This window comes from Phyllostomus hastatus, unplaced genomic scaffold (assembly GCF_019186645.2).
Source record: "Phyllostomus hastatus isolate PE091 unplaced genomic scaffold, TTU_PhHast_1.1 phas_contig_65, whole genome shotgun sequence".
Taxonomy (NCBI): Eukaryota; Metazoa; Chordata; class Mammalia; order Chiroptera; family Phyllostomidae; genus Phyllostomus; species Phyllostomus hastatus.
This window is the reverse complement of record NW_025333932.1, coordinates 3,577,115-3,649,203: the sequence shown is the minus strand read 5'-3', so window position 1 is coordinate 3,649,203 and position 72,089 is coordinate 3,577,115. Positions and strand designations below refer to the sequence as shown.

The 72,089-nt window shown below is 36.6% G+C and overlaps 2 protein-coding genes and 2 pseudogenes across 2 annotated transcripts; 2 read left to right on the top strand and 2 right to left on the bottom strand.

Moving 5' to 3' along the window:
* The first annotated feature begins 15,117 nt into the window (after positions 1-15,117).
* Positions 15,118-70,842, top strand: UBE2W (ubiquitin conjugating enzyme E2 W). Its single transcript, XM_045849427.1, has 6 exons — positions 15,118-15,351; positions 36,273-36,364; positions 42,673-42,775; positions 52,833-52,988; positions 56,755-56,830; positions 65,496-70,842. Exons 1-6 carry the CDS (start codon positions 15,118-15,120, stop codon positions 65,507-65,509), a joined length of 675 nt encoding a protein of 224 aa, XP_045705383.1. The 3' UTR covers positions 65,510-70,842.
* LOC123825866 lies at positions 20,649-20,801 on the bottom strand (annotated as a pseudogene).
* Positions 24,275-27,476, top strand: LOC123825771 (annotated as a pseudogene).
* Positions 42,008-42,364, bottom strand: LOC123825798 (NADH dehydrogenase [ubiquinone] 1 beta subcomplex subunit 3-like). The gene has a single exon (XM_045849436.1). It carries the CDS (start codon positions 42,323-42,325, stop codon positions 42,023-42,025), a length of 303 nt encoding a protein of 100 aa, XP_045705392.1. The 5' UTR covers positions 42,326-42,364; the 3' UTR covers positions 42,008-42,022.
* Positions 70,843-72,089: the final 1,247 nt, after the last annotated feature.

Here is a 72,089-nt window from a genome sequence, read left to right as displayed (position 1 = left end):
CATATCAAAGAAGGAATGCTCTAGTGAAGGCATGCCCAAAGCCTTGCTTATCTATTATGTGTTTTGGGGTGAAGAGGACTGAAAAGACCATATTCAAAATCCCAATGTTGTTCATTTTGGTCAAAGTGTATAGACAGAAGAACCTAGATTGGTCATATTGACAGAAAAAGAGCCTTTCTGGTGACAGCATAACTATACCATATCTGCCTCAAAATTTGGTTTGACAAGGTGATGTATACTTGGGTCCCACATAAGAAACACCTGGTGCCCTCAAGTGCGAGCCTGTGATTAGGCCCTTTAACCCAAACCCTGAGGGCAGTATTAAGTCCTATTTATGAGGCAGGGAGTCTGTCCTCCAATTGTTTGATCATAAATGTATAAATGTCAACACAGAAGACATTAAGTCATGTTATTTGTCATGAGTGATTAGAAGAGCACCTGAGATTTTTATATATTTGGGTCAGGATTGGAAGCTTAGTATGGGTTTGGTTCCAAGTTTTCAGGTTGGAATTCTTTTAAGACATTTTGTTTTCCACCAAATAACCAGGTTTTTTATCTAGTTTTCAAGAAGTATTTGAGAATGGGACCCTTTCTTTCCAGGATTGAATGGTGTTACTCCCTGAATTTGCCCACATTAAGGAGACATTGTAAGAAATACATGATAGTTGTTTAAGGCCCATCAAGGTGTGAACTCACCTGAATTATATAAAAGTATAGTTACACATTTTTATAATCAGTATGAAACAGGTGGTCAACGGGGAGACCAATGTAAGTGGTTGCTGAGTGTAATCATGTATGACTGGCCTGGTGTGGGGTCTTGGGTGAGATCTGAATCATGTGCCATCTGATTTGATCCAGGAATGAGAATTCTAGTGGTGGTCTTTGGTTGTTCAGAGATTTTCATTATAAGGTCTCCAATACGACCCTGACCAGGTAGCTCAGTTGGTTAGTGTGTCCTGGTAAGTCAAGATTGCAGGTTTAATCCCCAGTCAGGGCACATACAAGAAGCAACCAATGAATGCATAAATAAGGGGAACACCAAATCAATGTTTCTCCCTCCCTCTCTATAAAATCAGTTAGCTTAAAAAAAAAAAAGATCTCTAATGGGTGGCGATAATCACTCAGGTGTGGGTGTCCTTATAAAATGAGAAAGATGAATCCATGAGTCAGTACCCTAATGTTTAGCAGCACAAGGGTTAATAATAGCTCATATGGCCCTTTCTGCCCCACAGAAGGACGTTTTTATGGAGATGGCATTTCCAATAGACATTGTCCTGCATGGAGATCATGATGTACAGGCTTTTGTCTCCTGGGAGCTCCTGTGGCATGATTGCTCTATGACTGAGTTAGTCTTAAGGGTCCTTACAAGTTCTTAACAGTAATTCAGAAGGGCTCCATTCAGCAGTGCAGGTATAAATTTCTAGATCTAGTCTCATAGGTCTGCCAGTATTTTCAAAAGGAGATAATCCATGTTTGTGGCGGGGAGATCTTAGGTTGAGCAATAAATACCAAAGCAAGAGCCTTAGGCCAAAGCAGATTAAAACATTCAGAAATTTTGTCAATTGAGCTTGTCAATGCCCCATTAGTTCTACTAGACTGGAGGACTGGGCAGGATGAACAATGGAAATGTTGCAAAACTGGCCAGATCTTAGAAACATTGTATGATTTGTCCTGTAAAATGAGTTCCCCAGTCGTGGGGAAGGTCTCTAGGAGTATTTTACTTACTGGAGGCTAAGACTGTGGAGCGTGGGAATGCCTTCGCCAATGAGAAAACAGACCATCACTAACATGTATTTGTATTCTTGGGAAGGGGGTAACTGAATGAAGTCCATTTGCCAGACCTACAGGTCCTAAAGGCAAGGGACCTTTGAGGAATGACTGGGCTTCCTGCTTTGACTAGATCTTGCATATTTGGTGTACCTGGGAAGCTGTCTTTGGAGATGGCTTCCAGCAGTAGTGTTTTCCCAATAAAACCATTTTATCAGGGTTCCAGTGAGTTAAGCCAGGTTATGTACAATTGTATGCAATCAGGGAAGAGTGGATGGTCATTTGGACCTTACTCCTAAGTTTTTTTTTAGGTCAAATTTACAGCCTTGTTCCAGCCCTTTGTATTTTGTCAAACAGCTCAATGCTGTTCCTCCATAATGTTATCTTTTAAATCCCCAGTTGCTTCGGGCAGTAGTATAGATGCTATGTTGAGGGGCCTAGATTGTTTTAATGTATCTAAATTCACAGCAGCTTCAGCCATATCATTACCTCATGAGAGGCTGTCCTCTGGGTTTGCCATTGCATGTCCAAGAATTTTTATGTTTGCTAAATATCTAGGTAAGTGGATACCTAAGAGTTTGAAAACATAAGGACATTTTAATCTTTTCTCCAGAAGTCAAAAATCTTCTGTTTCCAGAGCATGCCAAAGTCATGGGCAACAACAAAGGCATACCTGCTGTCAGTATAAATGTTACTCTCTTGACTTTCGGCCAAATTGCAAGCTCAGGATAATGCATAGAGCTCTGCTTGTTGGGCAGAAGATTCCAGAAACATTGGGTTGGCCTCATTGGTTTCATTTATAGAGATAACTACATAGCCTGTTTGATATTGCCTATTTCATCTTTTAGAAAGAAAGATCAGTAAATCAAACTAAGTCAGCATTCTCAAGAGGTGTTTCCTATTGTTGCGCCTGGGTCACCGGCCAGCAGTGACCATGGAATGCTGCGGATGGCTCGATGATAAACACGCGAGAAAAAACAACATGCACAGAGACAGACTAGTTTCTGTGGGGAAGTAGGGACGAAATGGCCACCCCCCCTAGTGGGGAGCGCACCGATTTACCATTCATACCTGCTTTTATTGGGCTCATTTTGCATAATAATTCAGGTAAAGTACAGTACTCATTAGAGGGAAGTAAGGAACCATAGAAAACAAAGAACTCTGCCCGTCTATTGAGTCAGGGTCAAAGAGCTGTAAGACTGAGGAACAAACTAACTTCCTCCTAAGACCCTTCTCATTCAACTGAGAGCATTCTAAACAAAGAAGGTTTCACAGTAATTTACATGTTCTTTCTTAGGCCTGATCACCCCGGGGAATCCGCACTTCTCAGCACAGAGCTGCACCACCCTGTCATTGTTTCAGGCTTAGGTGGAGCAAGGGAACTAAGGCAACTGAGAGACAAGGAGGTTTTCTCTCAGACGCTGAGAGCTCAGGCTATGTCAAAGCCGAGGAGCGAGGGTCCATCACCCCCTTTTGCTGCAGCCCCCCAAGTCCTTTGGGGGGGCCTCCCAAAGTGATTGTGCCTGTCTTAGGTCATTCCCCTCTTGGGGAATCTTACCCGTCTTTGGCTAACCGACCAAGCTTTTTGGGGTTCAGTCATGAATAAAGCAGCAGAAGCAGCATTCCTGCCAGGGAGGTAAGCTTTTGTCTCCTTGCTGGCTTACAGTTCCAAGGGCGTTCCCTTAGCCTTAGCTTAGGCAGGGGTTAAGCTTCTGATACCAGTCAGGGCGATTCCCAACATCCTGTAAATCAATTCAAGGAATTACTTGTCTGTTAGTGTCAGGCAGTTTTAAGAGATTTTGTAGGAGAGAAGAAGAAGAGTATCAGGGTTCAGAAGATTATAGTGAGCACTAGACATTAGATGAAGATAATAAAAGAACCTCATAAGAGGTTTGTCTGCTAGCAGAGAGGTCCTGAATTTGATGAGACTTAAGTAAGGCTTCCACTGAATGAGGCACATCAAGAGTGGAGAGCCCATTATTTTCTCTTTCACATGTAATAGTAAATTGGCAGTGGCTGTAATAGCTCTCATACAGGGAGGAAGACCTTTAGCCACTGGATCTAATTGTTGACTATAGGAACCTATGGATCTATGTTGGCTTTCATGTCATTGGGACAACTAAGACATTTCCCTCTTTCATGGTGAAAAGGAAAAAGGGCAATTGATAATTAAGATACCCAGGTGAAAGTGGGACCCTAACATCCTGCTATGGAAGCTAAAAAAAGAGTCTTCTTCCCTGCCTCCTGATTACCAGAGAATGGAACATGACCAAGGAGCCCACCACATTCTTCCAGTAATTCTTGAAGAATTGCCTCTTCTTTTCTATGTAGGCAGTTCTAGTTGATTTCAGTTGCTTCCACTTAAGAACTATGACTCTTGAAGAATTGATATTCAAGGTATGTTGCAGCCAACAAACCCTTGGGAAAATGGGGGAATCTGACTTTGATCACCTTGTCTAGCTGTGGCAGTTCCACAGTATTCATAAATAGGAATGTGAAAGCCAAGAGTTCGGGAGGGGTAAATAGCTGTTCAAGTTATTTTTTACCTATTGAGGGCAGGGCTTTGGATGCTTACAATGCATGAAGAACTAACAGTGTGCATTTGTAGCCAGAGAAGTGGTTTGGTTGCTTTGGAAAGTACTGGACAGCTTAAAGAAAGAGAAAAACTTCAAATCCCGTTTTCTTTCAATGCACAGTTAATATTCTAAGAAATTTCTAGGACTGTACTCTTCAGACACAGCTTTCTAACAATTGTAAAATCAGACTTGAAGATTGATCCAGTAGGTTGCTGAATTAAACTGTCAGTTGACTTGGCATCTGGCAGTTACACATCTACCATGGAAAGTTTAGAGTAGTGATTGAGAAAAGAGTGGGAACCCAAAAAAGTAAATAGGGATTATATTCAACCCCTCATGACCCTCCTCAACAGCTAAATCAATTTCTCATCACCTAGATGTAAAGAAGCAGGGACTGTCATAGCTGGAGATATCCTCCTAGGAAAGCATGGCAAGAAGGGACACCAAGCTTTGATCTTGATCTTAGTGGGGATGCTTCCAGTTTCTCACAGTTAAGCATAATGTTGGCTGTAGGTTTTTTTAAGGATAATTTTTATCAAGTTTAGGAAGTTCCCCTATATTCCTAGTTTACTGACAACTTTGTTCACAGGTGGGTGTTGGATCTTGTCAAATGCTTTTTCTGTATCTATTGATATCATCATGCTATTTTCCATAAGGCTATCAGTATGATGGACTACATTAATTGATTTTGAATGCTGAAAACCCTAACATACCTAATGCCCTGGCTGGTGTGGTTCTGTTGGTTGGAGTGTCATCCTGTAACAGAAAGGTTGCAGGTTTGATTCCTGGTCATGGCACATACTTAGGCTGTGGTTTTGATCCCCAGTCTGGGCACATACAATCCCTAGTCCAGGTGCGTACAGCAGGCAACCAGTCAGTGCTTCTCCCTTGTATCAATGTTTCTCTCCCTCCCTTTCACTCTAAAAGCAGTGAAAAAAGAAAAAAAGAAAAGCCTTACATACCTGAGAAATTTCCCACTTGATTATGGTGTATCTTTTTATATATTGTGAGAGGAGATATGCTAATATTTTGTTGAGGATTTTTGCATTTACATTCATGAAATATATTGGTCTATAGTTTTCTTGTAATGTCTTTGTCTGGTTTTTATATTATGGTAATACTGGCTTCATAGAATGAGTTTGGAAGTATTCTCTCTGCTTCTCCCTTCTTGAAAAAGTATAGGGAATTGGTATAATTTCTTCCTTAAATGCTTGGTATAATTTACCAGTGAACCTATCAAGGCCTGGTATTTTCTGTTTTGGAAGGTTATTAATTATTGATTCAATTTCTTTAATAGATGTAGGCCTATTTACATGTCTATTCTTGTTTGAGTTCAGTAGTTGTGTTTTTCAAGAAATTGGTCCATTGCACCCTGGTTATTAAATTTGTGAGCATAGAGTTGTTGTCATAATATCCCTTTATCCTTTCAATGTCCATGGGATTTTTAGTGATGTCCCCTTTCATTTCTGATATTAGTAATTTTTGTCTTCCCTCTGTCTTTTTTTTTTAAGATTTTATTTATTTACTTTTACAGAGAGGGGAAGGGAAGGAGAAAGAGAGGGAGAGAAACATCGATGTGTGGTTGTCTCTTGCTTGCCCCATGCTGGTGACCTGGCCCACAACCCAGGCATGTGGTCTGACTGGGACTCTAACCCGTGACCCTTTGGTTCACAGTCCGGAGCTCAATCAACTCAGCCACACCAATCAGAGTTCTCTGTCTTTTTTTTTTTTTTAAGGTAGCCATTTATTGAAGAAATTCCATCATTTGTCCTGTACAATTTCCTATCTGACTTCAGCTATTACAGCCTCATGATGTGATTTAACAAGTTCTCTATTTTGTACCTCTCTCACCCTTATTACCTATAAAGTTAACATGAGATGCAGTTTTGATTAGACTTTTTTTGGCTATAGCACTTCATGTTCCTTCCTGTTGTACCATCTTCAGGAGGCACATGTCTGGTTGCTCTACTTTTACCGATATTACAATGGATCAATGTAATACCACTTACAATGGTGTGTAAGTGTGTAAGCATGATCTATCTATTATAAAGTTCTCCCTCAGCTTTTCATGTAATCATTTTAGCACCCATTAATGATTGATGTCAGGCTCCATTATTTCATTATTGAAAAATTATCGTTCTTATTTCTTTATAGCTTCCATGTGCAATAGCCGAAATTCTTTTAAAGAACTTTCCTTTATCAACCATTTGGTTATCTTGAAATACAGTGTATATAGGAAAGGGAGAAAAAGGTTAATGTTTCCCTTTTTCCCTCAATGAGTTGGTGACCTAGCAAACTCCAAAGGTGACTAGTGTGTTTTTTTCTTAGCATCATAATGAATTTATGATATAATGTGATTGTGCATGTGTGTACATAGATATACATATATTTCCATGTATATAATTATGTGCTTCAGTTTATTGCAGTCCTTACTCATTTTGTTGCTCAAACCATCTTATCTTTGGCCAGAAGAACCTCTTTAAAGTTGGCGTCTCTAATTAAAAATTTTTGTTGTTTTTCATTACATTTGACAAATCCAATTAAACAAAAGAAGGCAGCAACAGGATGAAATTTAATATTTACCTCAGTGATTCTCTAAGTTTCCATTTAAATGACCCTAAGTGTACACTTGAATATCAAGAAGTCTGAAGAACATTTTATTTTAAATAACTCCCTAAAGAGTAAAATTCATGCTCTAGGACAATGTACTGTGCTTATCCTGTGGTTTCATACACCCTGCTATATCCTAGGATTCTATTCCCCAAAGTTCAATGATATTATGATTTAAGAAGCTATTAGGAGACTTCCTCGACATCAAACTAATTATATATAATCCACACAGCCTTCCTTCCTCAAACTTCTGTCTCCCTCTCTGTTGACTCCCCTTTCGTGTATGAAAATATTCAAATTTCTTTCTGAAAGCGAACAAAATTTCCCCCTACCCTTGACCTTGCATTTATCTCTAGTGTAATTGAATCTCCCTCTTTTTCTTCTCAGCTAAGGCTCTTGATGTCTCTATATCTTCAGTTACCAGTTCACTCCACAATTCAAAAAGTAATCTGATGCAGATCACTAATGTATTCCACATCAATTTTTTGGATTTTTTAAAAGAAATCCCCTTAGATGAATTTACATTACTGATAATTTACACTCTCTACTCTCTTTTGGCTTCTAGGCTACTCTCCTTTTAAATGTTGGTGTTTCTCTAACCTCTGACCTCAGGATCATATTCTTCTTTCTCCTAAAACTCTCTGTTGGGGTGATCTCTTTATTTTCATGCTTTCATATATAATAATTTTACTGGATGAATTGGACTCCTTGTTGGGCTGTCTCCCACTGTCCTTTCAAATCTGTTTCATGAGCTTTCTTTGCTCTGAATGAATCTCACTATGGTACCAGAGCTTCTCCAGCCTCTCTGTCACAAGGACAGTTTTGTATTAGTCATTAAATATTTCAGGTCATCTAATGTTAAAATCCCAAGCTACACTTAAATGAAAGTTTTTCCCTACCCTCTCTAACTTAAGGTCTGTGATGCAGAATTGCATGTTGAATATAAACCCTTCAGATGTAGTAGTAGACTTCTGTACTTTTTGTTTCTCTGGGATCTCTCCACTTTCCTCATTCTAGTATAAATACCTTGTTAATGATAGGTGCTCTCATTACATGTGATTTGAGTGGGGCTAACCCCACACCCACCCTTACTGCAAGAGACAGCCCAGGCCCTATCAATCAGAGTACTTTACTGCTTTCATCACTGATTGGTTGATAGATGAAGCTGATTAAAGCTTAGACAATCAGAGCTCTTCCCAGATCTTTGCTGTTAGAACTATCAACTGAGGTTACTGAGCTGGATGTAAGTTGGATTTGGATGGATGACATCCAAAGTTGGAAGGAGAGGCCACATTGTTCACCAAAGAGACTGATAGAAAAAAAAAGTCCTCCACGTCAGTTGAGCCTCTATTTCCAGGATCTCCAAGTGAATGCATTTGAGATTTTATAACTTCCACTAGAAAAAGGTTTGACAGATGTCCTATAGAAAGTTTAAAATCCTCAAACATATCCAAAATGGAATTATATCCCCTCCTTTACTTTCATTCCTTTTATTTCTAAGAACTGTATTTTTGAATTAGAAACCTGGCATTCAACTTTTTCCTTGCCCCCTACATACTAATCTCAGTCCTGTGTGTTCATTCCCCTTCCTAAATATCCCTAGAGTCCTTCATTTCCTTCCTCTATATCCCCTAGTCTAAGCCCTCATTCTCAGTCAGACCCTCACAATAGCCTCCTCCTCTGTTATTATCTGATCTTACCTGATCAAATGTTTGGCCACCAGAGCAGTATTCCAAAATACAAATCTGGCCTCATCACTTCCAATTTGATAATACCTCAAATTTGCCAAATGCTTTCTAAGATAAAGTCCAACCTTCTCCTCAGCCAACAAACCTTTCATGACCAGATCTTGCCTGCCTCTTGTCCCCTACCTCCTTCTACTAGTTTCCATTGGGGAATAGCAAACTGTCATCCCCTGTATACACCAGTAGCATGGGTCATGTTCCCTCTCCCTTTAGGGAGTCATACACCTCTCTTCTACCCCTTGTCACCTCTGCTCAGGCCTTTTCTCATCTGGGAAGCTGTCTTCAGCTCCTAGACAAGATTATGTGAGCCTCACGATCCCATCATATGGAAAAAGTAGCTTTTTCCATACTCTATCAAAATCCTTTCCTCTGTTTTCCTGATTATAATCAATGTGAATATGGGAACTGTATCACTCATCTTTATATATCTGGTGTCTGGCATTCAATATATGCTTTTTGGTCAAAATTGCCACTTTTTTTTGTTTTGTCAAACTGTGAAAATTCACGAATTTTCACCAATATATTTGGGGGCACTAGATATTCTTGGTGAAATGTAAAACCCACCTTGCCTATTAAGTTCATAGTTTAAAATGAATCCATATGATTAGTTACTTTTATTTTAAAAACTGATTAATGCGGGTCATTAAGAGAATGGAGCTGGAAGGAAAATGCTGTATACTCGTGAACTAATTCAGTCTGCAGAGTCATGGAATTAGCACTTCTAAGGTAGAATCCTGACTGTGCTGTTCATAAACTGGGTGACTTGGCAAATTACCTAGCCTCTCTAAGCCTCTTTCCTTATCTGGAAAATGGGGATTGGTTTATGTACCTCATAGTGCTGTTTTACAGCTTAAATAATATAGGAAATACAAGTGCCTCTCACAGTGCCTATGTGGCCCATGTAAATAATCCAAGGTAGCTGTTGTCACAATTGTCATTAATAAGGGCTGGTCTGGGAGGATGCCACATGTGGGCAAGGACATTGGGTGGGGTGGGGTGGAGAGAAGCAACATCCCAACCTTGAAAAGTTTCTCTCTGGCAAGCTCAGTTCAGGGAGTGTCTGCCCAGACTTGTCCGTGTTCACAGTGATATGAAATTTGGGGTATTTCTCAGTCACTGCCATATACCTCACTTCTTATCTCTAGCCAACATCTCATCTGCCCAATGGAGAGAGAACAGAGTAATGTAGAAGAAAAACCAGGTATCGTCTATCATTCATGTGGTGCTGTGAGTTCATAGAACTCCTTCACATCATCATCTCATCAAAGCTCCACCACAAACCGCATGCGGGCATTTTTACCCCCATTTTACAGAGGACGAAACTACGGTCCAGAAATATTTAAGTGACCAACTCCAGGTCACAGAACTAAGAGAAGCTGAGTTAGGATTCAAATCTAGGCCTTTTAATTTCAAATCTAGTGCCTTTTCTAATACATGCTAAGCAAGATCAGGCAAAAATGCTCACAAAAATAGGATGGGAAAGCTAGGCAGCAGAAAAGATCATAAGGTAAGAAAGAACTGTCTGACAAGAACAAAAATTACTAGGGCTGCTGCCCTGCTGAGCAACAGATAACTCTGTGCTTGGGCAATGAAGGCCTGATGAGCAGATGAAAGAGAACAGGAATTGTGATGACACAATTATGGAATTTTTTGACCAGGAAAATAATCTGGAAAACTTTGAAGAAATGCAGATCCAGGGAGATAACTGACCATACCATTCATACCATTAATGGCAGAGCCAGTCTGAGGGCCACTGAGGCCTTACTGGTACAGCTGTGTTAAATATTGCAATAACTTTCTCTTTTTTTTTGAACATCTTTATTATGGTATAATTTATATACCATAAAATTCACCCTTAATAATGGCTCAATAATTCCGAGTAAATTTATACAGTTGGATAACCATCACCATAATCTGCCTTTGGAACATTTCTGTCACCCCCAGAAGAAAACACTAAAATAAATTCTATAGAGATTAGTAAATAGCCAATGACCTCAAACCATCCCCCTGGCTCCCAGAAAGAATCTCTCGTCAATGGCCTCTGAATTCCCACAGAGCTCCCCATGAGCTAATTACAGATACCTGGGCCCACCAGGCAGGGAGTACTGAGGCCCCTACTGCCAGCACTGAGCAGCTTCTGTTCTGCATGGTTAGGTCCTCTGCCACATCTGTGCCATATCTATTCTAAAATAGGTTTAGTATCACCCTGGGAAGGATCAGTGCAAGTGCTCAAATCTTCTGGTTCCCAATCTAGAGCTTCCATAGAGCACCCTGCTTTTCAGGAAGACTGGAAAATAGACAAAGGGGAAGAAAAAAAGTGCTATGAAACTATATCTGTATATAAGATAGGTTTTGAAGGGCAAGAGATTAAGCTGATCTCCATTGTCACCTCTTCAGTAAAGATGTTCTTTTTTTAAAAAAAGATTTTATTTATTATTTTTAGAGAGGGAAGGGAGGGAGAAAGAGAGAGAGAGAGAAACATCAATGTGCGGTTGCTGGGGGCTGTGGCCTGCAACCTAGGCATGTGCCCTGACTGGGAATTGAACCTGTGACACTTTGGTTTGCAGCCCGTGCTCAATCCACTGAGCTACGCCAGCCAGGCAGTAAAGGTGTTCTTATCTTGAGGTTTACACACCTCTGCCAACGGATGGACTTGTGAGGGTCAGGTAACTCGGTGAAATACAAAATTTCATAAGTATGTGTGTCCATGGCTTTTGTTTGAATTTTAAAGGGGTCTAAGGCCAAAAAGAAAAAAGGAAGGAAGGGAGGGAAGGGGTGGGGGAGAGAGGGAGAGAAAGAAAAAGAAACGGATAACTTGCTAAGAACATGTTTAGTAAGAAGTCTAAGGAAAAAGCAAGCAGGTAATATATTGAAAGATTACAGACCTGGATAAAAGAATTCTTGCTAGAGACAAAATTCTGATTCATAATTTTATTGACAAACCTGTTATGTGTATAAATCAACTATTTGTGACATGTAAAATAAGTCATACAGATAGTTCACACATATAAACCATTCATTATTGTGTTTTCTTTGTCCTTTGTGGATTCACATGAAATGACTAGTTCCAGTTCAAAATGAATAAAAATTATATACTTTTGTAGATATGCTTTTCTTAAAGTATTACTCTAACTTGTGAATTTGAAGTTTCTGCTACTTTATGAAATCCCATCTATAGCTCAGTTGGATTACATTAGCATTTTTAAATTGTTTTAACTAAAGCCCCAAGTATGTATACATAAATTACAATAAAGTTGAATTCATTCCTTACTATATTTATAAAAGTGATTTTTTACCTCATATAGTGTGTCATTCCCATTGCATTTTATCTTAAGATTTTTTAAAATGGCATTTTAGACACTTCATTTAAAATTTTGACCTAGTAAGTGCATGGAATTTGAAATCTTGAAGAAACCTTGACAGTTATGCAGTCTGCCTTGCTCATTCGATTGATAATAAACCCAGAGAGATTATGAGCCTTGTCACAGCTTGCTAATGACAGAGCTAGGACAAGAATACAGGCCTTAGATTCCTAGCTTGGTGCCTTTTCCAACACCCAATTAATGTTGTTGGCAGCTGAATTGCCTTAATTTCTCTGATGAGATCAGCCAGTAGGAGACTAATAACAGAGTGCTCTGTGGAGTCATGGTCTCAAGCAAGGACTCATCCATGCTGCCTCTCTATGCTCCCACCAACATACGCCCAAGGACTGCTTTAATTCTCCAGCCTAGTGAATTACTAAAACTCAAAGATTCCTAAATCAATATTGCAGCATTTGCCCAGTGGATCCCCTTTGTGGGTCCTTCAGGTTACTAGGCTATTTGGTTTCCAACAGTTCCTTTCCTTCTCTGCCAGAAAGTCTAGCTGCTTTTAGTCCTGTCACATGCTCTGCCTTTCCTTTGGAAGGGAAGACCTCAGCTCAGGCACATGGACAACTTGTGCCTGTCCTGTTTTGTTCCTGTTTTTTCTTTCAGAGAGGTGAGATAAGAATGTCTTCCTTGAGCCCTGGCTGGTGTAGCTCAGTGGATTGAGCATGGGCTGCGAACCAAAGTATCGCAGGTTCGATTCCCAGCCAGGGTATATGCCCGGGTCGCAGGCTATAACCCCCAGCAACCTCACATTGATGTTTCTCTCTCTCTATCTCCCTCCCTTCCCACTCTGAAAATAAATAAGTAAAATCTTTAAAAAAAAAGAATGTCTTCCTTGAACCCAATGGTCCTTTCTCATTGCTGTGGATATTAAAAAATGAATGTCATTATTAAATCTAACAAAAGTTATTTCTTTATATTATCTAATATGCATGTTATGTTTAAATTTCTCCAGTTGTCTCAAAAATATTTTTCTTACATTGGAGTATTGGAATCAGGATCCAAATAAGTTTTACATTTGTTTCATATATCTCATCATTTTGGTTTTTGTTTTGTTTTGGGTTTTTTTTTGCAACTTATGCTATTAAAAACATTCAGGGTATGGGAAACTTAAATTTACTCTTGCTGAATTGTTTACAAAGTGATTGAACCAATTCTGCTTCCATAGAGTTTCAGAGTAAAACTCTATGGGAGTTTTACTTCCTACTTCCTCTCCCACCTTTGGGATTGTCAGGCATTTTACCTCTTTACCTATCTGATAAGCTGTATTCTGTAGAAAAATGGGAACCTAGTCTTTGAACCTTGTATAATAAAGTGTTTTAGATATAAAAATTTCATTTTCCCTTCAGATAATTATATTCCTCCACCCAATCTGAAAGTCACTGTTTTAAGTCCCGAGAACATCAAGATCTGTCATAGATGAAGAAACTAGTGAGGTAATATTTCCTAGGAAAGATATGGTGGGTACTGACTTTTCCCTCCTATAAAGATCCTTTTTTAACACATATAAAACCCAAGGGACCAGATGTTGATTTTACTGTGAGGCATGTCAAGATTCCTATAACCCCTTTTCTTATGTTTGTTATGGCAGATTTTGGCTGTGATGATGTCATAATACTTTGTGGGGCCATCTGATGTCACTTACACTTTAGGGAGAATTGACTTTTAAACAATGTGAACCTTAGATGGTAAAACATGATCTTCTGGAGCAATTTTCTGAGATCATAGGAATAAAGATCTCCAGAAAAAAATGAATCTGGAAAAGCTATCCTCTTTCATTGGTATATATGGGTTTTATTCACAGTTGAAATGTTGACAACACACTGGGTTAACTAACACCTGATGCGCTTCTGGGTTATTCTTCGTTGTCTAGAACCTCCAACATTCATTGGAGACCTAGAACCTCATTGTTTTGCACAACAATGAGAAAACCAGCCCATTTGTGGCAGTTAGGGTGGAAGTCTGAAAGAGAAAAATAGAATGCCAATATAGTAACTTCCTCTCTAGTGATGAATATGTTTATTATTATACCATACAATAATAGATACATTTTAAAGATCTTTTTTCATCTTGAACATATTTTACATTAGGGAATTTCCCAAAGAACATAATTTATCTTAAGAGTGGAAAGGATGAAATCCTGCATTGATTTTTTATTTAAATCTTATAGAAATTTCTAAAATATCTCCAAGTTAAAGTGACAGATTTTAAGCTTTTATTCTGGTAACGTAAAAGCCTTCGACTTAATATATCAGCCACTTTAATTTTTAGAGATAAAATGTGAGGTACAAGCCTTTGGCTTTCATTTTCCTCATATAAACCAACGACATTTTCAGTTCTGGAATAGCTTTTTAAACGTGGCTTCTGGTAAATTTTGACAGAACTGGTGCATCCCCGGAAAAAATTCCGTATGCTCAGCTTTCGCTATTGAAATACATCCGCAGGTAGAATGACCACGTAACTGTCCACCGTGAAACAGGTTGAAAAGATGTCTTGATGTGATAAAAGATATGTGTATATTATAACGTGACACTGATACACTTCTTGAAAGAAATTCATGTCTAGGGTCAACTTTCTAATCAAATGTCAACGGTGTTACAACCGTAACTATTACTAACACACGTGAAGTTTTTAAACTCACGGGCTGAGGTGAAGGGGCATAAATAGCATACAGCCCAAAACCAACCAAACAAAAACACTTTCTCTTCCCTTCTGGGCAAGTTTCAGCTCTACAAAATCTACCCTTGACCTAAGAGCAAAGTGCTGTTCTGCTTCCAATTCTCATCCCGCTGCCTTCCATGGTCGAAAAGACCAAAAACCAGCCCCTCGGAAAGTTTTATCCGGCCCCAAAGTGGGCACAGTAGTGGAGAACGACATCCGAAAGGGAAAATCTGTAAACCATATACCTGTGGTTGGAAAAACAAAACGGAAAAAAAAACACTGGTCCAGCATCTTTGGGCTCTAGAGGTATAGTCAAGAAAAAAGCAACAGACAAGGTCAGAACCAGAGCCGTATTCCTGAAAACGATCGAGACAGCTGGTGGGCTCGCGGATGCAGGACGGCAGGATGGGGCTGAAGATACTGACAGCACCGTGCACCACACCCCGCCCCGCCCCGCCCCGCGGGCACCGCGGACCAGCCAATCCCTTTGCGCCATTCCCTTCCATCGGAGGCCCCGCCCCCGCGCCCGGGATGCTGCGCTTGACGCGAGCACGGCGGCTCCGCCCCCTGCGTCTCAGGCCTCGCCGGCCTTTGGGGGATGGTTCCATCATGGCGTCAATGCAGGTGAGAGGAGTTTGCAGCATCTGGGCGGGCTAGGGAGCCTCCGAGAGGTGGAGAGCGTTCCGTCGGGGGCGGTGTCTGGGACTCCGGGGCACCGGGCGGGCTCTGGAGCGGCCTTGGCGGTCAGTGCTTCCCTAGTCTTCCAGCGCTGGGGAAGAGTGAGGCGACGAAAAGAAGGGCGTGGGGGGAGGCGGGCTCGGTCGGTCGAAGCGGACACCAGCCGGCCGGGAAGTTGGGGGGTAAAGAATGAGAAAGGGAGGAAAGAGCGAAGTTTGGCGTTGGCCCGGCGGCAGTCATCTCGGACTCATTTTCCGGTCGCAGTCAGCGGCTGCTGGCTTGCCTGCTTCCCCAAGGATGCCCCCCCGCCCCGCAGTCCCCGGTCCGGCGGAAACAGCTGCTATAGTCGTCCTCCCCAACACAGGGACGGCTCCGACCGGGACTGTGTGTGAGAGAGCTGCAAAGACGTTCCTGCGGAGAGCGGCTGGCTGCGAGGGCGCTAGGCGACCTCTGCCAGGCCTCCCACGCCTGGTTTTCCTGACTGCGCGGCCATCGGCTCTCCCTTTGCCTCTTACTCCTTTGCTTCTTGAGTACCTTCCTCTATCAGCCTCTCTACTCTCAGCGAGCAGCAGCAGCCCGCCGCCTTCTCCCCGAAGCTGCCATTAGACTGTCGACATCCTTTGTAGACTTACCGCCTAATATTCGATGTCCCCAAGAGCCGAGCGACCGGGCCCCCTTAGAACTCCCAGGATAGCTGTGCTTCAATTTCTTTTTTCTGTATGGCGCCCCACCCTTGTAGTCGCGACCAGGCTACAGCCCTTTGCCCTTCCTCTACCCCTGATCGTTAGTGGAACCTTAGTTTGATAGAAGGCCTGTTAACCCTTGTCACATCCACTTGATTTGACAATGCGTGTTTTTCTGGCTTTCCAATGTAATAAAACCATTTTTTCCCCCGAATCCAGGGAGTTTTTTTTCTGGCAAAGATGGCAACCACAATTGCAATTTTGTAGCGATTGACTCCGCATTATCTATAGCCTGCATTTAATTGACCGATGAAGACTACCTGTATCGAAACATACAGGAAGAGAAGGTGACTCGTTTCTAGTGTCAACTGAGCGCTTTTTAGAGTTTTAACAAGGACTGCTCAAATAAAGAGACCACGTTTTCTCTAAGGATTTTGTGCTTTTGTTTCTGGAATAATAAGTTTGCCTATTTCTCCTCTGGATTTTAATCCTCTTTAGGCCAGAACAGTGGTTTTCTTGGATCTCTTCTCTATTTTTCATCATCTTCCTCTTTTTGGTTCATATTTACTTCTGTGCTTTTGTGTTATACCCTTTCAATCTGTTTTTCATACAGTATTCTTTTTACTTTTGCTTGCTGTCTGAACTTTCCTGCAGAATATAAAAAAGAAATGTATATAACATTTTTAGTTGAGAAGATGTCATGAAATGATCCAGGGGAAAAACAAGAACGACTTCAGGAAATATACTTTACACTAATTTCCCCAGAGACGTTAGAGAAGTTCCCTCATTTGAGGCCCTAAAAGGAACTGGAACGCTAGTTGAACGGTAGCTCGGCTGTGTGACCAATTTAAGGTGATTTGTATTAAGATTACAAGTGTTTGTTTTAAGGCTGAAAATTAAAATAGGACTTGTGATGATATTTCACAAGAGAATTATGGGAATAATTAATTAGCTGGTTAGATTTAGGCTTCAAATGTCTGGAAGAGAGGTTTTGTTTTTAAGAGAAAAATGAGTCAGCACAGAACTTAATATTCATAATCATGAATTTTACATGGCGACTTAGGCAATGGAAAAAAAATACTTGCCATTGTAATACTGAATTTTTCTTTGTCCCAAGTACTACCTTTGACTACCTTATCACCCTTTATTCCTTTGTGTTTTCTGAGAGGAATGGAAAACTGATGGTCCATTTTAATTAAAATAAAACTAAATCTTTTCCTTTTTATCTGTATTTTTAAATATACAGATTTTCTGGTAGTATCTTGACTTATTTCAATATAGATAAATCAAGCTTTTTCAAACAACATGACTTTCTGTGTGGTTATTCTGTGTGTTTGGTAAACAAATTTTTTTCTTGACCATCTTAATAGCAAAACTTAACTTTTCCCAAAACAGTTAATTTACTCATAGGACTGCAACCAGATTATGAAATCTGTTCATTAACTCATCAATTATTTTTTGAGGTCCCATTATGTGTCAGGTACTCATCTAGATTCTGTGGATACATCAGTGAACAAACAAGATTTCTGCCTTTTTGTATATAGAAAGCCTGGTTGTGGGATGCAGATAAAAACAAAATATTTAAGTTAATTACGCATTATATTAGAAGGTGATAATGTTGTGGAGAAAAAGCGTGGGAGGGGGTTAGGAAATGTATTTGGAGATTTCATTAGAGTGCTTAGGGAAAATATGTGGCATACACGAATGCTGCTGTGACCAAGTCCTTATCTAATATGTTTTCATATTTTGCCCTGGCTGGTGTGGTTCAGTGGATTAAGCATCAGCCTGTGAACCAAAGAGTCTCTGCCCCGACACAGGCCATGTCTCCAGTTGGGGTTGTGCACGAGGCAGCCTATTGATGTTTCTCTTACACATGGATGTTTTTCCCCCCCTTTCTCCCTTCCCCTCTCTAAAACTAAAATTAGAGAAAGGAAAAAGGGTTTTCAGATTTCTTTATATCTTACCCACACCAGGATTATGGCTGTTGGAGAGTTTACTTAAGCAATAAGAGAAACTGTATTTCTAAAACATGCATGTTATACAAATGTAACATAGGATTTGATTACTTGAATTGATAAAAATGAAATAGACTTTAGGGTCAATAACTGAGTGTAGACTTTCAATTTCTCCTTGGAGAGTATGCATTTTTTTAAAGATTTTATTTATTTATTTTTAGAGAGGGGAAGAGAGGGAGAGAAACACCAGCGTTGTTGCTTCTTGAGTGCCCCTGCTGGAGACCTGGCCTGAAATCCAGGCAAGTGCCCTGACAGGGAATCAAACTGGCGACCCCTTGGTTTGCAGTCCAGCGCTCAATCCACTGAGCCACACCAGCCAGGGCAGGAGTTTGTTTTTTAAGGTTGAGGTTGTAACTACTTTAATGTACTCTATCAGTGCTTCCCAACCTTTTTTTCTGGTTGTGACACATGGAGAAGATACTTTTCAAATTGCACACTAAGATGTGTGAGGTTGTTGGAGGGTGAAAGCACCTAGCTAGGCAGCTCTATGTGAAATAGTGAGGATGAGGATCAGTATACTTTAACACCTGTGATTCTGGGGAAGCTCTGCTCTATAATACTAGAGTTGTTCTTTAACATACAGTTCAAGATTGTGGTTTGCAAGTTCCTGTGAGCCCTTTGAGACATTGTTTCCCAGTTTTTTGTTTTTAGAACAAAGGCACACATCATCAAGAAGATTATGGTTAGATTATGTTTTAAGAAACTATTCTTAGAGAATGGTGGGCTCATGACAGTACTTAAAATTGATAGAAGTTAAAGATATACATCTATAATTAACTTTGATAATACTAGAAATCTTAAAATATTAAATGAAAGTTCTTTGTAACAAGTTTTTAGATTTAGTGTTTTAGGGACTTTTATTTTTTATTTTTTATTTTTTTTGGTACAAACTTTCTTTCCCAAAACTTGCAAAAGCGCTATTAAAGTGAATTTTTATGTGTTTCTAAACGTTTCTAAAGGTGTAGCAGTATTAGGGTATTCTGTTTTCAGCTGAACTATAAAATTGTACCATGTGTTATATTTCATTTTGTGTTTAATATTTTTTCTTTCCGCATTTAAGGTGTGAACTTCCTTATGCTGTGTCTAAGGTCTTAGAAAGTCAGTGCATATAGTTGATATTTTTCAGCTCTAAAAACTGTGATATAATTGAGAGAAATGGTCAGTTGAGTTACTCTTACAGATTGTCTACATACTCTTCCTCTCTGTTACCTAATCGAATATTAGACTCTTGACTGTTGCTTTAGCTGGATGGAAGGAGATTGACATTTAGTAACAAAAGATCGATTATGAATGTGTGCTTATTTTCAGTTGACTTAGAAATAAATTATTTTGGATTATTCATTGCTCTTTATTCAAGTAATTGGGCTGTAGTGATTGAGAGAGGTGGAATATGAACTTACTGACATTCACTATCCACTGTCATGTTGCCTTGACAGTTGGATTCTTTGTGACTATTTGTTGATCTTATGAAGAGGTACAGCATAATCAAAAGTTAGAAAATTGACTGTCATCTTCTATACTGAGGCTTACTGGGCACTGGGAACTTTGGGAATACAGCTAGAATTATGTTACAGTGGAACCTCGGTTCTGGAACTTAATTCGTTCTGGAAAACTTTTCAAGAAGTGGATTTGTTTGAAAACAGAATCTCCTTTGTTGCCTGAGAGATGCGTGGCTGATTATACAGGTATCAGCATTAAGGGTTGTTGGATCAAGACTCAAGACCCCTTGTTTTCTTAGATAATTGAGACTTTTTTCCCCATTAAAAACTTGGTCAAGAACTAAGATGGAAGTTTGACTGTATTTGAGAAATTTGGCTGGAGATTCTGGTTGGGAGCAGGGCTATTCAGGAGCTGTTGGAGCAAGTGCCCCAGGAAAAGGGGAACAGTGTACAATAGAATTGAAGGCGTAAAGGTGTTCTCTTTGATACACATCAGTGGATCAGTCACACATAGGTGAACAAAAGCATAAAGCTAGGATAATCATCTTCGCTTAATATGGTCATTGTGCTACTTTTTTTTTTTTAACTCTTCCATTTCCTTGGGCCATAGATTCCATGAAAATAGGAAGCATGCTTTCTCTTTGTCCCTCAAAGGCCCTCGTAGTGACTACAGTAAATGTTTGTCCATCACTTGACACTTCAGAAAGCATTCCTTGCCCTGGCCATGTAGCTCAGTAGGTTAGGGCATTGCCCGATAGGCCAAGGTTGCGGGTTCCATCTCAGGTCAGGGTACATACAAGAAACAACCAGTGAATTCATGAATAAGTGGAACAACAAATCAGACTCACTCACTCTCTTCCTCTCCATCTCTCTCCATCTCTCCCTCTATCTAAAGTTAGTTAATAAAAAAAATTAAGAAACATTCCTAAATAGCAAATTCTAAATCAGTTTAATTCTATTTTAGAGAAATCTATTAAGCAATTCTATAGTTGTGAGGTTGTGAAGCTGGGATTAAAAACCAGGTTCTGAAATCCACTGATGCTGTGAAATTGTAGGCAATGAGCATATTAACAAGTTTAGCATTGTAGAGAAATCATTGGGATAGTTATTTAACTTTTCAGTCGAGGATTAAACATTTACTAAAATAATATAGCTTTTATAGCTAAGAAAATGAGAGGATAATATTCGTTATGCTTTAATTAGCAATAATTGTGCCTCAGATAAACCTCATTGGCTACAATCTGCCACAGCGCAAAGCTTATACTTTATAATATAAAGTTATTTTATGCATCAGATTTTTAAAAGTTTCTTTTTTTTTTAAATCCTCACTGAGGTCATTTCTTTTCATTGCTTTTAGAGAGCAAGGATGGGAGAGAGAGAAACATCGATGTGAGAGAAAAACATTGATGGGTTGCCTCCTGTGCATGCCCAGACCAGGGATCAGACCTGCAACATAGGTGCATGCCCTCTCAGGATTCGAATCCACAACCCTTTGGTTATGAGACAGTGCTACAACCAACTGAGCCACGCTGGCCAGGGCAAAAAGAGGTTCTTTATGTATATGCCTGTGCACTGAGTAAAATTATAATGGCAAATCTTTACTGATCAAAGATGCGTTTTAAAAGTAGGGATGATTTGGCATCTTTCTGAAAATTTACTTCTGCATAATATCTATCTACATTAGCATTTGCTAGATGAATTTTGTTGCATCTTTGTAACATTGCTGTCTGCTTTACTTTTAATTTTATTTACAAAATACATGTTCACATTTGTCAGGTGCTTTAAAAATGTCCTCATTTGTTAGCCATTATTTGTGAATGCAGTTTTTGGATCACCAACAAATGGTGCGTGCCTTTGAATTACTGTGGTCTGAGAAAAACTCTTTAATTTCATTTAGTTGTTTTTGTAAAACTTCATTAGGGAAAAAAAACAATCTGGAATCAAAAGGCCTAGATTCAGGTTCTGTTTCATTGCTTAACAACTGTGTTACTCAAAAATCTGTAGTGTAGTGGTTAAGACAAAAGTAGATTAACAGAGGAGTAAACATGTATAGAACTGCTTTTTTAGTTTTCCTTCTCCAACCTTTTTTTCATGGTATTCTCAATGTTGGTACATGGCAACTTTACTCTTTGTTCAACCAGAGACCTTGGTTTCATTCCACTCTGTATTCAGACCACAGGCAAATTCTCTCCAGCTCTACCTTCAAAGTATATCCAGAATCCAACTGTTTGTCCTCTTCCTTGAATTACTCCCTGATGTAAATCATTATCATCCCCCATCTGGATTGTAGCAATAGCTTCATAACTGATTTCCCAGCTTCTGCCCTTGTTCTCTTACTGTCTTTTCTCAACCCATTACTTTGATTCTTTTAAAAACAAAAGTCAAATATCACTTTACTCACGTCCTTTCTGTGACTTCCCAGTTTTACTCAGAAGATAATCCAAAATCCTTGCTATAGTCTAGAAAGCCTTAGATTTTCTATAGCCTGGTATGCCCCACCCCTCCTCCCCCTTCCCCTTTTCTATAGCCTTATTGACCTCCTTGCTATTTTTCTCTGCCTTTGCCTCTATTGTTTCCTCTGCTTGGAGTGATTTGCAAATATTTTGTATTCTGCCAGCCATGTTACCACATTCTTGATGGTGTTGTTTGAAGCACATTTCTAAATTTTGATGAAGTTCAGTTTATGTATTTTCTTTTGTCATTTGTGATTTTGGTGTCATAGCTAAGAAATCATTACCTGACCCAAGGTCACAAAGATGTACACTTACAACATCTATGTTGTCTTACAAGAGTGTTTAGAGTTTTAGCCCTTACATTTAGCTATTTGATTAATTTTGAGTTAACTTTTGTTAAACAGTATGAGGCACAATTAGTTTTATAGCAATAATATGGCAGCTTGTTTTCTTTTAGAAGCTGTATAGGTCCAAGCGGAGAGTCCATCAGGTTTGATAGTATCCTGCTGGATTCAACTTATTTCTCTAGGTGAGTGGAGCTGTTAGCTGTTTTTCAGATGAGAATTTATATTGCAGCCTAAACTACTAAACAAACTCCAATTGTAATCCTAATAACTATTACTAAGAATATTTATGTATTCATATATTGACTTTTATTGCAATTAAAATAGACATACCAACTTTAACTTTTAGACTTACAAAAACTTTGAGCCATAGGGCATTTTAGAGGTCATGTGGTCCAACCATCATACCTTTTCTTTAAAATCATTGCTGCATTTTGTGATTAGAGGTAGTTGATAAAATATAACTTGTTTACTTTTTTACTGTATAAAAGGAAGATATATTGAGGAAATTGAGTATATAAATTTTTTTAGTATATAGATTTTTATATGAGAAAAAAATGTTACATTCTTAGGAACACCAATTTAAGGACTCCAGTGGAGAAAATTACATAGCTGGACATGTTGGTGCCATCTTTGCTCTTGATGTTGCTTAGTAGAAACTTGATAAAATTTATGTCTTTATACTAATTAGTTTGAACTGCCTTGATTTGATACTGCTATAGTCCATCCTCATTCATGGGTTCTGTATTTGTGAATTTGCCTACTCAGTAAAATTTATTTGTAACCCTACAAAAAAGATATTTATGGTGCTTTCGTAGTGCTTTACACAACAGATTGGCAAACCGCCCCCTCCCCCAATGTTGAGTTGCTAGAATTGTTCCCAGCTAAGATCAAATAAGGTGATGCTGTGCCTTGTTTCAGTTGTCATACTCTAAACAAGTGTCCTTTTCTTAGTCTATTTAGTGCCACCTTTTCCACATCTCCTGTTAAAAATGGCCCCAGGAGTATTGAAGTGCTGTTGAGTACTCCTAATTGCAGGAAGGCTGTGTGTATTAGGTAACCTTTGTTCAGGCATGTGCTGTTGTCCTTGGGTTCAGTGTTAAAGAATCAACAATCTGTATTAAGGCATCTTAAACACACACAAGCTGTTATAATTTTTGGTTGAATGTGGCCAGAGGATTGTAGGAACCTAACCCTGTATTTTCCATAGGAACTGTGGTTCAGTATTTGTTGTGACTTTATAAAACATACCTACTGTGAATAATGAAAAATGACAGTATTTTGATTTAAATTATCATTGTCTTTGATTTGAAATGTATTGAAGGCAGATTAAAACTGGTGAAAAGTAGTATTGCTTCATTCAGATTCCTTCTTTACTTTTTTCTATTTTCTGCTGTAGGTCAATACTTTCCTCCCAGTTTTTTTTCTTTAGTTACCCACACAATTCAAGTTAGTGGTTTTCAATTCTGGCATTATATTTTAAATCACCTTGGAAGCTTAAAAAACAAAACTATCCCCAGAGGTCAATTTATTTGGTCTCGCATGTGTCTTGGGTATTGGAATTTTTCTCAGCTAATGTGCACCCTAAGTTTAGAGCTCAGCTTCACTACGATAGGGGAATTTAAGTGTGCAGATTTTGTAAATTGGATGAGATGTAATACATCTTGGACCAGATATACGAAAATTGATACATCTGGAGAGACTTCTAAGAATCACATTTGAGACTATGAAAATATTTATACATGTTCCTGGCTGTCTCCATGATCACATTTCTATAAAAGAATATTTATTTCCTGAACTTAATATCAGAACGAATGTTGACTCCCTTGTAATTTTAGTGAGATCTCATTTGGTGGCTCTTTTATGCAAAGAAACAAAGAATCTGCCATGAGAGTTTTTTGTGAAGGAGGATTAGTGAACAAAGTACATTAAGATATGGCTGCTGGGGAAAAACAAGCCCTAGCTGATGTGGCTCAGTTGGTTGTGTGTGAAAGGTGACAATTTCCATTCTCAGTCAGGGCACGTCTTGGTTGCAGGTTCATCCCCAGGTACGGGGTCGGGGGGCTGCATATGGGAGGCAACTGATCGATGCTTCTCTTCTTTTTCCCTCCCTTCACCTCTCTCTAAAAATAAATATAAATAACATCTTTTTTTAAAAAAGACATAGCTGCTGGGTGCTCCTCTAGGCTCAGTTATGAGCTAAGTGATTCTTCTATATCAGTTGTGTACCTAGACAAACCTGCAAATTTTATATTGTGACTCTTTGGAGTTGAATAATTACAACCTCAAGTTTATATTGTTTTAAATAATCTTTAAATTTAATCCAGGGTCAGCCCTGGATTAAAATGTAAATAGCCCTTCTTTTAAGTCTGTTGGCCCTTCATAGGACCATTGTTGCTGGCCCTTGCTTCTCCCTTTTATAAAGCTTATGCTGAACTTTTTTTTAGTCCATTAAAATCCCTGAGGGTCAGGTTGTTTATGAGTCTGTATCCTGGGTCTGTCTTCCCTGTTCTTAGGTTGAAGTGGACATTACTGCAAATGTGTACATTTTGTTGTTACCTATTTACATATTAGGAATACTTAGGAACACTTTTTAGTCACTTTATATCAAAATTCCATTTTAAATTCTGGCTAGTTTGGTGGTACCCTTGTCTTTTCCTTGTTTGTGGGAATTTTTTTTTAAATGTATCTAGTAGGTTATTTAGTTAGCCCTTCCACTCTTTGTACTCTCATTCTGAATTCATATTTTACTCAAAATCTATTTTAGTTCTTACAGCTTTATACCTGATATCATGAACCCACCAAACTTAGCCTCAGTCCTCACAGCTATACACAGCTTGTGTGCCCTCACAGCACCTTTTACCTCTCTCATAGCATTTTTCATTTCTGCCTTATACTTATAGGTACTTTGTCTTTATTAGATTTTTAACTCCCTAAGGGCAGCGCTCTACTGGTAGTGAGCACTCAGATGTTTTCTGAGTAAGTAAATAGAGACTCAAGTAAATGCTTTTTTTCAAAATAGATCATAAACAATATGCAAACATTGCTTTCTTGCTCTATCTTTGATTCCTTTGATGCCTTTTGCTTCATATTCTGTCTGGCCCAATTAAAGAAACTAAAGCATTCAGTTGAATAGGGAAAAGTATATAGTACTTTTAAATTAGTGTAAATTTCCTGTTAATTATATGCTTCTCTTTTAATTAATATTTGGTTGGTGATTCTTTTACTCTGTGGATAATGCTTCAATGAAATCCTCTTTTTGTCTAACTGTAGTTTTTTTTCCTTAAGCTTCTAGTATACAACCCTTAAAACCTTGACAGCAAATAATCTTAGATCTTGCTTCATTGATACTAAAATTGTGTGATTGTTTTCTCCCTAAACACAAAAATATTTTGTCTCAGGATACTTCTCATTCTTGATGTTGTATTGCTTTTCCAATGTTTTATTCTTAGGGTGTGTCTGGGTATAGAGTTGCTTGTGTTTGCTTGTGGGAAGAGGAGGTATGCAGGTTGTGTGTGGGGTGGGGGTGTTTGCTATAGCAATTTGTGATTGGTTCTTCCAGATGTTGCAAAGGGCAGAATATCTGTTGATGTCTCTGAAATGCAAGCTTACTTCTGACAAACTTTTTACCTGTAGACATATCTACGTCTTTAGATAAAGAAGATGTGGTACATGTATTCAGTGGATTATTACTCAGCCATAAAAAAGAATGAAATCTTGCTTTTTGTGACAACATAAACAGACCTAGAGGATACTATGCTAAGTGAAATAGGTCAGATAGAGAAAGACAAATACCATATAATTTCACTTATATATGGAATCTACAAAATAAATCAACACAAAACAAATTCTTGGGTACAGAGAGCAAATTGATGGTTGCCACGTGGGGGTAGGGGTAGTTGAGTGAAAGGAGGAAGATATTAAGATGTACAAATTGCCAGATAAGAAAACAGACACAGGAGAACAGGTGGAGAGCTGGTGGGCAGAGGTGGAGGCGCTGCCATGGCTTGGCCTCTGGGGCCAGAGCACCAGTTTCCACCTCTCCCCGCCTTGCTGGCCCCTGATGCCTGCCAGACTTTTGCCTTTGTCAGCGCCTCTGCCTGACCACCCTCCCCACCCCATCCAAATGGAATTGGGGGGCTGAGCTGTGTAGGGCCCCAAAGCCAATGCAGTGTTGGCTCTACTTGCTAGGGGCCTGGCAAGAGCACTCCTCACACCTCTGTGCATGGGGCTCCTATCCCTTCGGTACCATTTGAGTCTGTCCCCAAAGAGTGTGGATACCCCCAGGATGAGCCCACCAAGCCCTCAGCCCCTTGAGCTGCAGCTGCTGCAGGATGTCTTCATTGCGGTCAAGACAACCAGCGCCTTCCACCTTCTCACCTGGAACTGCTGCTGGACACGTGGGTCTCCAGGACTAAGGAGCAGACATTCGTCTTCACTGACAGCCTGGATGAAGACCTCCGGGAGAGACTGGGACCCCACCTCGTGGTCACCAACTGCTCTGTGGAGCACAGCCATCTAGCCTTGTCTTGAAAGATAGCCGCTGAGTTTGATGCCTTCTTGGCCAGTGGGCTGAGGTGGTTGTGCCATGTGGATGATGACAGCTATGTGAACACAACTATCTGAAGCTGCTAAGAGCCTTCTCGCAGGCCCTTGATATCTACATAGGCCAGCCCAGCCTGAACTGGCCTGTCCACGCTTCTATGCCGCAACCTCAAACTATCACATGAGGCTGGTACAATTCTGGGTTGCCACTGGGGGTGCCAGCTTCTGCATCAACCACAAACTGGCTTTAAAGATGGCCCCATGGGCCAGTGGCTGCTGCTTCGTGGACACATCTGCACTCATCCGCTGCCTGATGACTGCACTGTGGGCTACAAAATTTGAGTGCAAGCTGTGGGGCTGTCTGCAACCCAGTCCACTCTTCCACTTCCACCTGGAGACCTTGCAGCTGCTGGGTGCTGACCCGCTCCTAGAGCAGCTCACCCTCAGCTATGATGTTTTTGAGAAGCTCTACATCATTAAGCTACAGGGCCCCTTCTCCCCTAAGGAGGATCCTTCCAGGTTCCATTCCCTACATTGTGTCTTCTACCCAGACACTCCTTTGTGCTCACAGCTGTGGCCCAATGAGTCCTGAACTGCTGGACCACTGTGGAGCTAAGGCCTCTGGTTGTCACTACCTCCCAAGGCAGCCATGAGGGCCAGTGGCAAGTGCCCGGGGCTGGGTAGTCCCTGGCGGGGCCTCCACATGGTAGGGTGGGCAAGCCCAGGATTGGATGGTGACAGGGGGTGAAGGCATCCCAGACTCCTGGGAGGTGGGGACCAGGGACCAGGTGAATGCCAGAGAGGCCCAGGAGAGCTCCTGTGGGCCTTGGGTGGTTAAAACAAACAGGGTAGATGGCTCAAGTGTCCTAATGCTCAGAGAATTATATGGACCCCTGGGTGGGGTGTGACCCCCACCCCCAGCTCCAGTCCCTCAGTTATTCATTCCCCTGGGGTCAAGCACTGGGCCACCCACTCCTGAATCCCTTGCCTGGGTCCCCAAGCACTAAGGGGATGTAGGTGTAACGGGGGCAGGAGGCAGAGCCTGTGGCAGGTACTGTTACTGACCGGACTCCAGCTCCTTGCATCCCACCACTTGCCAATGGTTGTTTGGAGTGTCAGTGTGCCCAGATCAGACCACGGATCACTGACAGGTTCTCGCCAACCTGATGCTTCTTTTGCTCACTTGCTCAGCTTCCCTTGCTGTTAAGAGTTACCATGTACCCCAGCTCTGCCTGGAGTCAGAGCTGCCTGTTATTGTGAACTAAGCAGAGCCACTAGAGAGGATTCTGGGAAAGTTCTACAGCCCCATGCTCCATCTTCCTGCCATGAATGTGGGTGTGATATCTGGACCTGGGGCAGCCACCTTGCTGCCATGAAGGAAAGGCCAAGACCATCATCCACACATGTATTGTTTAGCATCTGGTCCTGTAAGAAAATTAAACCCTTATTTGTTCAGACCAAAAAGAAGGAAGGAAAGAAAGAAAGAGAAGGGAAGAAAGGGAAGGGAAGGAAGGAGGAAGGGAGGGAGACAGGGAGACACTGGGATGTAAAGTACAGCATAGGGAATATGGTCAATAATTTTATAATAACTCTGTATGGTGTCAGGTGGGTACTTATTGAGGTGATCATTTTGTAAGTTATATAAACGTCTACTATGTTGTACACCTGAAACTAATACTATATGTCAACTGTCACTGAAAATTTTTTTAATTAAAGAATGCTAACCAGCCTGCTGGTATGGCTTAGTGTATTGAGCACTGGCCTCGGAACCAAAGGGTCACCAGTTTGACTCCCAGTCAGGGCACATACCTGGGTTGTGGTCCAGGTCAGGTCCCCTGGGGGCTTGTGAGAGGCAACCACACACTGATGTTTCTCTCCCTTTCTCCCTCCCTTCCCCTCTGTCTAAAATAAATAAATGAAATCTTTAAAAAAATCTCTTGACAATAACCAGAGGGCAGGTAGGAGGGGATAATAGGGTGTGTGTCAAGGAACGTATATAAGGAACACATGGATAAAGCCAAAAGAGGGGTAGGATCAAGGGTGGGAGGTGGGGATGGCTAAGGTGGGGGGAAATGGAGACCTTTGTACTTGAACAACAATAAAAAAAATCTCTAAAAAATGACAACCATTACTCCGATTTTTATGTTTGTAGGGAATCTATGTTTTCTCTCTGGTCTTAGAATTAGCAGTATTTTAATTGGTGTTCTATACTTTTCACAGCAATGTGTTTGGAATTCTTTTTATTAATGCTTTTTGGAATTCATTGGGCTTTTGCACCTGAGGATTGATGTCTGCAACAATTCTGAGAAATTCTCAGGCATTATCCATTTAAATGTTGCATCCCATTCTCTTTTGTGTTCCCTCCTCATTTTTATCTCTTCCTGTTACATCTTGGATAAATTAATCAGAGCATCTGCTATGTAATCAATCTATCATTGAGGGTATTTTTTAAGTTTTATTTAGATATAATTTATATGCCATTAAATTCACCCATTTGAAGTATACAGTCAGATGTGCAGCCATCCCCATAATCTAATATTAAAATAGTTTCATCATTCCCAAAAGAAACCTTTTGCCTATCATCATGTATTCTCCATCATTTTACTTCCTATTCCCACCAGTCCCTGGCAGATAAAAGTCTCCTTTCTGTTTGTATAGATTTTCCTGTTCTGGACATTTCATATAAATGATATCACATATTTGGCCTTTTGTGACTGACTTATTTATCATGATGTATTTGAGATTCATCCATATTGCTGCATGTATTAGTACTGTATTTTTTATGAAAAATAATATTCCATTTTATAGATATACAGCATAGATTGTTTATTCTATCAGTTCATGGATATTTGGGTTGCTTCCACATTTTGGCCATTATGAATAACGTTGCCGTGAATATTTGGGTATGTGTTTTTATCATCCTTTGAGCCCTTAAGTCTATTTTCTAATCATACAACAGATACCCTTCTACTTTCCTGTTGTAAAAGAGTCATAATATTACAAAAGTATATAGTGCAAATAGGGATGTCCTCTTTCTCCATTTCCACTGCTAGTCGGGAAGTACTGTCAAATAGTCGGATATGCTTCTTTCCAATCTCTTTTGTATGCATTATATAACATTTGTATAAATAAATCTCTTTTGTTTTAACATAAAGGGATTATAGGTATTTGAGACTTGCTTTTTCTTTGTTTTGCCGTTCTTTTGTTAGTACCTGTAGATCCACATAATTCTTTTTTTTTAGTATATTTTATTGATTGTGATATTACAGTTGTCCTATTTTTTCTCCCCTTTATCTTACTCTGCCCTGCATCCACCCCTCCATCCAGCATTCCCCCCTGCCCCCTTAGTACATGTCCACAGGTTATACATATAAGTTCTTTGGCTTCTTTATTTCCTATACTATTCTTAACCTCCCCCTATTTTGTACCTACACCAATTATGCTTCTTATTCCCTGTTACTTTTCCCCCATTCTTCTCCTCCCCACTGATAACCCTCCATGTGATCTCCACTTCTGTGATTCTCTTACTGTTCTAGTTGTTTACTTAGTTTTCTGTTTGTTTATTAGGTTCAGTTCTCAGTAGTTGTGAGTTTGTTGTCATTTTACTGTTCATAGTTTTGATTTTGTTCTTTTTCTTAGATAAATCCCTTTAACATTTCATATAGTAAGGGCTTGGTGATGATGAACTCCTTTAACTTGACCAAATCTGGGAAGTGCTTTATCTGCCCTCCCATTCTAAATGATAGCTTTGCTGGATAGAGTAATCTTGGATGTAAGTCCTTGCCTTTCATGACTTGGAATACTTCTTTCCAGCCCCTTCTTCCCTGTAAGGTTCCTTCTGAGAAATTAGTTGATAGTCTTATGGGCACTCCTTTGTAGGTAACTCTCTTGCTGCCTTTAAGTTTCTCTTATTATCTTTAATCTTGGTAATTTAATTCTGTGTCTTGGTGTGTTCCTCTTTGAATCCAACTTCTTAAAGACTCTGAGCTTCCTGTACTTCCTGGAAGTCTATTTCCTTTGCCAGATTAGGGAAGTTTTCTTTCATTATTTGTTCAAATAAGTTTTCAGTTTCTTGCTCTTCCTATTCTCCTTCTGGCACCCCTATGATTCAGATATTGTAGCGCTTAGAGTTGTCCCAGAGGTTCCTAAGCCTGTCCTTATTTTTTGGAATTCTTGTTTCTTCATTCTATTCCAGTTGAATGTTTATTTTTTCCTTCTGTTCCGAGTTGTTAATTTGAGCCCCTGTTCCCTTCCCTTTACTGTTGGTTCCCTGTATATTTTCCTTTACTTCACTTTGTATAGCCTTCACTTCTTGCTTTATTTTGTGGCTGTTCTCAACCATTTCTGTGAGCATCCTGATTACCAGTGTTTTGAACTCTGCACCTAATAGATTATTGGCTATCTTCTTGTCACTCCAGTTGTTTTTCTGGAGTTTTGACCTGTTCTTTCATTTGGGCCGTATTTCTTTGTCTCATCACACCTGTTATTGTAAGGGGAGGAGCCTTGGGTATTCTCCAGGGTGGGGCAACCCACATGGCTGCATTGTGGCACTGTATATGGGGGAGGTGTCAGCGAGGGAACAGTGCCACTTGCTCAGCTCTCGGCCACTTTCAGTCACTTTCCCTGCTACCCACAAGTGGATTGTGCCCTTTCAGGTGTTGCCCCAGTGCTGATTCCCAGGTGGGTGGGTTAGTGCACTTTCTAGAATTCCCTGGGCCCCTCTAACAGACTCTTCTGTGAGACTGGGAGTTTCTCCAACCACCACAACCCCCACAGGTTTTACAGCCAAAGGTTTTGGGGCTTCAGTTTCTTGGACTGGAACCCTGGGTTACGCTGTCTGTCTCACTCCCCAGTTGTTCCTTCTGGTTTTTTCTGCACACAAATGTGGAATCCCTGTCCTGCACCTGTCACCTATCCCTCCCCGTCTGCCAGCTGAGGCCTTGCTATGCCTCCTCTCCACCCTGGCTGCCCATCTCCCACCCCTCCTACCAGTCTGCATGAATTTTTATTCTTTAGCTCTATGGTTGTTGGACTTCCATACAGTTTGGTATCCTGGAAGTTCTGTTTGTTTTTGTTTTTAAATTGATTGTTATCCTTATTTTGGTTGTGGGAGGAGGTGTAGAGTACCTACCTACACCTCCATCTTGGCCAGAACACTCCACATAATTTTTAATGTTTGCAGTAGTCTTGTTTTCATATGCCATAATTTGTATAACTTACCTGTTGATGGATGTATATTGTTGCCAGCTTTTTCTCTTACAAACATTGAATCAGTCAACATCTTCATTAATTTTTTTGAAACATGTATAGAGGCAAAAAAAAAAATGTGCCAGGCACAGTTTTGAATGCTAGGAATACAAAAATAAATACATCATAATCTCTGCCTTCGAGTTGTTCATAGTTATATAAATGCTGTAAGACATAAAGTAAATTAATTGGGGACCTAGTGCTTTTCTAGGTAGGAAAGATGATTTAGAGAAGAGAGATTTTTTATCACATCAGATGTTGCATACTATTTTCTGAATAATTTCTCATTTGATCCTTATTAATTTTTTTATGTATCTGTCTAGACTCTGATCATTGAAATTGTTGCCTCAAAAGATAGAACTTTATTCCTCCAGGTTACAGTTTGCTTCTTTCAGTGACCTGATGCATTGTTTCTTGGACCCCTTTTGATTAATTTTTTGCCTCAGGTTTTCCAGTGGAAGGAATTCAGGCTGCAAAGCCCTGTAGGTGTCCGCTTGAGGATATGACATTTCATGGAAGAATTATTTTTCTTCTACCTATTGCTGAGTTTACAACATGCAGATTTCATTGTTGCTTCCTGTACCCTTACACTGAGGGGTTGTACTTTTATGTTGATCTTTTGTTAGATTCCTCACTTTTGATTTTGCCTCCCTGCCCCCCCGCCTCGCTTTGGTTTGGTAGAAACCTCCAAGGCAAAATTTCAGAGTTCCTCTCTTCACTTTGTTTTTGTTTTCTATAAAATTATTTAGAATATGTACTCTGCCATCATGCTGGAAATAAAATTCTTAGTCTTTGAAACACATTCTTTGACTTTCAGTATACCACAGTCCTGGGTTTTCTCCTTTTGGGCACTATTATACCCTGAAAGCATGTAGAAGTTATTTACCCATTTGTCTCTCTTTTTAGGCTAGGGTCTCTTTAAAAACACGAATCATTTAACCTTTTCACTTTGTGTATCGTGATCTGATTATTTTTTTTTTTAGAATATTTATTCATTACTGTTTGCATTTTTTTAAAAGATTTTATTTATTTATTTTTAGAGAGGGAAGGGAGGGAGAAAGAGAGAAAGAGAGGAACATCAATGTGTGGTTGCTGGGTGCCTGCAACCCAGGCATGTGCCCTGACTGGGAATCGAACCTGCGACACTTTGGTTCACAGCCCACGCTCAATTCACTGAGCTACGCCAGCCAGGGCTTGATCTGATTCTTGAAGATGTCAATTTAAAGTAAGAATGAATACCTCCATTTACCGAAGGCTTTCCATTTCCTAAGGGGAAAAAGTATCAATAAGTTACTGTTCGGAGTTAAGGTCTGTAGAAGTGTGCTTAGAATTCAGTAGGAAAGAAAATGTTTCCTTAATATGCATGAATTAGTATTTTAAAATAAAATTTTATTGTTTAGCACCCCACCCTGAACAAAGAGAAATAAATGGCTATTATTATAATCATTTCTTGATATTATTGGGAGGAAAATGGTGGTTGTTAGTGTCATGATATTAATATGTACCAAAATTTTTTTCTGTCATGTGGCCCTGTTTGTTAACCTTTCACCTTTAGTTTGTTGGGTTAGATGAAATTGGAGAAAAACATTGTTGGCCATTTTATGTATTGTTACATTGTCATCTACATAGCTCTACATTTTTAAAAAGGTTTTATTTATTTATTTTTAGATAGAGGGAAGGGAGGGAGAAAGAGAGGGAAACATAGATGTGTGGTTGCCTTTTGCCCACCTCCTACTGGAGACCTGACCTGCAACCCAGGCATGTGCCCTGGGAATCAAACCTGGAACCCTTTAGTTCGCAGACCAACACTCAATACACTAAGCCACACCAGCCAAGGCCATAGCTGTACATTTTTAATGTTTATTCCTCATTTCTATCTCTCCTGTGCTAAACAAGGATTTCTACCTTTTTGAATAGTTTCTCAAATTGTTGCTTTGAGATAAAACTTCCCAAGATGTGAGACCTACCTAACTCTACATCCATTTAACTTGATCTATTTCTCATCAGATTTTAATATACCATGTACTTGTTTTGTTATTACTTATTGACTGTCTTTTCCTGCAGTAGAATTTAAGCTTTACAAGTCCAGGAATCTTGTCAGTATGTCCTTTTATGTATTTCATTAGTATCTAAGAGGGATATATTCTGTTCTGATTTATAACCACAAGAGAATCATTTAATTTTTGTGTGCTTTGGTTTTGACATATATTAGTGTGGGGTAATACTTAGAGAAATGCATCAGTTTAGAAGCTGAACTTGTTTAGGTATGAATGGTCTTGTTAGGGTGCTTCTTTTAACTTTTTTTTTAACCCTCACCCGAGGACATTTTTTCATTGCTTTTAGATAGAGAGGAAGGGAGAGGGAGAAACAATGATGCAAGAGAAAAGCACCAATTGGTTGCTTCCCCTGTGCATCCTGGCCAGGGATCAAACTCACAACCTTTCAGTTATAGGTTGATGTCCAAACAACTGAGCCACATGGGCCAGGGCAGAATGCTATTTAAATTTTTAAAAATAAATAGGAGTATTTTATATGATATGGTATCCTTCAACTTAAACTGTAATATTCACTATAAAAAAGTCATCTTAGTACATTTTTTTACTGTCATACCCATCATCTTCAGCTGTCTGAAAAAGCAATGATTAGGAGCCGAAGAGGCAAAGATCACATATTTGTATGAAATGGTATGATTTAGCACTGTGATATGCAAAGTGTCTATGGACCCATTATTGGGCCATGCTTTTATGAGGACTTGGAGAAATTGGTTCTAAGTTTTTTAGTTGGTTTCCATGAGGCATTATATAATATGGTTTTAGGAGCACATGAAGCAGGAAATGTTAGCCAATATAATGCCAGCACTGAAGATAAGTTGGGGTTTGTTATGCCAAAATAAGTTGGGGTTTGTTACGCCAAAATAACATGATATATTCAACAAAATAACTCTTGTTGCTGGATAATGTGGGGTCGGGTCAGAATGTGAGGAGTGAGAAATTTCAAGTAGTTGATAGCTCATTTTCATTGTTACTAGCAATTATGATATTGCAAGATCTGAGGAAAAGTTTTCATTCTTGACAACTTAAAGAGCCATTTATTCAAGCTCTGTTACAGTAATTCTCAACAAAGAAGGGGAGGAGTTTCTGAACTGTACTGGTGTTGGATGATGTTGAGCTTATTTAAAGGTGTCATGTATTGAAAAGATGTAGAAACATTGCTATACTGACAGTAATATTTGACTGTCCAGGAAAAGCAGATACTAGCTTCTAAGCAGCTATTCCTGAGTTCTAAACAGATGTTCATGCTTGTCTAGTTTAATCCAAGAAAAGACATTTATTCAGAATTGTATGTATGTTTGTAATGTTGCATACAATTCTAATAGCACTGATTATTTGTTTTTTAAACCCATAAATTGTGATCTTCTATGTTTTTGTTTCTGTTGTATACTAACAAATAATGTCCACTAATGGTACTAATGGGAAAGTGGACAATAAAGGCTGTTCAAACAAAAATGCCAAATACATAGCCATTTTGGGGTATCTAGTATATGGAAAAATAAGTCTACATATCTTGGGCTCTGATATGTTACATTCTGGTGTTGAAAGATTAAATTATGTGCAGATGATCATAGTTAAAACAAATATGTAAATCTTTAAAAGACATCTGTAAATTGTAAGCTAAAACTATTTAAAAAGGCTTTTTTTCATGACAGGTTACTTGTATAGTTCCTCTGGAAAGCTTGTCTGTCTGAATTGACATGTTCTTTAAGTATTATGAGGAACTATGGTATTTATTATTAAAAAACAGTAAAAGAAGCACTACTAAAACTCAGCATTTATAACCTAGGCTGAGACCTTATAACCTCAGTGAAGTAGCTGTGAAGTTTTGTTGGTAGCTGACTGCACTTCATAACCTCTTTTATAAATTTTTATAAATGTATTTAGAAATACTTTGATAATAGGTTGTGAATTAATATAGGCAATTGGAAATTTGAACATTAGTGATATATATAATACATAGAAGATGTAAGAGGTTTATAAAGGAAAGGATATGAGTATTTGGAGGAAATTTGATCAAGGGTTTTAGACTATCACTAGAAGGATATTATAACAAAAAAGTACAAGTTATTATTGATATTTTTTTCTAGAAACGACTGCAGAAAGAACTGTTGGCTTTGCAAAATGACCCACCTCCTGGGATGACTTTAAATGAAAAGAGTGTTCAAAATTCAATTACACAGTAAGTATTTAATTTTTAAAGTACTTATTTGCTTCTTTATCGATGTACTGTATGAATATATACTTATTCTTTAAAATACAGAATTATTTTCATATTTCATCACATTCTTTTTCCACTAAGAGGTAGATACAGTTAACAGACCTTACTTATTCTATGCATGAAAAAATGAAGGGTGGAAGGGGACACAGGTATTCCAATTCAGCTCCTTCCTTGGGAGTGGAGTAGAAGGCTCTTCCCAAGTAGGATACCAAGAAGAATAGAGATTGGGGTCCCTTCTCTTAAAAAGGAGTGTTTGAATTAGTTTGAAATGTTTTCAAGAGTATCATTTTAAGATCTCACAACCCAGTATAGTCAATTCTTCACCATTCCTTTGATTTAACAATTCTGTTAAATAAGAGTAAATGTTCTGAAATAGGGGGAAATTTAAAATAATTGACCATAGCCTTAAACAAATAAACCAAAAACATAAAAGGGAGAGGAGCCAACAAGATAGAAGTTTACTAAAGACCTACTTGTAGGACAAATATAACCATTCAAATATAGTGATAATCTAGTTCCAGAGATCAAAACTGAACAAAATTTATACAGAGAGAGGACATACTCATCCTTTCAGAAGAAACAATTTTGGTTGCCTTTCACATTGACATTTGAGTTATTGATACAGGAGTCAAGCTTTAGGAACAGGAATACAGAGAATGAATAATGCTGATGTTTGGATAGATATATTGATGTTTGAAAATGTAATAGTACATCTCTAGCCCTGTAACAGTTTTTTTAAACATTCCTGAATTCTTGATTGAGCATTTTTAGATTCACCGCAAAATTGAGCAGAAGGTAGAGAAATTTCCCATTTACCCTCAGCTCCCATACATGCACGGCCTCCCCAATTATCAACAGCCCCCAGCAGAGTGGTACATTTGTTACAATTGATGAATCTGAATTGATACATCATAATCACTCAAAGTCTATAACTTTACATTGGGATTCACTCTTGGTGTTGAACTTTATGTGGATTTGGATAAATGTATAATGACATGTATGCCATTATGTATCATACAGAGTATTTTCACTGCCCTAAAAATTATCTGTTTACCACGTATTCATCCTTCCCTCTCTCTGGTCTCCCAAACCCCTGGCAATCACTGATCTTTTTATTGTTTCTATAGTTTTTCCCTTTCCAAGATGTCATATAGTTGGAATCGCACAGTAGCCTATTCAGATTGGCTTCTTTCACTTAGCAATATGTATTTAAGGTTCTTCCATGTGTTTTATGGCTCTCATTTTTCATTTATATCAAAATTTGGAAATGGAGTACATATTTCATGTATATGGCATTTGTTCTATATAATTAAACAAAGGACTTTTTTTGTTCTATGTAATTAAATAGATGGATTATACTCTGTTTCCATCTTTTTCCTCTCTTCCTTTGTTAATCTAGCTCAGAATATCCTATAACAGCTAGCCTTATAGTTCTCAAGGAAATTGGAATTAATCTATTACTTCCTCTTTCAACTATACTTTTTTGGGGGGTGGAGGGGAACCACACTACACAGTGATTTATACAGAGTTAAAGGAATGTTTTGCATTTTCACAAATAATAACCACAAAGTATAATTCCCAAAACAGCATTACCTTTTTTAAAAAATCAATTTTATTGGGGTAACATTGGTTAATAGCATCATGTGCATTTCCTGTATACAACTTTATAATACAACGTCTGTATATTCTACCACCCAAAATCTAGTCTCTTTCTGTCACCAAATATTTGACCCTCTTTACCCTCTTCATCCTCCCTCATCCCAGTTCCCCTCTGGTAATACCATACTGTTGTGTATGTCTGTGAGTTTGTTTGTTTTGTTCTTTTGCTTTTTGTTTTGTACCCCACATATCAGTGAAATCATATGGTTCTTGTCCTTTTCCATCTGACTTATTTCCCTTAGCATGATGCTCTCAAGATCCATCCATGTTGTCTCAAATGGCAGTTTTTCATCTTTTTGTGGCTAATATTCCATTGTACATACACACCACATTTTCTTTATCCAATCATTGGACAAAGGACACTTAGGTTGTTTCCATGTCAATAATGCTGCAGTGAACATAGGGGTACATATATCTTTACAAATAATTTGTTTAGATACCTAAGAAGAGGGGTTGCTGGTCATGTGGTAACTCTCTTCTTTTTTAAAAAATATTTTATTTATTTTTAGAGAGGGGAAGCAAGGAAGAGAGGGAGAGAAATACAGTGTGAGAGAGAAACATCAATTGGTTGTCTCTTGTATGTGCCCCAACCCAGGCATGTGGCCTGACTGGGAATTGAACCAGCAACCTTTTGCTTTACAGAAACATTCCCAGTGAGCTGAACCATACTGGTCAGGGTGGTAACTCTATTCTTAATTTTTTGAAGAACCTCTGTACCATTTTCCATAGAGGCTGCTCCAATTTACATTTCCACCGGCACTGTATGAAAGTTCCTTTTTCTCCACAACCTCTCCTACACTTATTTCTTATCTTATTGATAATTGTCGTTCTAATAAGTATGAGGTAGTATATCATTGTGGTTCTTAATTAGCATTTCCCTAACAGCTAGTGAAGTTGAACATCTTTCCGTATATCTGTTGGCCATTTGTATGTCTTCTTGGGAAAAGTGTATGCCCAGGTCCTTTGCCCATTTTTTAATTGGATTGTTTGTTCTTTCATTATTGATATTTCGTTATTGAGAAGATATTTTGTTATATCTTCTCCCATTTAGTTGCTTGCCATTTTGTTGATGTTTCTTTTGAGAACAGTGTTATCTGAGAATAAACCTGTCATTTAGAGATTCTGTCAGGCAGTAATTTTGTTTTTAAAATAACATTGTAAATGAATCACAAAAGTATTATTATCTTTGGCCCATCATCCAGGATATAAAAAGTCTTATAAATATCAGATCTTAGAATAGCTAAATGAGATTATATGGGATGTGGATATGGATGAGGAAGATGATGAAAGCATAATAAGCTTTTTGGAAGACATTATGGTAGCATGTGTTAAAACCATTAAAAAAGGTGTATTTTATCCTTTGACCTAATAAACCCCTATGCTATTTTAAGAAAGGAACAGAGATAGATTGACTTTAGAACTACAGTTTATGTTTGACCAATGCAGGGGTTAGGAATACCAACACCTGTGTAGTCAGAAATATACATAAAAATTTTGCCTCCCCAAAAACTCAACTACTGATAGCCTATTGTTGACTGGAAGCTTTATCAATAATGTAAATAATTAACACACATTGTGTATGTTACATGTATTATATACTGTATTCTTATGTTAAAGTAAGCTAGAGAAAAAAATGTTAAGAGAATCGTAAGGACAAGAACATATATATATATATATATATATATATATACACACACACACACACACACACACACACAATACTATACATTTTTATTGAAAAATATTCACATATAAGTGGACCTGCACATTTCAAACCCATGTTGTTCCATGGTCAACTATACTGATTTCAACATTATCTCTAGGGACAATATGAAAACAATATAAATGCCAGTAATAGGGAAATGGTTTCTCAATGTAGTACAGTGAAACAGCACCCCTTGAGTTTTAGTCTATAGTCCTCAGGTAAGGCAAAAATTTTCTGTAGTCATAATTACCCTTGAAAATCCCTTAGGCCATATTGGCATGTATCCTGTCTTAATATACTCAACTAAGCTAGTTTTTCCTTCAGAGAGGAATAGAGTTGGCTGTTTCTTTGATTAGGAGCCATAAATGTGTGGGGAAAAATACACATTTAAACACTAGAATCATAGAGCAATAGCTACTCATAGGTCCAAGAACTGAGAATTCTCCCATTTCATCCTTATTCTGGAGTGTGTGCTTGTGATTAAAATTATAAACATTGATGATTTGAATTGATAAAGAAACTGCAAAATGACTAGTATGAAATGTACCAAAAAAACTTTTAACAGTAATAATTATCTATGGGTGATTTTTGTTTTATTTGTACTTTTTCTAAATTTTTTGTAGTGAACATGTTTTACTTTTTAATTAGTAAAATGTTATTTAAAATTATACTGCACAATTAAAAATTATGCCTTTTTTTACCTGTCTCTCACCCAGCTATTGGAAGGATTATTGAGGTGTTTACTTAGCTATTTAAAGCTGTGCTTGGGTAGATCACATGAAAATTTGTGGTATGTTGTATATCCTAAAAATTGCCTTATAAACGAAATAAAAGGGCACCAGGAAGTCCTGAGTTTTCCTTAGAATATCTCTCTGCAGAATGGGTGTCAGGAGTAAAAAGGGATTTTGATGGCTAGGAAGGATCTACCTAGTTTGAAAAAAGAATAGGTTTTATGTTTTGTTTTTCAGTGCAGCTTTTGCATTGTGTATAGTTTACTGTGCTCTCACTTTGATGTCAGGAATATGGTGGATTTTTTTGCATATGTAATATTATGTATCTTTCCAACAACACTTTAAAATGAATATCCTTTCTTGGAAATACCTGCTTTACGAGTGAAATATTTAAAATAGGAGAAATAGAACAGCTTTCTTTTGGCCACACGGGTAGTTAAGGGACAGGTCTATCTAATTTCACTGTAAAATATTGCCTTTTGGGGTCTGTGGTCGTATGTTTTTTTTACCACCTATGGTATTCAGCTTGCATTCTGAAAATGAATAGTCAAGCTCTTAAGAGTCTGTTTGCATTAGCTACTTTTGCTCTTAGAGATTTGGTACACTTATTATTTTATATACTCTTAACATATTATATGGGGTAAGAACCCCAAACCGTATTTTCAATCTTACTTCCTTTTGTTTCTTTGTATTTAAAATACCGAATTTTTATGCCTGGAAAGCATTAGGTTAAAGGAAGATTTGCCATGTATACAATAATTACTATAAGTGGGAGAAATATAAGTATAATTCATACACTACCCTCTTACTTTAAAAAAATGAGGAAGATGGGAGCAGAGAAATAGAGATTGTGATGGCAGAGATGATCGGGCAGCATTTGGAAGCAAAGTGGACCAAAGTCGTAAGAATCAGTTCCTAATTATATCTTAATTTTATATTCATGGTTTTTATGTATGGAAACAGAATAAGCTTGCATAGATACCACAGAAATCTATACAGGGTTTTATTAAACAATTGAAATATAATGGGAGACAAAGGAAATGTCACATAGATGTTTGAATACCCATCAGGGTAAATGGACCCATATAAGCTTAGCTTTCTTTTTCCTAGTCTTCCTTAGTATACTGATGAGAAAGTAGTCTGATCACTGCAATTCTCTTTAGTCATTGCTAATACCTACTTCCCCCATTGCTTCTACAATAATTGTACTAGAATGGCAGTTGATTAGTTTGATGTTATTTGTAAAATCTTTTTAGCCATTGTAGAAATGGTCTTGAAAAAAATAAGGTAGTATAAATTAAGTACGAAGAGCACAGGCTTTTGTGTCAGCTTCCTGAGTTGGGGTTTTATTTTGGGTTTCTTTGTTTGTTTTGTTTTTCATTTTTCTTTTTTTGGCATATGTATTCTTTATTAAATCTTACTAGTATTCTTTAATGGACAAACACATAGATGAGTAGGCTACAGTAAAGAAATCTTCTTTTTATGAGAATTAAGAAGCCACTAAGATACTTCCAGATATTATCTTCAGTTATGCTTCTTATCTTTATTCTGGGACCCCAGGTAATATTCAGCCCCCACAGCTACCACAAATGCATCAAATCCCCATTTGAATCCTTTCAATATTGCACCAACAAAGGAAACATTGTTTGCAAAGCCACCCATGTATCTCCAGGCTTCATTGCGGGCCCATGGATCCCTTAGCCCTTGTGCAGCCAGCTTCTCCTGTACAATTTCTAACGGTGTCCCTTCTATCTTCCATTGTTTATAATCTGGAAGTTCCATTTTACTGTGACCATGTTCATGTCCATGTTCATGTCCATGGGCCATGTCTGACAGCAATCTGACCTCTCAGGACATTCAATATTCAACCCTGTGTTTTTCATTTTTCATTATTTATTTTTTCCAGACCTGGGTTAAAATTTGACTGTCCTTTGCTAGCTTTGGTTATTTAACCCCTGTGTGTCAGAGAAGGGAATATGGCCAGGTGTGTGAATGTTGGGAGGAACATTCCCAACATTCTTTTCTGGTTGTTGGGAAGAAGAAGTGTGCTGTTACACATGAATGACATCTATCCCAATGCCTGGCACAGAGGAAGTTCTTCGTGTTCCCTTTTCTCCTTCTCACCTCAATTTCTTTTACCTGAGGTTTTTAATTTGTTGTTGTTTCTATTCTAGGTGGATTGTAGACATGGAAGGTGCACCAGGTACCTTATATGAAGGGGAAAAATTTCAACTTCTATTTAAGTTTAGTAGTCGATATCCTTTTGACTCTCCTCAGGTAACTGCCTTGCTTTTTAAAATTTCATTGTATTTTTAGATTATAGCAAAATGCTCAATGAGTGATTTTTGACTAAGTAAAACTTTGTAAAATAAATTCATTATAATTATGTAACTATATTTATTTATTTTACTGTAATATAATCAGGATCTTATGAACATTTTATCAATACATTATTGAGATGAGGACTTTGCTGCTTTTATATTTCCAAGAACTTAAGACTTTCTTATCCATAGATGTTAGTAAAAAGGGAGATGGAAATCTAACTCAAGCTCATGGGTTGTAAAAGATTTTAGCATTCTGGAATAACGAGGCACTTGTTCCTAAATAAGATGATAGAATGATATTGTAAAGAGGTGAGAGCTTTTTTCAAAGGAGCACTTCTTTGATTTTGCATTGACATGCTGTCTTTGCAACTTTTTAGTACTGTAAGAACAGAATATATTACAAGCTGTTAAACAGCTAGATACCAGCCCCAAATCTGATCATTATAATTTGAGGCACTGTCAGTTTAGTTAATGGCTTAATACTTGGACAAGGGAAAATGATAGTGGAGGAACATTTTTGAGAGCTGTTTAACTGTGATAAATGAGCAGTCATTGGAGGTTAGAGAATGGGAAGCTCTAGGATGACTTCTGGATTTCTGCCTTGGTAAAGGTAAATGAGTTACTTGTTAGTGGCAAAATGATAAGACTTAATGCCAACTCTTTCTAGTATTGCTAGGTAATGAGGTGTTCTGGATGATGAAATTTCCCAAATACCTGAAATTAAACTTGTTGGATGCTAAAATAAGCTATTTTTTAAGGAAAATCATACTCATCACCACTTTAAATAGAATATACCATAGTCTAGTAGAATTAGACATAATGAAAAACAAAAGTAAATGTCTTCCTTCTCTCCAGAAGATGATCTTCACTTTCTGTTGTTGCCTTTTGGCTTATTAGAATCATTTTTAACTGTTAATGTGTAAAGACAACAGGGTCTCAGTTATATGAAGGAAAAATACAACTAACCAACTTGGAAGCTTTTGACTAGGGAGATGTTGGAGGCTTACTGTGGGAGCTCACACGTTTCACCAGAAGAAAATACTATTTTTTCTAAACATGAAACTAAGTCAAAAGGTTCTCTGATCCTTAGTATTTATATCTAAATCAAGGGTCCAAATTAAGCATCCTTTGTATTTCATCTTTAATAATTCTGTAAGTATGGGCATTTGTAGTAAATGCCCACCCTTCTGATTTTGGAGTTCTCCAAGTTCTTCATTCAGCTCTCCCTTACTTTTCTCAGTCTTCTCTCTCTTTAACTTCTTCAACTGTCTTAAGCAGCTGACTCCCGGATCTACAGCTCTGTGCACAACCCCTTCTTTCTGAGGTTTAGTTTCACACCCTTCTTGGACAACTCCTCTTGAATAACTCCAGACATCTCAAATTTAATACATTTAAACTCTATCTTTTTCGATTGTAAAGTAAACGGAAATTTGTTTTCTTGTGTTACTGTCCACTTCTCTGCTGGTGTTAAAATTTTTTCCTTATTCTCATTCTTGAATGCAGTCCTTTGGATCCTTTTGCAGTCATTTCTTACCTGTCAGTGCCCTAGTCCAAATTTTTATCTTTCATTTGGACTATTACAGAATAGCTTAGTTCTTTTTACCCCTAACCATCCTTTCACAGTACCATCAGATTACTTGGAAGTTGCAAATTACCTCATTGGTTTTTACATGTACACACAGAACCAGCATCCCACACCTTCCTCACTAAAACCTCTAATGGTTCATTATTTCCTGTCAGGTCTAAAAGCTCTTTATCTTAGCATTTAGGTCCCTTCATGGTCAAGTCAGAATTTAGTCATTCAGTCACACATTACTTCCATGCATTCTACTATATAGTAATGTTTATGTCATACTTTATAATGGAACATCCATCTTGGTTTTATCTTGTAACAGCTCTTAATGAAGAGGTTAGGAGGAGATGGGTTCATCCTCATTTTGTAAGTGAAGAAATTGAAACTTATAGAAGTGAAGTGTCTTGTTCATAGTTTAAAAGCTAGCTAGTAGAATAGTCACGACTCAGACCCATGTTACTTCTCTCTTATACTGCCAATTAGGAGTGAGTACCAGCATGGAAAAAATATCTCTATCCTTTTAGTAATGTTACCTCTGGAAGACAAAGATCATACGTAGAACGATACCTTTGAAAGCTCCAGGGCACTTGTTCCCAGCCTTTTGGACTATGAGAATTCCTTTTTTAACATCAATTCTATAGTGTCTTCCATGTCATAGAAGTTGGATACTTTAATATTCATAGTTAAGAACATGACAGAGCTGCTCTGAGTCCAGTAAAATTTTAAAATTATTTTTCAATTACATCATCTGTGTGGTTATAATGTAATTATAATGGGCCTAACTATAAATGCTTGATATGCATATAGACTTCAAGATTTTTGCAATAACAAATTTTCCAGAGGTACATTGCTCTGCAGCAGTGATTGGAACCACTCTGGAGCAGTATTTGATGAGACTTGGCAACACTGGAACTGGTTAGATAGTCTTTCATTCTCCTGTGCAGTACTAAATTTACCACTGTTTATAAAAGTAGAATATGGGAAAATGTCCCTAGAATAGATTCATCTCATTGTAAAATTATTTTTATATCTCTGAGATTTGTAAGACCATTTATAAACTTTATAGTTTGCTGTATTTTTCCTCTACTAATTATAATTAATTACTCAACATTATTTCACCTCATTGTAAAAAAGTTACCTAAATAAAATACGGTGTTTCGCTCAGTCATTTGCTCTAAAAGAAGCAATAACAACAACAACAAAAAACTTTTTTCAGTTAATACAGGAGCCAAGATGAGACACCTTTTCATTACTGGTTTCTACTAATGTACACTGATGATCAGCCGTACTTACAGAAAATAAAATTTTTATATACTCACATACTGCTTTTTTGTGTTAGAAATTAGGTAAGTGGTTGGTTAATTTAACATGTATTGAGCATGAATCGCATGCCAGTAATCATCTGTGTACTTTAGAGATTGGAGAGAGTACAGAAATTAAAAAGCATTGGTCCTTCCACCATGGCCAGGTAGCTCAGTTGGTCAGAGTTCTGTCCCCATACATTGAGGTTGCAGGTTTGATCCCCAGTCAGGACACCCACAAGAATCAACCAGTAAATGCATAAATAATTGGAACAACAAATCTCTCTCTCTCTCTTTCTCTCTTTCTCAAAAATAAAAATAAAAAGAATTGGTCCTGCCTTGTAATCTGTGTAGTATTTGGATAGGTAGACATTTATTCATTCATTTTGTAAGTATTTATTGAGCACATAGCATAGGATAGACCCTGTACCTAGGTATTGGTGATTCAGTGGTGAATGAAACTGCAAAAAAAAAAAAAGCCTGCTTTTGTGTAGTTTGCATTCTTGTAGAAAGAGACAGACAATAAGCAGTAAGTAAAATACAGTACGGAAAATGGGAAAAAGTAGAAAAGAAGAAGGAGGGTATTGTAGCTTTGGAAAGAGTGGTTAGGGAAGATTTCACCGAAAAAGTGACATTGGAGAGAGATCTGAAAGAAGTGAGTGAGCCCTGTGAAAGATGAGAGAGGAAGAGCAGGTGACTACAAAATGCAAAGTCCCTGAATCTGGTGACCCTGGAGTGGTCCATAAACTAGAGGGGGTGGGTGTAGGTCAGAGGTAATTTGGCCTAGAGGATTCATCACAGGTTGTATAGGGCATTTATAGCCCATTGGTAATAATTTTGAATTTTACTCTGAATGAAATGGGAAACATTTGAAGATTTTCAGCAGAGAAATAATACGATCCTACTTGAAATTAAAAGGTAAAAAGCTGGTGGTTGTGTGACAGATTGACTGCTGGGGGCCAATTGACTGACAGGGAAACCAGATGAACTATTGAAGAAATCCAGGAAGGATAGCATTGGAGGTCATGGAAGGCACCATATTTTATATCTATTTTAAACATCAAGTGAATTTACTGGAATTTACAGGATTTACTGATGTCAGAAGTGTGGGACAAAGCATGAGAAGACATGGCTGTTTCTGAGATTTGTGAACATATGTTATAGTTTTGTGTGTAGATCATGGAAGGCTACAACAGGAGATCAAAGTGAGTGTATCTGGGGACCTGTCAAAATGGTAATGTGAAGCAGTTGGAAATTCATCTCAAAGGAATTAGGAGGTACAGTCAGTCTACATCAAACTATAGTCTTCAAGCTTAGTATCTTACTGTTTTTCTTTTCCTTTTTACCTCGTTCTTCATATCATTGCTTTTGCTTCTTGCAGATATCCACTATCTTAGACCCTCTTCCTCTTTCAGAACATCCAACCTGGAAACAAACAAATCTGAAACACCTCTACATTGTCTTGTAACTGTTCCAGTTATACTTGTTATTAAGCTTTCAAATAATTTTTGTTGGAGAAATTTTAGGCATTTTAGAAATAGGAAGGGAAATATGTTTTTAGGAGGAAAAGGATACTGTGTATTTAATTTTGAAACCATGTTAATGCTAAGAGCAGACCTGAAAATATACTCGCCGTGATTAAGTTTTAGAAACTTTTAAAAAAGAGTAATCATTTGCCCCTCACTCATATTCCCCCTCCTGTGCATTTCCCCTTACTTAATATAGACCTTTTTTTTTCTGTTGCTCAAAAACTCCCTCACTGCAGAGATCCAGAACCTGTTTTCATAGTGTCTTCATCCTGTCATTTGTGGTCTGATTCACCCTGCTCTTTCATGTTATGGTGGTTAAGCTTTTCAAAGTCTTAATAACAATTTTTATTGACTTATATTGCCAAGCACCTAGGACACGTGAAAGCACATGGTGAATCCTATTCATTAAAGCCTTGGAGGTAAAGTGGAGGGAAAACACAGGAGAAGACTGTTTTGCTAGAACAACACAGGGCATAACAGGGATAATGAAAACCCAAGTTTAGTTTCACTATATCCAGAAATTTTGTCTTTGCAGTACATATATAGCTATGTGGTCATGGCAATTATGAAAAGACTGGGAAAACTATTAATATTGATACTGCTGATGCATACTAGATGACCAAAAGGAAAGAATTGAATTGAAAACTCTTAAAATTCTAATCCCCAGTCACTTTTGTCAAAGATTCACCATTTATACTAGACTACCTATATCACATATTATTCATAATTAGATACTTGATTTAGTTTATGCAGTAAACTCTTTGCTCATATGTTCAGCTTTATAGTTACACATTAAGTATTGTCATCTGCTTATAATTTTCATCAGAAAAAAAAACATTCTTTCATACTGTCCCTGGAGAATTCTTGGTATTTATGTTATCAATTGGCTTTTATAATTATAGCCTGTTTTGTACTATTCATTCTGTATATGCTGTGTTTAAAGTAGCCTGACATCAAATTAGGTGTCTGACTTTATAATTACTTCTAGAGCACCAGTCTGAACACAGTAGTATTCCTTCCTTGTCATCAATATTGGGAAGTTGAGCTTGATTTTTAGAAATCTTATATATGAGTACCATTAATTTCATATTAGGGAAGAGTTATCTAAACTCCTTTTATTTTGTCACTATTGGTGGCTTTCAGTTTAGATTTTAGTAGTTTTCTGACAGTACATGCAGTACTTAAAAGTTACCTAGAGATTAACTTGCTTAAAATTTCAAGTTGTGCCCTGGCTGTTGTAACTCAGTGGACTGAGTGCCAGCTTGCAAACCAAACAGTTGCTGGTTCGATTCCAAGTCAAGGTGCATGCCTGGCTTACAGGCTGGGTTCCCAGTTAGGGGCATTGTAGAGGCAACCACACATCAGCACTTCTCTCCTCTTTTTCCTTTCCTCTCTTCTCTCTAAAAATGAATAAATAAAATCTTTTTAAAAAGGAAGAAAAAATTTCAGGTTGTATATGGAATATGCACACTTAACAAAATTATATGGATCCTGAGCATAATTCCCTCTTAGATATCACCTGCTCTTGAAAATGAGTCAGGCTGATAGGAGGATGTTTGGAAATTTAAATACATCTGAGGACTATTTCTAATGCAGACTCAGAACTTCAGGTGTTGTTCACATGCATTAGAGCTGAGATCCTTTTCTAAAATTGTAACTTTTATTTCCATCAAGTAGCTTGTTCTAAAACATCTGTGATTCCACTTTAGTCATTTGGTTTAGTATACAGTCTCCTCTTGCTAACTGTTTAATCTATATGCATCTGAATAAATTATTTTAAAAATAAATAAGTTATTCTTATCTATTCCCTTTGGTTTCCAATTCACTGTATTCAGTTGTCTTGTCAGATTTGTTTTCGATAGTTTTATCAGCTACTTGGGACTCCAAATAAAAAATTTTTGAATTCTGAAAGTAACTTCACCATGTCTTCAGTTTTCAGAACCTACATGACTGCATTAAAATAACTGAAATGTACATTTTCTCCTTTGGTTTGTTCTGCAGATTAAGTAAATGAGGACGATTAAGAGAGTGATCTTGAAGAAATTCAGCCTTGGTTACTCTCCTCATTACATGCAAAGGCCAGAATAGGAAAGTTTACATTTAAACAGTCTGTGGAAACTACTTACCAGCCTTTTACATGAATAAACTGTTGAAAAGTTTTTTTCTTTTATTTCAGGAAGTCATTGTCTTTAGCATGTAAACTCAGCCTTTCCATGTTTAGACAAACATAAAATTTTGTATCTGGCAGGTTAGGCCCAAGGAGTTATCTATACTATGTATAACTAATTCGTTTTCCCTTTTTTATGGTTACTAAAAGTTTCAGGCCGGCTGCATTTGCCCTGCATGCAGCATGTTAAAAAACCACTCTACCTTTTTTTCTCTCTTTATTTAAATAGGGTTATTTAAATCTGATTTTTTATTCAGTCCCCTCAGACTTCAAAGCTGTTCTGTTGACTTCTGACTCTCTGCTTGTAGACTGCGTGCTGCTTCTGCTGTAGGTGTCTACTGCTACTTGTCCCTTTTCTTTCTCTTCTCCTGATTTCCTTTTGGTTTGTACATTCTTCTTGGCTCCCAGGCCAAGTGATTTAGTTTGATCATCATATTTCTCTAAGAATACTGCTTTCCTTCTGCTCTGTGAATTAGCTGTTCAAAGCATGCCAGGGTAACCATTATATTTGGCCATCTGTGTATTTTCCTTGATGGTTGCTAATACATTGATTCTTTTACCAAAGAAAGTAATTTGGCAGTTCTTCATTTTTTGTTACTTAAAGAGCACTAGTTATTTGGCTTCTTAAAAAAAGAGATGTTACTGGAAAAGAAATACTGTTTTTTTTAGTATAATAAAAATTTTTTAAATTTTATTTTAATCGTTGTTCAAGTATAGTTTTTTGTCCTTTACTCCCATCCCTCCCCACCTCCCTCCCATTTCCAGCCCCCCTAGTTTTTGTCCATGTGTCCTTTATATTTGTTCTGTAAACCCTTCCCATTTTCCCCTGAAATTCTCCTGAAGATTCCCTCCCCTCTCCCCTCTCCCCTCTGGTCACTGTCATCCTGTTCTCTATTTCAGTGTCTTTGGCTATATTTTGCTTGCTTGTTTGTTTTGTTGTTTAGGTTCCTGTTAAAGGTGAGATCATATGGTATTTGTCTTTCACTGCCTGGCTTATTTCGCTTAGCATAATGCTTTCCAGCTCCATCCATGCTGTTGCAAGGGGTAGGAGCGCCTTCTTTCTTGAAAAAGAAATACTCTTTAAAAAATAATTGTGGTCAGGGAATAAGCTCTTGGGCATTGCTTGTGTTCTTAATAAATATATCCTGTTGGTCAAATGATATTTTCTGGCAAAATGAATACCCCAAAGCAGAAGCATACTTTGTGAAATTTGTTAACATCCACTGTAAACATCTGTGACACATTGTAGGAACGTTAAATGCGTATGATAATAGACTATAGTTTATTTTTATAAAAAATAGATTTTACTTTAATAATTGTGGATAAACTCAAAGTGTGGAACTGCAAGATCATTTAAGCAATCATTTCCTTTTGCAGAGCAGTACTTCTTTTAGCAAAAAGTGATGAAAAAGGCCCTGGCTGGGAGTTGGATAGAGCGTTGTCCTGATAAGCTAAGGTTGCAGATTCAGTCTTGCACACACAAAAATCAACCAGTGAAAGCATAAATAAGTAGAGCAACACATTGATGTTTGGTGTTCGTTGTTCTCTCTCTCCCCCTCTCCCTCCTTTCCACCCTCTTCCCCTCCTTTCTTTCTGTAAAATCAATTTTTAAGTATTTTTTAAAAAGTGATGAAAAAGGCATTAGCACTGATAGATATTGTTGAGATAAATGACATGCCTCTGACACAGCTGTGCCAAAGTCTTTAATGGAGTTTTCTGCGATAGGGCAAGGAAAGTAATTGGCTATGTCTTACTTTGAGACTTTAGTTTTATTTTTCAGCTTTATTTTAGCTCTCTTTAGTGTGAATAGAGGGTGGATGGCCAGAACTTAAAGGAAAAAAATAATGTATATGAAGTCATTCCTTTGAGAAAAAAAATCCTTTTGCTGTCTTACATTAGCTTTAGTGAAGAAAGTGAGTCCCATATGTTAGTGTATTTAAAATATTAGAGAACTCCTACTTGTATGAAAGAGTGGTTTGTTAAAATGTAGATACTTGTATAATTGTAATAAAATTAGCTTATGTAGGTAGCTATTTAAAAATAAAAGCAAAAGCCTAGGTTATGTTCATTTTCCATAACATGTCCCATATTAAACTATGGCATACTTTACTCTGGCCACAGTTACTTGACTTGGCTCTCTTTTCTCTTATTAAGAGAGGGAAAGGTATGTCTTGAACAATATATATTTCATCAGTTTCTGTTTTAACTTAAGGGAAAGTGTTTTTTTTTCTACTAAGATTCTGCTATATTCAAGCCTGAGACTTTTTGTAGGATTGAGAGAGATACTGTAAGTCACGTTGGGGAACTACTGATTTATATTTGATGAGTTTTATAAAAATCCCACCATACCTATTGATTCAGAATCTGAAAGTAGGGTCCTTGAATTTGTATTTTTAGCCAGATCTTCAGGTAATTTTTTAAAGGCAAGGTCAGGAATTAGGAATTAATACCAAACAACAGAATAAAAATAATACTTCACTGCAATATAAAATTCAGTTAAAGATCAGTAAATTAATTTTTATATCAAAATAAATAATTTTTATGAAATAACATAAATATTCTTAAGTAAGATGTATACTTTCTATGACCTACTTTGGGCTATGCTTACAGATTCCTTAGGGTACATGAATTCACTCTCCTACCTATTCAGATGCATAGGTACATATGTATAAGAAACACTACTACTTGGATATTTGTTCAATTATTAGGAGAAAGGAAGGAAATAATAGATTTATTATCTTTTTAAAGCGTCACTGAAGCAAGATGAAGAAAGGAAAAACTGTTAGAAGAATTGAGTAAAAGAATAGGCAGAGATAACAGCAAGAAATTGAGATTCATTCAACCCCCACCCCCCTTTTTTGGGGGGTCTAGACATATAGTTATTTGCTGATTAATAATTAGTAATTTGTGCCCATCACAATGGATGTGTGATTTTAGAGGAGGTGGGATACATAGCAATCATTTCCTTTTGCATGTAGCACCTGGAGTGATAACATGGTTACAGGTGGAAGGGGTGTTCCTACCAACTATAACTTACGTCTCAAAATGGAGTACTTTCTGTTTAGAATTTTATTGTATTTGATTTCTATAGAGAGCAATGAACAGAATTTGAAAAACCATTTTAATAAATGGAGAGTTGTGTTTTTTTTACTAGTCTAAAAATGCATGGTAATTTGGAAAATTTTTTAAAGGATTTGTGAAAAATAGCTGAAATATAAAATAGATGATTTGGATATTTGGATATTTTCCCTATGACATGCACATCTGTACAGTGAAACCTGTACTTAATAAGTTGATGAGAATAAACAAGCAGTTTTTCTTGTTCCTGGCACTGGTTATGTTTGTTTTGTATTTGGTTTTAAAAATAAGTTATATGGAGAATATTTTATTTTTTTGGTAATACAGAATATGAGTGTTAATGGAATTTTATTCTTTCTTAGGTCATGTTTACTGGTGAAAATATTCCCGTTCATCCTCATGTTTATAGCAATGGTCATATCTGTTTATCCATTCTAACAGAAGACTGGTCCCCAGCGCTCTCAGTCCAATCAGTTTGTCTTAGCATTATTAGCATGCTTTCCAGCTGCAAAGAAAAGGTAGGACTTTTCAGAATTATTCCAGGTAATATCTCCTCTTTCAGTTTAGGTAGACAAACTATTTTAATGTACATTTTATTTAAAGGAAGGACACAATGCTTTTTATTATATAGGAAATACCATATTTAGTAATAGATGAGAAAATATTTTGATAATTTTGCATTCCAAATAGAAGTCATTATTTTATATTTTGAAATGGAAACTTCTGCAGATGTTCTTAAATAATCTGAATTTCATTTCTGTAAACATGCACAAGATAAAAGTGTCTTAAGAAATTCTTGTTTCTAGATTTCACAGTGGAAAGCCCCAGAAACCAAGAATCATAGGTTTCTCTCTAATCCCCTCCCCTTTCCTGTCTCCTAAGTCTCTCACCCTGTCACTGTCTTTCAGGGCATTTCCCAGGAACCTGAGCTTTGCTATCATAATGGTTAGGTAAAGATGGAAGACTAGATTACCAGTAGAATTTTTAGGACATTTCCTCTTACTCTCCTTTATAAATCCACAGATTTTTTGTCTGATGAAGAGAAAAAAAAGACCAAGAAGAAGAATCACATGAGTTAAATTTAGGATATCCTTTTAAAAGTACCTAGATCCTCTGCATTCCTGGCCCTCCTGTCATTCCTGCTTTAGGGTTTAATGTAGCACAATGTTCATGTAGTTCTACATGTTTTAAAGCCTCACTTTTCCATAAAGGTTTCCTTCTGTATTCTTTTTAAAGAAGAAACTAACTTACCTTTGAGATTAGAGAGCTAAGAAGTTACTTATTTTATAAGGGTTTTTTTCCCTTGTATTCCCCAGATTGAACTGTCATTTTTATTAAGTTAGTATTTAGAGAACTTTTAAGATAGTACTTTATTTTTAAATGGTAGGTTACCTAGACTCAAACACTTCAAACCACTGTTTGCAAAGTGAGTTTCTTGGAATGTTAGTTCCATGAAAGGTTTCTTGATGTTAGGTTTAAAGGGGTGGGGGGGATGGTTTTTGTTTAGTCATGGGAAATAATGGGTTAAATTGTATTTTTTCAAAGTATAACATTAAGAGCCCTTAATATGCAATTTTATATACCATATAGGAAAGGAAATTAACTCTAACAGTTAAACTTGTGACACACCATTAGTTAAAAGATGGGTGTCTCCTATGGGAGTAGGGGCAGACTGGGTGGAAAAGGGGCAAAGGGGAAAATTGGGACAAGTGTAATGGCATAAACAATAAAATATTTTTAAAAAATAAAAATGAAAAAGATATGTATTAATGTTCAGGAACATTAATATGTTCAGGAAAAAAGGTACATCTTAGAAGGGATGAAATGGGGTACATATTATCTAATGTAAGTCTCACTTTTTAACTTCCCTTTCCTCTTTGCTATTGGCTTTTCTAAGCTGCATTTTAAGACTATACTTGAGTGTTTGTTAACTCCAAGGAATTTGGAAACAAGTCTCATTTATTGGTTACATATTTTCTCCTCCCCCTTCTTCACCCTGCCTCACCGCCCCCCCCCCACACACACACACATACCACTTTTAAACTTTCAAGTGTAGAGCAGAGCAGTGTGCAGTGACAAGGGCTTCTATATCCCTGCTAATGTTTAATGTCTATAGAAAGGTGAGGCAGTAACAGAATTGAATAGGGAAAGTTAAGAGATGAATATCAGTGAAGTCTGCACATAGCTCTTGCATAGCCCTGATGGTTTTTACCTTTGTTTGCATTTAAATATAATTATTTACTTTTAAAAACTAGGAAATGACTATCTTTTCTACCTCCTTCATTCTTTTCTATGCTTTACCATTTCCCTCACATTCTAGGTATTTGCTATTATTTCTTGCATACTTAGTATGATTAATACCATTTAAACTATTGATAAACTATATTGTATAATATAAATTATCTGGAAGTCAGAATTCTGGCAGCATTAGTTCTGTGAAATATAAAATACATTTCTTTGGTACTTAACTATATATTATTTTTACTGTGTCAAGTACTAGGATACAAAGACAAACAGGAAACTTTCTTTGCCATTGAGGGGATCTAGCTTCAAATAAACTTTAAAAGGTCTTTTAAATTCTCACCAAAATTTTATTCTACGGTAGACATGTTTGTATGAGTTTCACTTTACTAGTAGAGTCTTTTTTTAATATAAATTTTAATTTTTACTATAGTTATTTGAGAACTTTGCTTTAGTCATAATTCTTTTATTCCAGTTTTCCTTTTCATAGTCAAGAATGGTTTCCTAAACTGAAGGCATTTAAATATATTATGTCAATACATTTCAGTAGATTAAAGATAATTTCTGATACTGAGACCAGGGGTTTTAAAATTTTCAATAATCTACCCTTTATTCTCAGTGCCCTTAAAATATAGATAGTCCAAATTCCCAGGCTGCATTCCATTTCTAACACAATTTTGGTAATCTATCTTATCATATAGTTTACTTTCTCTAAGCACTCTATCTCCTCGATCACTTACCAGTTTGGTTATATTCTTGAGTTAAACATGTGAGTGGTGTTTTTCTTCCTAAAATGTTTTTTCTTAACTGGGTTCTAATAAACACACACGTAAAAGTAGTTTATGAAATTATTTGCCATAATAATAGCCATTTATTTCACATGAACACTGTTTATGACTTTACAGGATAAATAACAGCAGGTCATCTATTTTTTGAAGTAGCCAGGTATCCTATTTCATAATACTAATTTTTCAGGAATTTCCTCAAATATTATAAATAACAGCAGATCATCTATTTTTTGAAGTAGCCAGGTATCCTATTTCATAATACTAATTTTTCAGGAATTTCCTCAAATATTATTAACAGGGTAAACTTGGGATAATTGTTGAACATACGCTCTACTCTTCCCTTTTGTTAAATTAATATTAACTCAGAGGGGCATTATGAGGTTCAACTAAGAGCCTCATAGTTATGTGAGTTTTAGATGTGCCAAGTAGACTGCCTGTTTTTCCTTCCTGCTATCTAGGTAGTTCTGCTTTCACTGCTTTTTGGTTGGACCTATCATATTATTTACTAACCTGCTCTCAGTGGCTTTAGTACAGATTGGTATGTTTCCAGATCTTTGTAGTGTCACACATTTCTTGTGTCTGATAAATGTACAATAGTTTTCATAAAAATTCTATTTTATAATCTATCTTTAGGGTATTGGCATCACTGTTTCTGATGCAGCTCCCTTACAGAGCTGCCATGTGTTTGTAATATGGTGCTAGTCAGGACTTTTATACAGCAGAAATGCCCATATATCTTTTCCTCCTTTTCACTCACATTGTTTGGAAACTTAATCCTTTGGTCTGTCCTTGGTGATACTATCTTACAGAAAAACAATAATCCTTTGTGGAGTTGCATTAGTTTCTCAGACAAATCTAGTTAGGTAGACTTTTCCATTTTAATTAGCTCACAAAATTATTAAATTATTTCTAATGAGGTAAGATAAATGAAACCAGATATTTTTACAACCTAATGCTGCTACTTTTGGTTAATAGTTATTCTCTAGTAATCCCATACCTAACCCAAACTACCCTGCCCCTATTTTTTAAAAACAATTTCAATGTCAGGAGCCTGCATTCCCAATAGCATAATCAATAAATCATATTTTTTTAAAGAGTCTACATTCCCTAGAATTTCTTTGTTATGCTATCAGCATTTATATTGTTTTTTTATTCATGTTACAATAGTTTTGCTAAAGCTTTTATTAAAACTATCTCTCCCTTATGTTTTTCTATTTTACAACTACTTATCTATTTAAACTTTTTTTGGTTTCAGAGACGACCACCAGATAATTCTTTTTATGTTCGAACATGTAACAAGAATCCAAAGAAAACAAAATGGTGGTATCATGGTAAGCAGTTTTATTTTAGAATAATAACTTTTAGCATTTTAGCTTGAAAGATTATATATCTGTTTGCTTGAGAAAAAGAAGGGAATATAATTGATGTTAAATTTTTGTAATATGGAGAAAGTTCTTTAAAATACTTTAAGACATTTTATGGGTAAGTTACTAGCTTCTTAATGGGGCATATAAAACCATAATTATCATACAAGTAAAAACCTAAAATTGCTTTAACATTTTGAAACTCTACCATTTTATTACAAAAAAGAAGTCCTTAATAATAATCTTTAGGTCTAATTAGAGTTTGTTATGGGGAAACTTGTTGTTTAAAATAGAAGTTTTTGTGCCTTACGTACTCATTTAGTTCTGATACTGTTCTTTGGGAAAGGAAACCCCATTGTTAGAGATGACCCATTAAAGAAAGCTCTTCCTATTCTAATAGTTATTCCTCAAAAAATTGAGATTCTGCTTATTGTAGTTTATATAAACAGTACTCTAAATAATTTTAAATTTCTGTTCTGTGTTTGTTGGGAGGGGGATGATAACTTTTGTAAAAGCTGCTAGCATCTTTTCTAAACTGACCTTACCGCATCACCAAAGAGATGTTTAAAATTAAAAACAAAAAGTTTATATTCCTCCATGTACTTTTTAAAACAGCTGTACAAAACCCAACCCCTGTGATTTTGTATACATGAGAGTATTTCCTCTGTTTTGTTTTTTTAACATTATTTTAATAAGAAATTAAAACTGATGAGACAAATTAATAGGAATCGAGCCTTTCCCTGTTACCTTTCTTTCTATTATGAAACCTGTTATCTTAGTTAATTTGAGTCAGTTAAAAGCTTTTTTAAATTATAGGAGTTCTCTAGGTGTTGAGATAAAAAGTGACTGGAGTCAGCGCAATGAAATAGCACTATTCCAGCAGCCACAAATTAGTAAACACCATGAAAGAAGAAAGCCATTCCTGAGAGCTGCCAAAATATGCATATTTGGGATAATGTTAATGAGAAATGCAGATGACCCAGAAGAAGAAATAACAAAACTTTTAAGAGCTATAAAAAAAAACTTTGGTGAGAAACCAGTATTATTTTAAAAAATGTATATCTTTACAAATTAAAGGTTTAATGTAAGTCAGTGAAAATCCAGTGGAATGATGGGGTGGGTGTTTTAAAGGTTTTGAAAAAATCAGCTTGAATTTTGAACTAAAAGATAATGGAGAATTAATTCTCCAGACAGCAAAACATATTGGTATAAGAATAGACATTGAAATGCAATTACTCTTTTGTAGGCCTTTCTACATAATAATATATGTATATATGGTGAATAAGGTGTCACAAATCAGTGAAAAGAGAAAAAATTGTTTTGTAAGTAACCTTGTTAGAAAATTGGTAATCATTTTGGGAAAGAAAAACTTACATTTTTATTTCATGTATGGAATATTTTCTGTAGATTAAATTAAGCAATATTTAATGCAACAATAGAAAAGGTATTTTTTTTTATTAGAGAGTAGTCAGGTGCCCCAGGAGTCCCAGGAGTACCTGCTGCTTATTTTTTTTTTGTTTAAAGATTTTTATTTTTTTATTTTTAGAGAAAGGAGAAGAGAAACAGAAATATCAATGTGTGGTTGCCTCTTGCATGCCCAGTACTGGGGACCTGGCCCGCAACCCAGGCATGTGCCCTGACTGGGGATCCAAGTGGCGACCCTTTGGTTCATAGCCCGAGCTCAATCCACTGAGCTACACCAGCCAGGGCAGAAAAAGTATTTTTTTTTTTTTAAAGCTGGGTATTATCTCTGGAGGAAGGAAGAATATCTGAAATTAAAGGGAATTACAATGAAATTAAACATTTAGTTATGTGAAAATGTAAACCTTTTATAAAAACACCAAAAAACTTCAAGTCATAGTTACTATAAAGCTAAAAAAATTGTTAAATATAATTAAAGTTAAACATAGCTTGTGAAAAATAAAGACAATTTATGAAAGTTGCTTAAGCATAAGTATAATAAAAGCATGGGTGGAAAAATTCAACACACTAAAATAATTACAAATTTAATATTTGAAACTGTTACTGAATTGGCAGAGTTTTATAAGTGCAGTGCTGTAATAGAGTATTGGGTAGAATAAAATAGTGTTTTCTTACTTGCTGGTGGGATAGCAACTTACTGTAGTCCTTTCAGGAAGTAGTGCAGTATTAAACAAGCTTGAAGCTTAAGATCAACCTTTTATCTCAGATATTTCTGAGTTCTTCCTAAGAAAGTCATCTTTACGAAGCTTCTGAACTTCCGAGATTTCTTCCTAAGACAATCATTTTTAATACAAAGAAAACATTCTATGCATGAAGTGTTCTGTGAAGCATTATTTATAATATATACCCTATTCCTTATCTTCCATGTTGTTGCCTCTACAAGTGCTATTTACCTGCAATGAATCCCTCCACACATACCCCTGTCTTCTTGGAAACTCCTTCACCAGAGCCTTGTTGATTGCTCCCTCCTTTAAGGAATATAATAAACTTTATTACTGTGACTAGAATGCAGGTTTTGTTTTAGTTTTTAAGATATCTCCAGATCATTCTGATACAGCTGGTCACTTGAGAACTTGTTTCAAGGATTCTTAGTTATAAAAGGACAACTTTTCAAATAAGATACACTGATAATCAGACTTAAGGAATTTTTTCTGAGCACTGAAGTTCCACCAAAACTTTAACAAGACCCTACTTTAATCAAACAGCCCTTCAATTTATATGGCTGGCTTCTCATTCTTTTATATACTTTTGCCTTTTAGGACCAAACACTGTGCTACCACTTTCTTCTGTGCCTTTAAAGTATCCAAGCTCCTAAGATAGTGGTTACTTTATTTCAAACTCAACCTCACTAATAATAGAAGAATTCCATTGTCTTTTCTATTGTTTTTAAACTATGTTTTAAACTTTGAGAAGAAACTGTATTAGAGTGATAAATTTTAAAAATACATCTGTTTTCAAAGTGTAACTCTACCACTGTATTCCATTTCCAGTGTTAGATGGTATATTTCTATTTTTACTTTCCTTACTTCCTCATGGGGAAATTTCAAAAAGAGCATCCATCGTCTTTCACTCTGGCTGGTGGCTCAGTTGGTTGGATCATTGTCCTTTGCACCAAAATGTTACAGGTTCGATCTTCAGTTGGGGTAGTACAGGAGGCAAATTGATCAGTGTTTCTTTTTCACATCGATATTTCTCTCTCTGTCCCTGCCCCCCCTCTCCCTAAAATCAATAAACATATACTTAGGCAAGGATTGACAAAGAAGAGAATCATCATTTAACCTCTCTAATGGTGCCTTATATAGTTGAAAGGACTTAGGAGAAGTTCTTTATCTAAGATAACTTCCAGAGCTCCTTATTACCTGCCTTTTTGAATAAGAAATGGAGAAAAGTCATATAGTGATAAAAGAAATGTAAAAGTAATTCTTTAAAATAAAATACACTTAATGGTAGAAGTTATTTTGATAGTTAATCATTTTTATCTATTACTGAGAAATCCATACTTTCATAACTAACTAGAAAAGTCTGTTAGTAGTTTGAGGATCGATCATCTCCAATTTAGCCAAAAAGTGCCAAGAAGAGGCTTTCAAACAAAATTTACTTGTTACTAAATGTAAAATAGTCTAGGGTTTGTATAAGAATTAACTTTCCCAATACACAGATTAAAAGTATACCTTCTTCCACTCCTTCCCCACAAGTACAAATTAACCAGGTTTTAAAGACACTGGATTCTAATTCAACTAAATCATGAGTATCCTAGTCCAGCTTTAATCCTGGGATGGTATCCTGGCCCCAGGTACAGAATTTTTTGTAAAATTTTTTTCCTTTTATTTTTTCCCTTTTTTTAGATTTTATTTATTTTTAGAGAGAGGGGAAGGAAGGGAGAAAATGAAGGAGAGAAACATCAATGTGCAAGAGGTAAATTGATTGGCTTCCTCTCACATACCCCACACCAGGGACCTGGCTAGCAACTCAGGCATGCACCCTGACTGGGAATCAAACCGGTGACCCTTTGGTCCACAGGCTGGTGCTCAGTCCACTGAACCACACCAGCCAGGGCCAGATGTTTTTTCATTTACAGATAATTCTGTTTAAAACATCCTCAGTTCATTAACCTACAGTGACCATTCTTACCTCAATATGGTCTTTGCTCCTGCTTGAATCCTGCATGCTTAAATTATTCTCTACCCACATTCTCTCTTAAATAAACAGTTTTGCTCCACCAGTGAGCCTGGTATGAAATCAAGGAAAGGTAATGTTAGTGTCCACTTGAAGGTGATAGAGCAACTGCTCTGCCATAAATGTGAGTGGGTACGTGCAGGAAATCTTCTTTGAACTTTTTCTTCATTTTTAACTATGTAGTATATATTGTTTTCTTTATACATTTCAGAATAATTTATAGGCAATGTGAAAAATAGCCCACCTTGGCATTGTAGTTGAATTTCAAAAATCTTATCTAAAAGGTAATCATACTCATTTGCAAAGCAGAACACATGAGGTTTTAGAGTTTTGCGGTTGTTAGTTGCTTTTCTGCTCAGCCGCTGTAGTTCCAAAAGATCTTCATTGATCATATTCTCTTTGTAACACCAAGTTACCAAGAAATAAGGTCTTTTTATTTCTTAGCATCATCTAATTCTGAAAGGATTACAATGTGTGACCTGCAAACCTAAACAAAAAGGTCATAGACTAAATAAAGACTTGCTTGGAATTGGATGAACTCCCTGAAACAGTTAACATTTCAGTTTCTAGAAACCATGCAGAATTGCAGGCCTCAGGTTTCGAGCTTCACAGTCCTGCTGCGTGGTGCTAACCAGCATCCGTGGATCAGCGTGGGTCAGAGTGTTTGTCAAGTGTAATCAGAGAGGCAGGAGAGGTTTTGGATTTAGATTGGTGATGTATGTGTACTTTAAAGGGAGCTTCTGGATGCAAGATGCAGGCGCTATTAAGGAAAATTTAGTTTATCTCTTGATTTTAGAAAAAGAGGTCTCAGCTGACACACTAGAATTGAACTGCCAAATACTACCAGTGCCAGGTTCTTGAAAAAATAAATAAATAAATAAAGCCTCTCTCTCAGCTTAAATTTATGATCTTCCACATTATTAATATACCTTAAAAGTTAGGTCAGTCGCTGCTACCCTACTGTTTCATCTTTGTATACATTATATCTTAGACTGTTTTGTGCCACATAATGATGTTTCAGTCAACAGTGTTCCCATAAGATTATAATCTTCAATACTGTATTTTTACTGTATACCTTTTCTATGTTTAGATACTACCCTTATGTTACAGTTGCCTACAGTGTTCAATACTGTAACATGCCGTACTGGTTTGTAGCCCAGAACATTAGGCTATACCAAATGACCTAGGTGCATATTGTAAAAATCATTAATATTAATATGTGAACATATATACTTTACTGTTGCTTACTTGAAGTTGACTAAGGTCATAACTGCATTGGGATGCAAATATTCTGTGTTGCCAATTAAAGCAGGGTTCCATATACTTTTGAAAAACAATTGAGAGAGTAGGGTTCAGAAACTAAAGGGAACTAGCCAAAATAGGTGTTTGGACAGACAGTTTATCTCAGTACACTGAGGGGGCTGCAGGATTTACCTGTGGTTTAGAGCTAGAATCTTCCTTAGAAAACAGATCTGTATCCAGTTCAGTGTACAAGTGAATGAATGACTGAGCCACAGAGTTCTATTGTAAAGTAGACATAATTGCTCTTGAAAAAGATTTTGTAAAAATTTTGAAATTATAAAACTATTTCAATAACATAGCCAGCTAGAATGCATTAATAACATTCACATGTTTTCTATAAATATAAACATTTATAACTAAGTTTCATAAATTACTGCTTTCCACAGGTGGGAGTACAGCTCTGTGGTTCCTGAAGCATTTTTCTTAAGGTGATAGAGAATTGAACAGTAGCTTAAGGCTGCTCTTGAGTATTGGCTCCAAAAAACTAGGCTTATTGGAAATAAGTTCTCATATATTTAGATGTATATTCAATAAACTGATGAGTTTGCAATTTGGGGAGGAGTAGAGGAATATCTTCCACAAAATTACAGACTACATTCAGGTTTCGTTCAGCTGAAACATTCCTTGTGGGATTATAAGGGGATAGGAACATAAAATTATTTCAGGCTAGTATTAACAAACTCCTTTTCTCCTTATCTCCGTTAGTTGTGAACCTTTTTATTTGTACTACCTTTTAGGGTTATAAAACCATTTTCTAAATTCATGAGTCCTAATTTTTATACTCAGTTTCACAGTCTTTTGCCCTTTATAACAATTCTGTTGTCTATGCTGAAGTCTTTGTTGAATCTGTTCATTAAAGGAAAACTTGAATTCCTTAAACTTTTGAGAGACAATTCTAACCGTAAAGATTGATATTTATCTTTCTCATAGGTAGCATTCCACTTCATACCTACTGACCTTATACTGCGTTTCTTTTCTTCTAGTCTTCTGTCCCTGGGAATATCCAGGGAGATAGTTTCCAGTATAATGTGATGGTTCTTATACTCTCGGGAAAACTAAATAACCTTCTTCTGATACAGTTCTCTCTCATTCACTTTTCCCAGAACCCAGTGAAGTTAGCCATGGTAGGTGCTATCTCTTTGGAACTGGTCATTTCTGTATTCTGTTTGAGGGTATAATTTTAGTAGGGGCTTCTGCAGTTTCAGAAAAAGTTTAAATGGTTAATAGATTGTTTTTTTCCAGGCCATCATCTTGCCACAAATACTTTAGCCAGGAGGTTAAATACATTGAGTTCTTTCAAGACCTTTTGTAAACCTATTTTTGTCTTGATCCATGATGGATTTCATTGTAACAACTTTTTTTGGTAAGCCAGTTCTGATATCTAATAATCCTTTTATCTAGCCAGGAAACTGTTCCTTCTGCTAACAGATGAGTTTTTTTGCTTCTTAGTGATGGCCTTTTTTAAGGAAAAGGTGACCATGGCTTTGGCTCATACCTATCTTACCTGTGTGCTCATCGACTCTTGAATACATATAGCCATAATGCATTTGTAATGTTTAATTGAACTCCATCTTCATAACTTATTTTGTGAGATTATTTCTTCAAGGATACAGTATTCAAGGCAGGTAGTATTGTACTAATTTCTTTTAACATCTGACCCAAAGTGAGAATTGATACGGAGAATAGCTTCACATGGATATCCCAGTCATTTTGGATGTTTGTAGCACATTTTGTAATGGCCTACTGTCCTAGAAGATTTCTATAATGAATAACCTGATACATTTATGGTACCACTGTCAAACATGACATTTTTGGAGATAAAACCTTATTGCTAACTTATTACTTAGGTTTGAGTTGAATTTTATCTGTCACTTAGTGTGTACATTGTCATGTGACGTGATACTCAAGTTTATCCTCAGTAGTTTGACATGTTAGGTAGAGTTTAGTGCCACCTCTTAGCTTAGAGATTTAGGTATGATAGTTTTGATACTGATTTCAAGGCCATTAGTGTTAAGAAATATAGTACTGAAGAAGTGATATTTTAGGGAACTTACTCATATTCTTAAGTTTATTTTACATCCATTACTAATAATATACCCTCTTTTTCTCATTTTCACAGTCATTTAAGAAACAGTTTCATGTGACACTTAGAGGCTATAAACTATTCACTTATTTTCTTAAAGATTATTTATTTAATTCTAATGATTTAAATATGATTTACTTTAAAAATCTAGGCTATTTCACCCTTTAGATTACCCTTAGGTTGCAGTATCACAGAATATTCCATTAGTGTGCCCAGCATAGAAATCAGTTTACTGGTTTTTAGCTCATTGAGTCTTTATGAGTGGGAATGTTATTAGCAATATATTGATCCCAACATAGGATGGCTTGTAAAATATTTTGGCCAGTTTTTTTAGAATTTTAAAGAGCTTTAACAACTCTTGAGTAGGTGCCACTAGTCTAACTTCTTTCTGAAGAATAACCAGTCTTCAAAATAAATCCTTAAGGTATGCTTTGTGAAATAATTTTTTAAAAATAAGTCATGAACACAGATGATTATACTACATGTTACATTAAATATGCATTGAGGCTACCACAAGGTGTTGCTGAGTAATTTGGTAGGATTATTTTAATGACCTTCTTTGCATATGATCTGTACTTGCTAAAGAACATTTTCTAAAGAGAAATTAATAAGAATTTGATTGATTTGGAGGTTGTACTTCATTTGTGAAGTTATTTCCTTCAAAAGACTAAAGGCATGACTTGGATCGTTCTGTGTTAAATATCATGACACTGTGGCTCAGGGATTTACTTCCTATCTCATTACTGTTTTAAATTGTTTCCCATAAAATAATTCTTTTAAGACTGATAAATCTGAAAATGTGCTAACATATATTAATTTCCTTTTAAATAAAACTAACATACTAATAATACATCATTTTAAGATTTGTGTGAACTACCATTTCCCTGAAAGAATAGGACTTGATTTGTTTGTAACTATATATTTGAACACAAATTGGACTTTTTATTTGCAGGGATTGGGGGAGGCAAGTCAGGCATGTAAACCATGTTGTTCTTGCTACTTTAAATTATTTTTATGTTAGACTAACTTACAGATTTTACTAACACATGCTTGACTTTTTTAATTATATTTTTTCTCCTTTTCTTTAAGATGATACCTGTTGATGCCACTATTATCATCCTCCTAGCAGAAGATAGTCCTACTGAGAAAATGAGCACTTTGATCATTCAGTCTTTGAACTTTAACCTTTGACTGGAAGTGACCTATAGGCAATGAAGACTACTTCCTTTTACTGCATTTTTACTTGTGTGCATTCTGGGCGCATGTTGATCGCTGGTTCAGTCCAAGCAACTGACATGCTTTTATTAGTCATACAGTATTAATGCAGGTGTCAGGAAATGTCAAATATAATTCCATTTTTTATTTTTATTTTTTTAAGCTTTTGGAAAAGTTCCAGGTCCTCATGTATTGTGCAATAACAATGACTTCCTTGGCGGTTTGGGGACATTCATTGCCGGCAATGGATGTCATAACAGGAAAAATTTTCATTAACTCCTGCCACCCAGTGATTAATGCATGATAGGGCCTATGAAATGAACTTAATGGGTCTAGTGGGATTATAAATAAAGTGAGGGATCCAACATTACTTTGAAAGTCACCCCAACTCATTTCTATTTGGATTCTATGCACTGTGATCCTAAGGTTAACAGCATGAATTAACATGCATCTTTAAAGGACTGTAATGAAAGATCATTGCATATTTATTGAATTGTTTATATCTGCTGTCAAATTGTTTTGACGTGGAAGGTTTTGAAGTAACATTGGCAGAGAGGTACACTATGTTATCCCTATGGTGAAAATAAATTCATTCATTGTATATAGTTCCTCAATCTTTGAAGTAAAGGTATGAGTAATATAGGGTATGAGTGGTTTAATCAGTGCTTTATTTTGGAAGTAAAATGGCAGTGGTGATTAAGCTGCTGCAGTCTGTAATTTGGGCTTGTTTGTACATTAATGATTTTTCCAAGTAGAGTACACGTCGTTTCGTGCTAGCCATCAGCATGAGCCCTACTGCGTAAACACTATTTCATTTATTTATGTTCGGAAAATCCATAAACATTCTTGTTTGCAATTTTGTTTCTTTTGTTATGTTTTAAGTCAAGTTTAAATGTTACAAATACTTTAATTGGAAAACTTTTGTCATTTTTTCTTGTAAATTTTCTTTACTTGTAAGTATCATCTTGTCCTTTAATCCTGTACCCTAAAATAAGAAATACATTTTTGACAGAGGCTTAATGTTTTAACAAAAGAGTGTGGACATTTTTTATTTTAAAATTTAGGCAAAGGTGCACTGTGGAATGGTATGTTTGCTTATTTGTCTCACACAACCATACAGTTACTCATGGAGAGATTTGTTTTGTTTTCTTGTTTAAAAGACTTTGCTTACAACTAGATAAAATTTTTCTATAGAAGAAAATTGTTGAAAGGTCCAATTCTCAATACCCTGTAAGTTAATGATACTACAACTAGATTCTCTTTTTAAAAAAGTGGTTAATGTATTTTATAAATTACCTTTTCACATATGCAAAATCTGTTTCTACTACAATGTTATTTTTACTAATGCCTGTTGTTGCACTGTTTTTGACATATCCTGCAGTGAATTTATTAATTGGCTTGGGCTTAAAATAAAAGCCAGTTGGCTGAAAGGTTTGAAATAATGTACCCCAGACAAACCATCCAATCAATAATTGGCAAAGAATATTTTAAAATTTGTTTTTAATCTCTGTATAGATGACATTTTGTAGCTTTGTACATGTTAATTAAGGGCATATAACTTTACACTCTGAAGTATAATTGCTGAACTCAGGGGTGGGTAGACTTCAAAAATATGTCTGCTTTAGAAGTAACTTGAAAAAAAATTAAAACTATAGCCAGCCACCAAATTGTGGACACTATTTATACTGCTAGTTAGCAATTACCACTTTTTAAAATTAACATTTTTGTTGTGTCTTGACTAGGCATACATACGTTCTCACAGTAGTCTCTATCAGTCTTATTTGGCCTGTTTTAACCAAGATAGAAAATGTTTTCTGGGATGCTTTGAACTACTCTTAGTTTCTAACTGTGTTTTAATATGAAAATTGCAGCTGTAAATTATGTATTTTTCATATTTTACGTAACTGCTCTAAACTACTGATTGACTTGATCATTTTGAGGGTTGAGGGAGGGGAGATTTCATTCTGTTGGTCCTCTTACTAAAATCCTTTTATTAAAAAATGACCTGTGACATTTATTCACCAAAGGAATTGATATACCAGGTGAAAGATTAACAGTTCTATACTATTGATAATAGGTCATATATTGCCTCAGTTGAGTTTTTAAATATGAATAGCAGTATTTTAACATACCTCTTTCTACATAGAGACACCATAAAAATTGAAATGAAGCAGAGGAAAGTAAAAGAAAACCAAATAATTTCAGTACTTTTATGGTTTAAAGAGAAGAAATTAATATGAAATATCCTGAAATATGGAATCACCAACCATTCATAATTTGAAATCAGATAACATCTTATTTATTTCTCCCTTGAACTTAGGAATCATTGAATAGTCCTTTGCACTTAGATTTAACAAGTTAATTGTAAACGTAAGTTATAGTATTGAAAGACATAAAACGTTAGTTTACCTGAGGCATTGCTCTGTAGAGGGTTTTGTAATAATAAAATGAGTATCTCTGATATGTTGTTGAAGGACAACCAGGATGCCTAGAGAAATGTACATAGGAACATGCTATTTCCCTCTTCCCTGCTTCCCTCTGTGGACAGTGTCTGCTGTGTGGGCCTGCAGAATTTTGCTTTCGTTTATTGGCAATGTGTACTTTCTTGTTTTTTATTTATTTATTTATTTATTTTAAGGCTATTTTTCTGGTTTGCCAAATTCTGTTAGGAAGGTGATACATTCAGTTCTTTATTTTGCATGCTTAGATCGGAACTTGGTGCCCTTTCAAAATAAAACAAAACTATTATGTCAAGTAGGTATTAATACTATAGATTTTAAAGAGAAATAGTTTTCAGTTTTTTAACATAAATTTTTAAAGGTAAATTTTATCGATGTTCTCTTAAGGAACTTAATATTCACTTCTAAAGGACTTGTAATGTGTAAATTCTTCCTTTTAGCTAGCAGGGAAATAAAGTTTTTTTTAAAATCCCCATGGTGGGGAATGCTAAAAATAGTTTTTCTATACAGTTCACCTGGACAAAGAAGTTAATCATTATTAACTTAGGTATACAAATATTTCATATAAAGTAACTAGAATGGTTTATTACTCCCTTCTGAAATTTTAAAAATATTATATATGTGTGTGTGTGTGTGTGCGTGTGTGTGTACACACATAATTAGATTCCTGCAGTGGGTAATAATTTTTTCAGATTCTAAAACAGGTATCTAGTGACTGCTTAATTGTTCCCAGATTGCATCAAAGATGAATTGGCAAATAACGGAAGTGAGTAGTGATATGAAAATGTTATACAACCACATATTACTTGTTTCTGGTAATCAGGTCTTATTTTTTAAAAAGCCTATTGTTTTTGAGAATTGACATATCTAAAACTTGTTAAAGCTTCTTCCTAAAAATAGAAGAAAAGAGGAGGAACTACGTGTTAACTTTTTTTTAAATAAAGAATCCAATGTCACTAGTTCTAAGGCTTTATGGTTACTGCTGCTTATATTTCTCAATCTCACTTCTATTTAGTTTTTTTGAACATATATTAGCTGAATGCTTATAATTGTGTATATAAGTTGGTTTTTATAAAGAACTGAAGCTTAATCATGTGTTCTCTTCTGAGGATTCATTTTTATCAAAGTCAGCTGCTGTAGTGTTCTGTCTGCCTAATACCATTGCATGATTAAGCTCTGTGAAGAAGGTGTCTTTTAATCTGCACCAACTGGCCCTAGTCCTCTTAGCAATCAGAGTTTTTTGTTTGTTTGGTTTTTACTTCTTTTTTTTCCTGTCTCTTCACAGATAGTATAGTGTGTCAGTTTTTAGCAGTTTCTAATTTCTAAGTTTTTCTCCCTCCTTTTCTTTCTTCCTTCTTTTCCCCTTTATTTCACTTTTCCTTTCCTTTTCCTGAGTTTAGAAAATCCAGAGAAGGAAGATTATTACAATTTCTGCCTCTCATCAGAATTGTTTAATAAAGATTTCTTCCTGCAAATGAAGTACACAGAATTTCTGATAATTATGTAATTTCAGTTTATCAGAGGATGGCTAAATTTGTTCAACAATTGCTTGATAAATGAGCAGTTACCTATAATTTAGTTCTTAAATACTAATACTGAAGGAATTTTGTTTACTTTTGGATGGTGACTTCTCATAAAGCCTAATTATTGTCCAGTTGAATTAAATCACTTGTTTTGGTAAAAGTGTATTTTTATTTAAGTTTCCAGATCTCCCTGAGATTTGAATCTCTTTGAAAAATAATGATTTGTGGAAGACTTTTGCTTTCTGAGCATAAGCCATGCATTCATTTATCATTGTCATTAGAGGCCCATAGAATTTAAACATGTCCTTCCAACTACATCTGTCTCCCTCAAGTTAAGGTTCTGGTTCTATGGTATTGACTGATTTTAATTTGAAAATGTTAATATTGGAACTTACATTTGAGGATGGACCTTTAGAATGATTACAGGAATATATTTTTATGAAACATTTTTGTTGATAAAAATATTGATATCTGAAGTCATTTTGAATATTGGAAGGAATGCCAGAATACCTAATGAACTCCATCTTTACAAGTGGAGTGCAGTTGACTGGGAAAAGGGAAAATAGTTTTTGTTCTGATTCTTGGCACCTACATTGTCAGGTTTTTGAGGAAATTTTGTTCCTACAGTATTTCTAAGCTGTTTTCTCAAAGGCAGGAGCATGATTTCAAAAATACTAGGCTTTGGCTTGTTCATTGTGGCATCACTTAGGTTTCCTGGTACATGGAAAGATGAAATAATCCTACCTCTCTGGTTATAAAGCCTGGAACAAGATTGGAAAGGAATTTGGCAGATTATGTCAGCCACCATAAAAATGCAGGTCTTTTCATAGTAATCACAGATTGTTCATGTAAATGCAAACTAATTATTTGAATAGATTAAATTACCTAAGTAGCCAAGAATTAAGTGCATGTGTAAGTCAAAACAGATTTGTTGTTTTTAGTTCATACCATTTTCCTCTCAATATTCAGAAATACAGATTGTACATTTTATTGATAAAAATGGAAGCTTGCGCTTGAAAGTTTGAATAGGATTGATGTATATATTTTATACACCCAAGTTGTAAAATATGTAAAGCTATGGCTTTTTAAATAGAATATGTGTTAAAAGATAGATAAAAACCTATATATTATATATTTTTAAATACATGTATCAAACTTTTGTTAGTTGAATATAAATTACATTGTGTGCTTCATGGAATTCAGTAACTTTTAATAATAAAGCAGTTGTCATTGATTTTTTTTTTCCCTGTAGATTTGAATACTAAATTGGATAGATATTAAACCTCTTCATAGGTTACAATGTAAAAATTTCTTTATATAGTAGTTTCTCTGTAAAAAGACTGATCTTTAAAAGATTATGGGAACAGTAACATGTTCATTTCCAAAATGAGGTCAAAGAGTAAAGATAGGCACTAAAGCTGCTACTTTACGTCACAGGTCACCTTTACCTAGTAGTGCAGCCTGATGTATCATAGTGCTTCTGCATGCTTCAGTTAAAATAAGTCCTGATGAAAGACTGAGCATTTTCAGAAAAGATGGAAATAGAGACCCCGGCACTTGCTTTAGAGTTACCAGGAGTCTGGAGTCGTTGAACCTCAAGTTGTATCATTAATAAGGACATACTGTCAAGAACTTCTGGATGCTTTCCTGAGTATATAGACCCATCAACTAACTTAATTTAAACGAGGGACCCCTGAAGCTGTGGGAAGAGAGAAGGAAATCAGAAGAAGGGGGCATCTCTGCATCGTATTCCTAGCAGGAAGAAGTTCAATATGCTCTGCTGATACTCTGAGTTTTCTTTTCACAGGGGATCTACTTGCCCCAGGAGCACCTCTCCTTACTGGGGCCACCCTCCTACCATAAAACTGTCTTACCTCAACAAGCTGTTTCCGCAGCCTTAAGTAACTATACTAGTATCTGGTTAGATAAATGCCAGATCCATCTTCCTTTATTATGATCTTTAAAGTAATTTCTGTGCGTCATAGATTATATGACTTTTCTCCACTAGTTTAAGCTTCTGTGGATAAGTGATTCTGTTGAAGCTCTTCCTATATTCCTTAGTACTTTTCACACAAACATAACACACAGCAAAATTAAAAATGAGCTGATTTGAAGAGCTAAACAACACAGGGTTTTGTGTGCTTGGCTAATATGATCCAAAGCCATGGAAGTTCTGCATCAGTCCTGTTGGTAATCCCTGTCATTAAATCTTTTAAATTGCTTTTGGGATTTCTTTTTAATGTTTGCTTAAGGCAAAATATAAGTGGGAGTACCTGCATTCCCTTTCCAGTTCAGTGGAGTATTAAAATACTTTAATAAGGAAAGTTGAAATAAACTGAGGTAGAAAATATCTTCTACGTACTTGGCCTTCAAGGACCTAATGTGGGTAGATGCATGAGATCAGGCAAGAACCTGATATGGATGCCATGTCCTGAAGAAAAGTTCTCCAACTTAAAATGTTTTATTCCTTTCTCGTCCCCAAAACA

What these genes read in the sequence shown, in the direction of transcription:
- UBE2W (XM_045849427.1), top strand. Translation starts at nt 15,118, where the DNA reads ATGCAGGACGGCAGGATGGGGCTGAAGATACTGACAGCACCGTGCACC. An exon ending in ATCCTTTTGACTCTCCTCAG is followed by an intron (nt 42,776 to 52,832) that starts GTAACTGCCTTG and finishes ATTCTTTCTTAG; the next exon opens with GTCATGTTTACTGGTGAAAA. An exon ending in TTTCCAGCTGCAAAGAAAAG is followed by an intron (nt 52,989 to 56,754) that starts GTAGGACTTTTC and finishes TTTTGGTTTCAG; the next exon opens with AGACGACCACCAGATAATTC.
- LOC123825798 (XM_045849436.1), bottom strand. Translation starts at nt 42,325, where the DNA reads ATGGCCCATGGACATGAACATGGACATGAACATGGTCACAGTAAAATG.